Source organism: Amphiprion ocellaris, chromosome 22 (genome assembly GCF_022539595.1).
Source record: "Amphiprion ocellaris isolate individual 3 ecotype Okinawa chromosome 22, ASM2253959v1, whole genome shotgun sequence".
NCBI classification, from domain to species: Eukaryota; Metazoa; Chordata; class Actinopteri; family Pomacentridae; genus Amphiprion; species Amphiprion ocellaris.
Genome location: NC_072787.1, coordinates 27,786,498 through 27,858,586, shown reverse-complemented (window position 1 = coordinate 27,858,586; position 72,089 = coordinate 27,786,498). Strand labels below are relative to the sequence as shown.

The following is a 72,089-nucleotide window of genomic DNA, read 5'->3' as shown; positions in this document are numbered from 1 at the left end:
AACTGGAAATGAACCAACGCAAAAAGACGAGAACGAGGCAGAAAGTCATTAGAAACAGATTAGGATGGATTAAAACAGCCACAGAAATATTTAAACTGTAAAGAGACAAAACTACAGTAAAGAGACACAAAATTAACAACCTGACTGAAAAACAACACATGACCACACAAAAAGACAACAAAGAGGCAAAACTAACAAAGACACAAAACGACGAGAAATAGCTGCAAAACAACCACAAAAAGAGTTAGTCTGCAAAGAGACAAAACTACTGTGAAGCGACACAAAACAACCACGAAGAGACACAAAGCGACCACAAAGCAACCACAAAGAGACACAAAACAGCCACAAAGAGACACTAAACGACCACAAAGAGACACAAAACAACTAAAGAGACACTAAACGACCACTACTCCAGCACAGAGACAGCTCTAGGAGACGTGGATGTCCACTGAGCAGAGACAGGAAGCAGACTTTCTCTCCGGTGGTTTGGTGGAACTGGACACCAGCAGCAGGTTTTCCTCAAACTGTCGGGAGCCAATCAAACGATGAAGGCGCTCCCTCAAGGGACCAATCATCAATCAGCCTGAGGAGCTGACACCTGTCAGAGACGAGGACGAGGAGGAGGAGGAAGAGAAACAAAAAAGACAGAGATGCAAAACACAAAGAGCACCAAAGTAGACAAAGAGATAAAATGACTAAAAAAAAGATGAAAAGTGAGCACAAGAGGACATAAAGTAACTAAAAGTAAAGCAAAGTGAGGTGAAACCAACACAAAGTGATAAAAAGAAAAAAAAACTCATAAAATGGATGCCAAATAACTAAAAATAAATGGAAAATTACCACAAAGAGACTCAACAACACCAAAAATAGACACAAAATGATTAGAAACAGAAGAAAATGGCTAAAGCTAGATGCCAAATGACAACAAAGTGATGTGAAACCAACACAATGAGCAACAAACTGACAACAAAAAGACTAAAAGTAGACACAAAATGAGTAAAACTAGATTTTCTCAGCCACCGAGATGCAGAAAAAGTAAAAACAAATAAAATACACACATAAAAACCCTAGTGGACACTCAGCAAACACACTCTACGGCAGCCTGATTCAGTTAGCGGCCCGCGGGCCACATGCGGCCCGAAAGCAACCCTCGAGTGGCCCTAAAGCAACTGCCGAGTGATTGGGACTTGGGTCCGAGAAAAACAGAAAAACATCTTTCAGTAACACTGACAAGTTCTTACAAAAATTCCAACATTATTGCAAACATTGAATGCAACACTTACCGTAACCTAGCAACTAACCCACAATGCATTGTGTTGAGGAGACGCGTTTGAAAAGTTAACATTAGCAGTTCTATACAGGTGAAAATAGCAGCGTGTCTTTTTCTATCCTGAAACGACAAATCGACGAGGAAAACCGTCGGTTTAATCCTGCGTGGACTGACAAGTATTTATTTATTTACCACCAAGTCCGTTTACTCTGCAACGAGTGCTTTGCAGCGCTGAAAGATTATCATGTCCGAAGACGCCACGTTGGAAAAACATGCCGCGTTTCGGACAAACTTTCCCGAGGGATGTCATGAGAGAGCGGCTATAATTCAAAGTTTGACTGCATCTTACAACCGGAGCTGTACTACAATGAAGCGGACCTGCACAGCTCAGGAAAGGGCCACGAAAAAGAGGCTGTTCACAGACTCAGAAACTGTGAAGGACTGCATGTTGGCTGTCGTGGATGAAGTTTTAACGGACGATCAAGTTAAGACGAGTGTGACATCTGCTATCAAACAGGTCTGACACGTCAACACATTCTCGCCACAGATGTCTTCGAGACATGGTAAGTGCAACAAAGCAGCGTGCTGTAGCAGACACTAAAGGTAGTTTTATGTATTTATGTGACTATTTTATGTTCACTTATTAGAAGTTTAATATTTAAGAAAGACACTTTGTTTTGACAGTTATTTCACTTAGTTGCACTTTATTATGCACTTTGATGTCAGCTTTATTTCGTTTCAAAGGGATAGTAACTATCACTGTGCCTACTGTTTATTTTTTTTTGATTATATGCACTGAACATGCGACTGTCTCAGATGAGACAGAATATGGACAGGGACAAACTCTGTTTTTTGTTATTTCAAAAGAAGAAAAATGTCTCAAGTTCTGAAAAGTTACTGTTAAGCAAGTTACTTTTTAATGCACTTTGAGATGTGACCAAAACAAAAGATGGTGTTTCTAATCGGCACTTAGTTTTTATGTTCACCTTAACCTGTGCTTATATTTACCTATCAAATTGTGTTGAAGTTGTGTGTTTGAAATGTAAAATTTAAAGAAGCAGCACAGGTTTAGTTTAAGTACTGCTCTTCTATTGTGTTTATGTCCTTTTGGATGTGGCAATACGTTAATAAACATCCAGTGTGTTTGTTATCTTATCTGTTTGTGTTTATTTTAAGTGGTTAACTTTGCTCACTGTCTGCTAAAAATGTCCGGCCCAGCTCATGTTCTTAGTCTGAAAATCCAGCCCGAGTCCATTTTTAATTGAATAGCCCTGCTCTACGGTATTACCATAGGAGGCTCCTCCTGGTGGAACAATCAGGAACTACAGCAGGAGTGATTATCGTGTTATTATCATGCTATTAGGGTGTTGTTATCGTGTTATTAGCGTGTTGTTGGCATGTTGTTATCATGTCGTTATCGTGTTGATGGCATGTTGGCGTGTTATTAGCATGTTGTTTGCGTGTTGTTAGAGTGTTGATGGCATGTCGTTCCATCAGAGAGCAGCGGGAGCAGCAGCAGGTATTATTAACATGTTGTTGGCGTGTTGTTGGCGTGTTGTTCCATCAGAGAGCAGCAGCAGGGTTCAGGAGGAGTTCAGGGCTCTATGTAGGGCTCTATGTAGGGCAGCTTACAGGGGAGGAGATGTTCCTCTAGAATGCTGGAGAGCCTCAGGGTGAGCCGGTTCAAAGCTCCGATGGTGCTGCGTTCACCTCCGCTGGGAACATCCGCCGCAGCAGTGCCGGCTCCGTTTGAACTCGTTTGAAGCGTCAGACCGGAGGTTTCCCTTCATGTCGAGTTCCTCTCAGCGAGCTGGAGGATCTGAGCTCACATTCATCTCCAGCTTCAGTCAGCGTGGAGCTTTAGAGTCGCTAAAAATGCTGGAAACCTGAAAACACAAATTTCAGTTTCCGAACCAGACGTCAAGCATGAAACACTAAACACGATTCTGTTGTTTGATCGGTGAAGATTCGATTAAAGACAGTAAAATGCGTGACCTAAAGTTAGCCTCAATCATCAGCTGAAGGTACTGTGATTGGCTAAGCTAAGCTAGGCTAGGCCAAGCTAATATGTTTTATTGTTTTGTTTCTCTTTGTGGTTATTTTGTGTCTGTGGTCGTTTTGTGTCTCTTTGTGGTTGTTTTGTGTCTCTTTGTCGTTGTTTTTTGTGTCTTTGTGGTTGTTTTGTGTCTCTGTGGTTGTTTTGTGTCTCTGTGGTTGTTTTGTGTCTCTTTGTGGTTGTTTTGTGTCTCGTTGTGGTTGTTTTGTGTCTCTTTGAGGTTGTTTTGTGTCTCTTTGAGGTTGTTTTGTGTCTCCTTGTGGTTGTTTTGTGTCTCTTTGTAGTTGTTTTGTGTCTCTTTGTTATTGTTTTGTGCCTCTTTATACTTGTTTTGTGTCTCTTTGAAGTTGTTTTGTGTGTTTTTGTGGTTGTTTTATGCCTCTTAGTGGTGGTTTTTGTGTCTCTGCATCTTTTCTTTGATGTTGGCTTGATTTTAGTCATTTTGTGTCTCTTTGTGGTGGTTTTGTGTCTCTTTTGGTCATTTTGGGTCTGTTTGTGGTGGTTTTGTTTCTATTTTTGGCCTCTTCTTTGATATTTTGGGTCATTTTGGGTCTGTAGATGAGGCCGGTCCTGGTTTGTGTTGGTGTGATTTAAACCTAATAATCATTTGTTTGTATTCTTTGTCATGTTCTCCTGTGTGTTGGCTGGACATGGAAACATCTCGTCAGTCTGCTGGAGAACACCAACTAACGTCCACCTGGACTGACTCAGAGGAAACTTGTGTGAGTTTTGTGTTGGAGTTTGTTTTGATGTCTGTCCTGATGTGACTCCGTCCAGGAAGACCGACGTAATCCAGGGGGAGGCTTGGAGACGAGTTCCGGGTCGCTGAACCACATCGATCGATGCTTTTCTGGGTTGAGTTCCTCCAGAGTGTAATGAGGCCAGAAGATGAAACTTCACAGCAGGAGGAGAAAGAAGAGAGAGATTCACCTGATGTGGCCTCGGAACAACAAACAGGAGAAAAAAGATCAAAGACAACATGAATCACACAAAGAAATGGTTCTAAAGGACGGAAAACACAAATCTCCCAAACAGAAAACTCTGTTAGATACACTAATAACTGTAGATACACAACTATAACTGGAAATACACAGAAATTCCCACAAAGAGACACAAAACAACCAAAAATAGACACAAAATGATTAAAAACAGAAGAATAATGGCAACAAAGAGACACAAAACAGCTAAAACTAGATGTAAAATGACAAAAAGTGATGCGAAACCAACACAAAGCAACAAAATGACAACAAAGAAAGACTAAAACGTAAATTTAACAGAAAAAACACGTGAAATTTGTTGCTTTTTGGTCAATTTTTGCATCTTTTAGTGACATTTTTGCTTCTTTTTTATAGCATTTTTGCACATTTTGGGGTAATTTTTGCATCTTTTTGTGACATTTTTGCTTCTTTTTGTGTCCATGTTTTCAAGCTCACCATCTTGTTCTTTGTTCCTGAGGTGGTTCTACAGAGCTTGAACTGATGTTTTCGGTCTTTATCTGCTGTAGGATGAACCCCTGACCAACTAGAACATACCAGAGGGTTCTGAATGGAGCTGCAGAATGCTGTGGTAGCTGTTTAGGTTCAGGGTTCCTCTCACTCTGTACAAGAACCGACCCTGAATCCAGCAGAACAGCCCCAGACCATCATACTACCTCCTCCATGTTTGACAGTTGATGTTCCACACTGAGGAACCATCCTTTCTCCTACTGGATGGCTACAAACATCCTGCTGATGAACCAAACATTTCAAATGTTGATCCATCAGTCCATAATACCTTGTTCCAGTCTTCAGTAGTCCATTGACGATGTTTCATGGTCCAGGAAGCCTCTTTTTCTGATTCTGACGTCTCATCAATGGCTTTCTGCTGCAAGTCCACCTGTCAAACCTGCAGCTCCAAGTCTTCTCTCCACAGTTAAACTGAGACTTCTTCCTATGACCTCTATGAAGCTGATTGAAGCTGTTGTCCTGTGAGCTCCTATCACCAAGATGGTGACTCACAAACTGGTCTTCTTTGGGTCTTCCAGACCTCTTCCTGTCAGAGTTTCCTCCAGTTTCTGAGCCTTTTGATGGAGAAGAAAACTGGACTCACTGACACTTGAACTTTCTTCCTCTCTGTATAAAGACCTCCATGTTTTAGTGTTCTGGTGGTCTGTCTCTATTCTACTGTTAACTGCCTTCATTTACCCCAAAGAATATAATTTTAGCCTGAAGATGCTGGTGCTATCTTAGACAAGAGCTAACTTAGCTGCTACTTTTGTCTAATAATCAGCTACCAGTTGCCTAAACAAGACAACATTAGTATAAATAAAATAGCATAAGCTGCCATGTTAGCTTCAAGAGAAATTTGGCACTGCTACCCTAAATTCAATAATGCTATCAGGACATTAGCCTGAGTAAGCTAATAGTACCCGGAACAAGGTAACGTTAGCCTCAATATATTGGTCCTATGTTAGATTAGAGCTAACTTAGCTGCTGCTTTACCCTAAATAATTAGCTACTGTTAGCTGTAACAAGACATTAGTGTAAATAAAATAGCATAAGCTGCCATGTTAGCTTAAAGGTACTTTAGTGCTACTACCCTAAATTCAATAATGCTACCAGGAGATTAGCCTAAGCAAGCTAATGGTATCCCAATCAAGATAGTGTTAGCCTCAAGATAGTGTTATTCATTACTTTAGCTTAAACAAAAAAGATAGCAACACCTACTACATTTGCCTAAAAAGAGCTAACATTAACCTGATAGCTTTAACTGACAATACAACCTGCTGTGGTAAACTAGAGTTAACTTAGCTGCTACTTTACCCTAAATATTTAAAAACTGTTAGCCGTAACATAAATAAAATTTGCATAAATAAAATAGCATAAGCTGCCATGTTAGCTTAAAGATGAGTTTAGCATTGCTACCCTAAGTTCAATAATGCTACCAGGACATGAGCATGAGCAAGCTAATAGTACCCCAAACAAGACAACGTTAGCCTGGAGATGCTATGCTCAACTAGAGCTAACTTAGCCGCTACTTTATTCTAAATAATCAGCTACTGTTAGCCATAGCAACACAACATTAGTGTAAATATAATAGCATAAGCTGCCATGTTAGCATAAAGATGAGTTTAGTGCTACTACCCTAAGTTCAATAATGCTACCAGGATATTAGCATGAGCAAGCTGATAGTACCCCAAACAAGACAGCTTTAGCCTGGAGATGCTATGTTTGACTAGAGCTAACTTAGCTGCTACTTTAGCCTAAATAATCAGCTACTGTTAGCCTAAACAAGACAACACAAATGTAAAAATCCTTCAATAAACATTAAAAATCTGGAAGTTTAAGGCTGGAAGCAGTTTTGTAGGCATTGAAAATAATTATTTTATATAATGAGTTATTGATTTTTAATTAATTTTTTTAACAGTCGATTTTGTTGCTCCAATATTGCAGTTTTTAAGCATTTTTTCCTGTTTGATTGGTTTAGTCTGTGAAGGAATTTGTTGAAGAGTTTCCTGTTTAGACTAAAGGACGAATCGGTGGTGAGGTTTCTGGTCACCTGACGGCGGTGGGTTTTCGGTGACCTCTCTGAGGACACGGCGGTGCTCAGATCCTCCTCCCGCTCTGCTATCAGCTCGGCATTTACATTCAGACGGCTGCTTGGAATGCAAATGTCCCGGGAGACGAGCCAGAGACGGGAGCAGATTGAAGATTCTCACCTGTCCTCATATGACACTAGCAGGATTTAATCACAGTTCACTTTTACATCGGCTCTCGGAGGACCCATCAAATATTCATGAAGGCTGCTCTCATGGAAACACACAAAATGAGATTCTCCGACCTCCTGACCTCTGTTCTGCGGCGCTGAAGCCTGAACCTTCGCAGAGCCGCTGATGATCTGATGCCGGGATGCTTTCTGACCAGAGGTTCTGAGCAAACAACCACAAATCATCAGCGTGTTTACAGATTGTTCCAACTATCGACCACAATTTATCAGCCAGAAACTGTAAAAACTGAAAGATTCATTACGTTTTCTGCTTTTTGATGGTCCTTGAACTAATCATGGTGTCATTCCATCTAAAATCTGAGTGAACCGTGTCTCCAGATGATCCTGGTTTCTTCTTCCATCAGCTAGAATAGTTCTGACCAACCACTTACCAACATGCTGATGTGAGCTTTAAAGTTTACCCAGAATGCATGTCTGAGTCACACTGAACATTTTCTAGATATTTTAGATCAGTTTTGAGTCGTGTTATTCATCATTTTAAGTCAGTTTTTTGTTTAGTTTGGGCAATTTTTGGTACATTTAGACAATTTAGGGCCAGATTTTGGACAAATTTTAAATCATTTTGGACAATTTATGAGTTAGAGTTTGGATGTTGGACATCTGCTGGACTGATTAAGTTCTAAAAAAGTCCATTAAAAAGTGATAAACCTGGACCACCTCTATGAACTTCAAGGACCTGGAATGTTCTAAGTGAGACTAAACTTAAAGACTGGAAGCAGGAAAGGAGAACGTCCCCTGTAGAAAGTTCTAGAGTAGACCTACTACTCCTACTAGGTCTACTCTAGAACTTTCTCCAGGGGACATTCTCCTCTATGGACTTCAAGGAACTCTGGAAATATTCACAATCTGAAGGTAGAACTCTGATCATTAATAAAGTTACTGGAGATGAAGAACCAGATGTTCTGAGAAGGTCAACAGCAAATCAAAAATAAATGCAGCATGGCTCAGAAACAGAGAACAGAGGAGCAGGTTGTTGGAGATCCATCCAGCATGGTGGAACATCTTTCTACAGATGATGAGCGGAGTAGAGAGGAAAATTCTGGAAACACAGAGATAGGAAAACATCTCCACGTTGAGGAGACAACATTAGCTCCAATATATTTTAGAAATAAGTTTTTTGATTTTGTTTTATTTGTTTCTGTCCCATTTTCTTCACTGCCGTTCATTTTTAAAATCCTGCAGCTCTGTGGAACCAGAGTGAAGAAGGAGAGAACTCAAAGATGACTTCTGTCAGTAGAATGATGGAAACCAGAGGAAAGAAAGACACTTAAAAAAGTTTTATTTTACAAAAATATCCTGGAAACATGTTTCCTCAGATGGTAACTCTGAACTAATGTTGTCTCCTCATCCTGTAGATGTTCTTCTACCGCCATGTCTCTTCTCTACTCTGCTCATCATCAGTAGAAGATGTTCCACCGTGCTGTATGGATCTCCAATTACTAAAAGATGTTCCACCATGCTGGATGGATCTCCAACTACTAGAAGATGTTCCACCATGCTGGATGGATCTCCAACTACTAAAAGATGTTCCACCATGCTGGATGGATCTCCAACTACTAGAAGATGTTCCACCATGCTGGATGGATCTCCAACTACTAGAAGATGTTCCACCATGCTGGATGGATCTCCAACTACTAGAAGATGTTCCACCATGCTGGATGGATCTCCAACTACTAGAAGATGTTCCACCATGCTGGATGGATCTCCAACTACTAGAAGATGTTCCACCATGCTGGATGGATCTCCAACTACTAGAAGATGTTCCACCATGCTGGATGGATCTCACCGGGCTGCACAGTGGTGTAGTGGTTAGCACTTTCACCTTGCAGCTAGAAGATCCCTGGTTCGCGTCCCGGCTTTCCCGGGATCTTTCTGCATGGAGTTTGCATGTTCTCCCTGTGCATGCGTGGGTTTTCTCCGGGTACTCCGGCTTCCTCCCACAGTCCAAAAATATGCTGAGGTTAATTGATCATTCTAAATTGCCCGTAGGTGTGAATGTGAGAGTGATTGTTTGTCTCTGTATGTAGCCCTGTGACAGACTGGTGACCTGTCTAGGGTGTCCCCTGCCTTCACCTGAGTCAGCTGGGATAGACTCCACCCCCCCATGACCCTAGTGAGGATTAAGCGGTGTATAGATAATGGATGGATGGATCTCCAACACTCTTTTCACTGTTTCTGAGCCATGCTGTGTTTATTTATTCATCCAGTAGGTTGTCAGAGTTGCACAAAAAGTGCAGAAGTTTTAATTCTTAAAAGAAACATGTAGAATATGTAGATTTTGATGAAATATCGCAATTTTAAACTTTGATAGATCATTTTTCTGATGGAAACACTCGTCGTGATAGTTTCAAGGATCGATGTGAAGCTAAAAATCCAACAATTCTTTCTGTTTTTACAGTTGATAAATGATGGAATTTGGGAGACTTATTTTAGAAAAATAACATCGATTTTGAATCTGCCAGCAGCAATAAGTTGGACTTTCTTCTTCAGATCATGGATTATTAGCTCTAATCATCTTTAAATCAGCAGTTGTGTTTATTTTTCTGTCAGGTGAAGACATCCCAGCGACAGACTGAACATCATAAGGCTCCCAGAAGCAGCTCAGGAACAACAGAACTCGCTGAGAAGCTGCTGGAAAATGAAAGCTGGCAGCCAAGCAGAAGAATCAGAGAAACGCTCATTGAGATTCATCGGACGGAAGCTCGACTCTCAGAACCGGCGATCCGCTGCAGAGCAGGACCGGGTTCAGACAGAAGATCCTGCTGGAGTCGTGACTCGTTTTCCCTCAGAAGTGCTTCAGTTGAGCTTCTGCTTCACTGGTTTCACTGCAGCGTGCTTCGGTTCTGATTTGTTCCCCAGAAACTGCAGGAGTTTAACGGCTTCTTCATCTCGCGCTTCAAACTGGGCACTCACCAGTTCACTGCAAACCACAACACACCGTTTATCCTCTGAACGCTAATAATTTATCCACTGAGTCTCCAGCTGTTCCTCATCTGGAGCCACTTTAGCAGCATGTGAGGTTCTCCTGGTTCACATAAAGATTCCTCCTGCTTCCACTGACAGGCGGAACGTTGCATGCTAACGTGAACAGCAGCTCACTTTAGCTGAATTAGCATAAACAAGCTAATACTAGCCAAGACAGCATAAGCACCATTGTTAGCCTGGGGTAACAATAACTGGCACATTAGCCTTAACAAGCTAAGTCTAGCCTAAACAAGCTAAATTGAAATAAAAATATAACGCTATTTAAATGAGATAATGTTAGTCTAAAAATGACAAGATCAGCCTAATTCAAATAGCTGCCAAGTTATCTTAAATATACCTGTAGCACTACTACCCTAAAGTCAATAATGCTACCATATACATTAACCTAAGCAAGCTAGTAATACAATAAACAGGCTAATACTAGCCAACATATAATAAGCACCACTGTTAGCCTGGAGATAACAATAACTGGCACATTAGCCTTAGCAAGCTAAGTATAGCCTAAACAAGCTAAATCAAACCACTATTTTGGCTTAGAAAATATAATGCCATCTGCCATATGAGACTAAATGAACTATGTTGGCCTAAAAAAGACAACATTTGCCTAATTCAAATGGCATAAGCTGACATCTTAGCTTAAGGACATCTATAGTGCTAAAGTTGATAATGCTACCAAGTACATTAACCTAAGCAAGCTAGTTAGCCTCAAGATAATGTTATCCATTACATCACTTGCTACATTAGTCCAACAAGAGCTGACATTAGCCTATTATCCTGAACAAGACATTACAAGCTGCTCTGCTAGACCAGAGCTAACCTAACTGCTACTTTAGCCTAAATAATTAGCTGCTATTAGCTATAACAAGCCAGCATTGGACTAAAGAAGATAACTTAAGTTGCTGTATTAGAACAGCAATAACGTTAGCCTCTACTTTAACCTAAATAAAATGTGTTAGCCTTAGCAAGCCAATGTTAGCTTAAGCAAGGTTAGCCAAAACAAAGTAACAAAAGCTGCTACTTTAGCATAAAAAATAAACTCACTAACTGCATTTGTCAAAAGAAGCCCATATTAGCCTAAATAAGTTAATGTTACCCTAAAGATATTATTAGCTGCTACTTTAGCCTACATTAAGATAACATTCCCTGCTACAGTAGCCTTAACAAGCTAAATTTGTCTAAACAAGAAAACATAGGCTGGTATGTTAGCTTAAACAAGATGGCATAAGCTGCCATGTTTGCCTAAAGTTAACATTAGACACTACTTTAGCCTAAGTAAGATAATATTACCTGCCATTACTCAAAATAAGCTAATGCTAGACTGATCAAGATAACACTGGGTTAAACAAAATAACCTAAGTTGCTCGTGTAGTTAGCCTACAGATTATGTTTAATGCTACTTTAACCTAATAAGAGAAGTTAGCCACTACATTAGCCTAAATAATCAAATGTTGACTCTTACAAGGTAACATTAGCATAAACAAGGTAACAGACATTGCTATGTAAGCCTAAATAACCTAATGTCTACCATTACATTAGCCTAAACAAGATAACACAAATTGCTATATTACCGTAGTGCTAACATTAGCTGCTACTTTAGCCTAAAAAAATGTATGTTAGGTTAAAGAAGATATAATTATTTGTTTCTTGATTTCATTTTATTTTTAGCACTTGGTAAAAACCTGGATTTGTTTCTAGCTTGGTTTATTACCCCAGCTCAGTGTTTTAAGAGTGTTTTTTTACTTTCTGATTTGTTATTTTGATGAAGCTTAAGTGTTCGATTCCTGGAATTTCCTGAACTCTGAACCTGGTGATGAGGACGAAGAGTGAAGCTGGAGTTGAGGCCGCCTATTCCTCTTTAAAAATACCATATGTTCATAAACCAGGGGTTAGCATGAGGTTTTTATGTAAGTCACTAATGTGCTGATTCATGTAGAAGTACTTAAATGAATAATTTGATACGTTTTTTACAGTTTCACAAGGTTTGTAATGAGTTATTAATGTGAATTGCATTTATGCAGGATCCACAGATCAGACTCGGCTTCTAAAAGCAGAAACGCTCTGCGTCAGATTTCCATTGACGTGTATCAAACTGCACTCGAGCTGCTGGTTAACAAACTTTTTGGCCTTTTAGGATTTTAAGTTTGAGCAGCTTCTCTGTAAAACAAACAGCAAACAGACTGTTTTCAACCAAAATTGTGGATCAGTGTCCAACGTTTCCAAGGAGGGAAATAAATGAGGTAATTTACACTTCCTAAAAGTGTGCTCTTCAGTGAAAATTATTAATGGAGGCTCTGTGATGCTTCCATCAAACTTTATTCAGCATTAAATAGAGGAATGTAAAAACAGGTAGAAACTAGGCATCGACTGATTATCAATTAACATTATACTTGCAGTAAATAATGAACCCACAGTGAAGAATAATGAGACAGGAGTAAACATAGAGCTTTTTGACTTTCAGACACTATGTCTGTTGGACATGAAACACTGAACATCATCACAAACACATCATTACCGCTGTGAAGCATGGTGGTGGCAGCATCACGATGTTGGGATAAAATGGTAAAATGAATGAATAAAGATAAAGTATTGGTCCAGCAGTCAAAGGTTGGTAGAATATTCCTGCAGACCCTAAAAATAACACTATAAACCTGTAAATGAGCAGAATATTGACTCTTCAACTGGAGAAAGCAGCAGTCAGTGCCTGGTGAAAATCTGCTAATGTTACTTGTTTGTTCTGTACCATAAGAAAACATAAAAATAACCACGAGACACGAACGGATGACTCTGGATTCACTCACAGTGAGTAGAAATGAAAGAGGTGCATAAAAACACCACAGACTGCTTGGTGGGTTCTGAGGATTAATGAACCAGGTGTGAAAACAGACTGAGATATTTGAACAGAGATTTGTGTTGGAATGATTCTAAATTTTGACACCAAAATTAAAAATGTTACTGCAGAAGTATATAATGTCCAGCTATCAGTTATTGGTGTCAGTGATCACCAATAATAATCAATAGTCTCTGATTATAAACATCAGGTGACCCTGCAGACCGATGCTGAGCTGCTGTGAGCTGAAGGTGAAGGTCTGCTGTGGTGACGGGTTTCTTCCCTCCAGTCCCATATGTTTGGATTGTTTGCTGATGTTGTCATCACCTGCCAGCCAATCGTTTCTCATTTCCTCTGCAGCTCAGTGACTCTCTGCTTGCACCTGTGCCGAGGCGTACCTGAGCAGATGTGACCCCGCCTGCCCATCTGTCCATCCGTCCATCCGTCCGGCCGCCCCCTCAATCCTTCATTAAAGCCGCTGAAGTGCCTCGCCGGCTTCACGTGGACTCTGCAGGCGGCTGCAGCCTTCGCGGGGTCACGCCAGGACACCAGCGTTTGAAGTGGCTGGAGGTGTTTCGTTTCATTTCTCATTCAGTCCCAGTATTACCAGGGGAGGCCTGCTCTGCTATGCATGAGGGACATTTACATTTAACACAGCTATTCGACCTACATACAAAGTGGCTGTAGAGAGGAGGAAGGAGGGAGTGGAGGGATGTGAAAAGCAGGAGGTGTTGAAAGGAGATCAGAAAACAAAGAGAGGAGCAGAGAGATGGAGGCTACAGGCTGAATATGAAAGCAGTAATATTTCCTATGAAGCAGAGCGAAGGTGCAAAGACACAGAGGATCACAGCATGAACTGAAATGAACTGTAGTCCAGAAGAAACAGTCCAGCTGACCCCCCCCTTGCCCTCACTCTCGTTTGACGTGCGATACCCAGCATAAATATTTCCTCAGATTTTCTCGGCTTTTAGTTTTTAATTTTGCAAAGACACCATGACCTGGTTTTTCCGGAAAAAGGGCCAACACTGCCAACCACCATGCAGAGAGAAAGACCAACAGGTGGTTTATTCAGCCGACCCACATCCACTGTTGTCTCTAGATGAGACACCTGGAACTGTGATAACGATTTCATGGCTACCTGTGGAACACCTGAGAGTCTAGATGGACACTTACAAGTCTTCATCGTCTCTACAAGGACACCTGGGAGTCTTTATCATCAAAATTTAGACACCTGGGAGTCTTTATCATTTGTTGGAAAGCAGAGAAGAAGAAACTCTACATCAGTCTCTCTCAGCCAGACTTCAGCCTTCCATCCAGAAGAGGAGAACATGCAAATTCATCTGCTTCTATTCCCAGCAGCTCTGGAGGATGGAGCTAAAAGCACATAAAAGTCAAACATGCAGAAACAGTCCCTTCATACAGGAGGCAGCATGTTTAAATTAAGGGTCAGAAAGGCCTTCGGAGCTGCTTCGTTTACATTATGCATCAGAGTAAAAGCTGCTGGAGTTTGGTGAGGATGAGGGGAAGGATGAAGTGAGGACACACGTGTTCTCTTATGTCATCTGAGAACACGCTAACATCCCGTTACACAACGGCATCCTTCTGAGGTCGATGCAGGTGAACCAAGAGACTGACACAGGTGGAGAACATTCCTGTTCCATAAACGTTCTACAAAGTTCTACTAATGTTTTCACCTTCAAGGTTTCTTTTGGTTCCCAGAATGTTCTTCTCAAAGGCAGGATGACTAAAGACGTTCTAAAGCTACCTGTTTTTCAAGACAAATACGGAACAAGAAAAATGAATACGACAAGAGGAAACTGACAAAACGTTTTGGTCTGAGGTTGACCTGTTAGTCAAGAAGCTCCTGATATTAAACCTAACTTGAACATGTGAACAGAAAGAACACGGAACCAAACTTATCTCCAAATGACAAGAACAGTTAGTTCCTTTCTGTGACTCTCACAGTTTATTTGTCCAAAACGGCCCTCTAAACGACCACTAGAACCACTAAACAGACCAACAGGAGCCATATAAAGTCCTTCTAGAACCTCTGTCATAAACACTTAAAGACCCTTAGAACCTCCTTAACAACAACTACAATCAGGTAAAAGACCACTAGAACCTTATCACTAGAACATCCTTTATGATCCACTGGAACCACGTTAACTAGTTGTAGAAATCATTGGAACCATCTAGAACTTCCAACTATAAAACTATATAAAGAGTTCAACCTCTAAATGGCCACAAGAACCACTAACAGACCAACAGGAGCCATGTGAAGACCTTCTAGAACCTCTGACATGAACAACAGAATTTCAAACTAGAATAGCTGGACAGCAGCTGTTGCATCACATGGGAATTGAAGCAGCTGATTGAACATCTGGCCTGCAGGTGTTCCATCATGAAGCAGGTGAATGTAGACAGAGAACCATGAGAGAAGGAACTTTTTAGTTTCATCAGAGTTCCTTATTTTACTCAGACTTTTCCCACAACCTGCTGCAGAAACCTGTTTCTTTTTGTCAGACCGAAGTCAAGTCTTCATGTCATCCTGGCCACATTGGTGTCACATTGGACAAATAATGAGTCAATTCGGACAAATCCTCTGTAATTTAGGTAGTTTGAGGTCATTTTGGATATATTTTAAATCTTATATTATAAATCCTGGTCAGATTTTTGTCACATTAGACAAATATTGAGTAATTTATGACAGATTTGTGTCATTTTGGAAAAGGCAAACAATGATTCAATTTGGACAAATTTTGCATAATCTAGGACAGGTTTTAAATAGTTTTGGACAGATTTTTGTCACATTAGACAATTTCTGAGTCATTATAGACAAATATTGAGTCATTTGGAAATGTGGAAATGTTTTTGTCATATTGGACATAAAATGAGTCAATCTGGACAAGTCTTGTGTAATTTAGGACCAGTTTTAAGTCATTTTGGACATATTTTAAGAGGTCTTGGTCAAATTTTAACTGTTAACGTTATTTATATAGCAATACCCAAAGCTTTACATTATATATCACCTTCACCCATTCACACACCATGCAAGGCGCCAACCAGGACCCATCAGGAGCAGTTAGGGGTTCGGTGTCTTGCTCAGGGACACCTGGACATGAGCTCTCCGAGGCCAGGATCGAACCGGCGACCCTCAGGTTACAAGACGGCCACTCTACCCACTGAGCCAAGCCGCCCCAATTTTAGGTTGTTTTAGAAATATTTTAAGTAATCGTAGTCAGATTTTTGTCACATTAGGCAAACTTTGAGTCGTTTAGAACGAGTTTTAACTAATTTTGCACGCATTTTAAATAATTTTGCTCAAATTTTTTGTCACATTGGCAAATATTGAGTCCTTTAGGACAGGTTTTAGGTAATTTTGGACACATTTTAAGTCATCTTGGTCAGATTTTTGTGATACTGGATAAATTTTAGATCATTTTAGCAGTGGTGGCCTTCTCGACTGGCCTACACTCCATCAGAATCACTGATTAACTTTTTAAGATTTTCCCATTAATCTTTTTCCATTATTCCCAATAGTCTGTTCTCTTCATTTCATAGAGTCTCTGGACTGTGGCGTTTATAGTAGAGCTTTTATCCAATCATATTGCAGCCATAATGTGTTGCCAGGGGCAAAGAAATCTGTCCTGAGGCTTTCACAATCACCTGTAGCTTAAAATACTTCACAATGAAACTGTTGAATAACCAATCAGATTTCGAGTTGGTGCCCTCGGGGCCATCTAGTAGGCGTACGCTGACGTCAGCATTTTTACGTGCTCTGATTGGATGGTCAGAGAGCTTAGCCAAAGCTAGCGATTCCTATCTGTAGTGACCTATACCAGTGGTTCCCAACCTGGGGTCCGCGCCCCCCCAGGGGGCTGCCAGAGATCTGGGGAAGCACAAAGCTCTGTCTGCTCTGAGGCTGTGATGTAATAAAAAACAAATTTTTACATTCTGGATAAAATCAGAGTAACAGACTCACTGTGTCATCACAAGTCTACCTATAAAACATTTTAAAACACATTTATTTGGTCTTTCTTAAGGTTGGCTCCTAGTTCATCCAGATTCATTAGTTTGTGTTACAGTTAGAAAATTAGTGACGGAAACGGTGTCTGAAAAACGCAGAACAGGTGAAGATTCATCAGTCCCTAAAAACTCTGGCTATACCTCCAGAGTTACCTTAAATTTGGTTTTATTAAAGAACAAGACAGAATTATGTTATTTGTCGTGAAATGCTCGTAAATGACAGCATGAAACCAGCGAATTACGGCGATGTCAGGAAATAAAACACAGTTCGGTAAAGTCGGAAAGATATTCACAAATTCGGACTTCCGGCATCAATAACTCATTAAATATACGTTGTCTAAACATAAACGATGCCTGTTTTCCATCGTTGTAAGGTAGACAATGTGCTACAAGCCCAGTTTAATCAAAAGTAGCTGCAGAAATAACATTGGTGTCTATGAGCAGCCGGCTGTGAGACGAGTGAACAGGGACCATCTGCAAAATGCAAAACCGCTGCAAACAGCGAAGAAACACAAATATTCAGCACATTTACTGCAGCCAGCAACTGACTCCTGCTGATCATACTACAACTCTTGGTTTGATATTAAATATTTTTTCTCATAATATTAAGGATTTTTTTAGTTTAAAAAAAAATAAAAAAAATCAGTAACTTAACTCATGCATTGTAGTGTCACCAAATTTACTGCAGCCATAAACTCTCTCCTCCTCGTCATAGTACAACTCTTGGTTTGATATAAAATATATTTTTTATAATTTTAGGGAATTTTCTATTAGTAATACAATTCAATAACTTCCCTCTTATGTTTTGTAGTGTACTTATGGGGTGTTTTTTTTGGGGGGGGGCTCCAAGCCAAACAGGTTGGGAACCACTGACCTATACAAGCTAAAACTTTATTATTAATATTATTTTTTAACACAGAATGGCTGATGGAGGAGAAGATATAGATTTGGTCGCAGATCTACTTAGAAAGACATTTTCAAGGAGGACTTTCCGAGAAAAGCTGTGAGGAAAGGACCGGCCAGCCGCGAAGCTAGTAATCCCGATGCTAGTAACCCCGGAGCTAACAGCCCCCGACGCTAGCAACCCCGGAGCTAACAACCCCGACGCAAGCAACCCCGGGGCTAGCAACCCCGGAGCTAACAGCCCCCGACGCTAGCAACCCCGGGGCTAGCAACCCCGGAGCTAGCAACCCCGACGCTAGCAACCCCGGGGCTAGCAACCCCGGAGCTAACAACCCCGACGCAAGCAACCCCGGGGCTAGCAACCCCGGAGCTAACAGCCCCCGACGCTAGCAACCCCGGGGCTAGCAACCCCGGAGCTAAAAACCCCGACGCTAGCAACCCCGGGGCTAGCAACCCCGGAGCTAACAGCCCCCGACGCTAGCAACCCCGGGGCTAGCAACCCCGGAGCTAACAACCCCGACGCTAGCAACCCCGGAGCTAACAACCCCGGAGCTAGCAACCCCGGAGCTAACAGCCCCCGACGCTAGCAACCCCGGAGCAAGCAACCCCGACGCTAGCAACCCCGGAGCTAGCATCCCCGGAGCTAACTAGCCACCAGCCGGTAAAAGGGTTTGTCCGCCACTTTCAGCTCAGTAGCTGCGAGCGGTGCCTTTTCCTCTGTTTATTCCAGAAATACGACTGGACTGGACTTGGTGAGTAAAATTTATTAAATTCACATGTATATGTATGTATTTGTTTATTGGGTTAATATTGATGCTAGATAGGATGTATTTAATGAAAGGAAGACTTGAATAGTTTTAATAGTTTTAATTAATTGTAAGCGATGCACCGTCCTGTTATTCTGCCTTTCTGTATAATATTGATGGTTTCCGTGGCATCATAATGATGGTTTAAGAGGTGGTTTGATTCAGGTACTGGAGGTCCAGGTTCAAATGCACAGCCTCCACTGAATTTTATTAATTTTGGACATAATTTAGTAATCCTTGTCAGATTTTTGTCACATTGGACAAACCTTTAGTCATTTAGGACGAGTTTTATGTCAATTTACACACATTTTATGCAATCTCAGACAAATTTTTGTCATAGTACACAAATGTTGAATCATTTAGGACAGATTTTGAGTCATTTTGGAAAAGTTGTTGTCATATTAGGGAAATAATGATTGAATTTTGACAAATCTTGTGTAATCTAGGACAGATTTTAGATCATTTTGGTCAGATATTTGTCCCATTAGACAAACTCTGGGTGATTTTGGACAATCTTTGAGTCATTTAGGAGGCATTTTAAGTCATTTTGCACACATTTTAAGTTGTCTTGCTCAAATTTTTGACACATTGGACAAATATTAAGTCATTTAGGACAGATTTTCAGTCATTTTGGAAAAGTTTGTGTCATATTATGCAAGTAATTATTCAATTTGGATAAAATCTGAGTAAATTAAGGACCAGTTTTAAGTCATTTTGGTCAGATATTTGTGATGTTGGACAAATTTTAGATAATTTTGGACATATTTTAAGTAGTCCTGATCAAATTTTTGTCACATTAGACACATTTTGAGTCAATTTGGACAATCTTTGAGACTTTTAGGATGAGTTTTAAGTCATTTTACACACATTTTAAGTTGTCTTGCTGAATTTTTTGCCTCATTGGATGAATACTGAGTCATTTTGGAAATGTTTTTGTCATTTTGGACTAATCTAAAGGCCCACCTGGCTTTATTTTAACGACAGGACACTTCTGGGTTCCTTCCATTGGAGAACCTGCCGCTTTAACCTTCAGCAGGGTGGTTTTATTAGACTGCATATATCGACATGGAAACATTTAATTCAGACGTGAATCTGAAAAGCAGAGCCTGGTTCCAGTTAAAGCAGCCAGCTGTGCTTCCTGTGCTGATGAGTCGGTGGCTTTTCTAGAACCCGTCACGTCACCGGGACAGAAACTTTGAGCTCCTCCGCTGAGCGTGAAATGGAGACCAACTTTGTGGACTCATAAAATGTTTGAGGTCTTAAATCCAATTCGCCTGTTTCCGCCGCAGCAGCACTCGCAGTTATGAAGCAGAAAATTTGCTCACATCCCTGGAAGTTCCCGCTGTGCCGCAAGTCCTCGGAGCCTCTTCGGCCATCATTAGTCCACCGGCCCGCACACGGCAGCACATCCACCAACACAACCGCTCAGTGGCTTTTCAGACTGAAATAACAAATGTTTTCAGGCAGAATGTGGCCGACACATCTGCTCCCTCTGCCAATCAAACGTATGGAAACACTGTGAGGCTGTTCTCCACTCAGAAATCTCCAGGTCCTGGTGCTCTGGAAAAACAAAACCGGGAACAGGGAGGGTCTATAACGCTCCAAAACTGCGAAAATAACCACAAATATCTGTAATATCAGATGTTTAACTTATTTAAATTCAGTGAAATAGTGTTCTGGTCCAATGTTGTACAAGTAGAAATGAGTATTTGTAAAAATGGAGGTTTTTGGTGCTTCATTATTTACAGTTTGGACCTGTTTGTTTACAGTCAACATATAATGAGTACTTTCTATTTGACTGGGTATATTTTCTGTAATTTAACTTAATTTTTCAATTTTAATTCACATATTTTTTCTTTCAAAAGCATCAAATATCTATGAAATACAAATTTCTGCTGATTTAAACACAGTAGGAACAGTATGATTTTATAAAATAAACAAGTTATTAATAAAAATACAGATTTTTTTCATGTGGACACGATTTACAGTTCTGGTCTTTAGTTTTTATGGTTAACATTTAAATGAACTCTTCTTATCTGTAATTCAACAAAAAAAGTAAGTCACAGATAAACGCTGTTTAAAAGCATGAATTTTTTCCAGCCTGTCATCACTGAGGCCAGAATCAGATTCTTAAATCAAATCTGCCTGCAAATGATCATTATAGACACTCCAGATCAAAATCTTAAGACCAGCTGAAAAACTGCACTGTTGGATCTTAAGAAGGTTCTAAGTAGAGCTTCGAAATGCAAACAAAGAAATGGGAGCGAGAGAATAAAAAAGGAGAAGGTATTTTATTGAAAACTGTGTTTAAACTCAAACATGCTTAAGACCACCGCCTTAAAAAGCCATAATCTGCACAAAAACTTGGATTCCATGTCACTTCCTGTCAGAGATCCTGAGGGTTATGGAACAAAAAAGTTAAGAGGTACACCCAAAAATATTTCACCGTTAAGACATGAGAAGATCCCCGACCCAGATGAAGACCTTTACTGGTTCTGACTGCAGGCCAATACAGGAAGTCCTCGACTTACATCAGGGTTCAGTTCCTATGGATCGACGTAAGTTGATTTTCGCCGCATGTCAGAACTCCAGCGAAAATGTACACAAAGCCATTTCATGCATCACAATATCGATCAGTTCTTCATAAAAGTCATGAATACCAACGACTTTCATGCATGTATGAATCATTTTACAAGAAGAAAAGAGAATATCTTAACCGGTTTTTACAACTTGACCTAATAATGCCAATGTTTGTCAGCGTTTTATTCTATCTAATTTCACTTAAATGGAGACGGCTTTCCTTTTCTTCCAAGCATCAGAAGAGTCTGACTTACGCTGGGATTCATAATGAAGGACAAAAAGTTAGTGAATGTAGCACAATCCAAGGTGGCGTCCAACCGGAGAATGGAAACAAAGCCGTCTGATAGCGCCGCAAGACGACGTATTCATCCGCTCCACTCGTCATCTAGTTCCACCTAACCAGTTTTGCCATAAAGATGAAACGCTGTAGGTCAAGGACGTCGTAAACTGAGGACCTCCTGTAACGATCTGACGGCATCTGCGAGGGAAGAGCTTGAAAAACAAAAAATTGTCTTCAACATCCAGATCTCCTTCAGTGCCACAAACCTGCCTGTTTGGACTTTCCAAGGAGTGCCAAACATGGGACACTGAAAGGTGGAAGAAAAAAATGTAACCTTGACGGTCATGATAGCTTCCAACGTTACTGGATGACAAGGAGATCCACTGGAGATGTTCTCTAGGAGGCTCCATCATGATCTGGGAGCTTTTTCCTTCAGTAGAACAATGGAGTTTCAGATTGTGGAGGGCGTCAAATGGTGGCTGGAGATGTGGAGATGTTGCTGTTTCTGTTTGGAGGGTTTTCAGGTTTTATGGTCTTAAACTTTTGATCAGGCTATTTCACTTTTATTGTTGTTTTCAATAAATTGCTCCCTCAGTTTTTTTTTCTTTCGCTCCCATTTCTTCTTTTTGCATTTTGAAGCTCTACTTAGAACCTTCTTAAGATCTAGCAGTGCAGAATGCAGTTTCTTGCAATTTTTCAACTGGTCTTAAGATGTTGATTGGGACTGTCTATGATGCTGAGGAGTTTTTGAAGACCTGACGGAGGTTAAATGGAAGAACATTGACAGAGGGACAGTTCAGGGTTCTCAAAGGTAGTAAGGGTTCTTTAAATGTTCTATTCTTTTGGCAGCACACTCCTGAATAGTGAAGCAGAGTCATTTAGGAAACATTTTCCTAAATGTCAGAATTTGCAGCATCATTGGGTTCCTTCTGTCAGAGAACATGTCTAATATGTTGTGTTCTGTTCCGGACTGCAGTGGTTTACATGTTGTCTCTGGAAATAAGAACAGAGAGAAAGGCAGCCAAAACTGTATCTCGCGTGACTGTTTTACTGTGTTTACATCAGATAAAATCTCGTTCTTCCAGAGACGTTTGATGCTCCTTTTACTGTTTCTACCCTTCTGGAACGTGACCGTATTTCACCGTTTCTTGCTGCCAGATTTTCCATTTCTTTACAGAATAAAGACTTTTTATCCCAATGAAACGTCTGGAACATGAATGGTGGTGTGTTGTGAGATGCTGTGGTGCACTGTGGGAGAAAAAGGCAGATCCTGGTGAGCTGCTGAATGCAGGTTTGTGTTACCTGCAGCCAGTGAGCTCCCAGTTAAACTGTCCCTGATGTTCCTCAGCCGGTCCATGTGGTTTCATGTTCTGATTATGTGGGTTCTGGTTTGGGTCCGCTGATTAGCCTCGTTAGTTTCCTGCTCACGCTCTCCATCTCTGTGTTGTGGTTTTGGTCTGGCGGCGTCCAGACTCCACAAGAGCCTGTGGAACCGTCAGTTCCAGAAACACTCGCCGGGTCCAAAATATGAAGTTTGACGGGTCCAGACATTGTTTCTGTTTTAGTCACGTTTCTGTTTGTTCATGTGCAGAAAACACTGTTGGTGTGGAACATTTCAAACCCAGACAACCCCAGAACGGATTCAGGTGGTTCTAGTGGCTGTTTGGATGTATAACTCTTTCTAAATTAATTTGGTAGAAGTTCTTCTGGTGGCTCTAGTTGTCTTTACGGTGATTTTAATAGATACTAAGATGTTTATAGTTTTCTTGAAATAAGTTCTAGATGATTCTAACGGTTATTCAGGAGATTCTAAGGGTCTTTTGCTTTGGTAGAAGTTTCACTCTTTGGTTGATTTGGTCATGAAGAGGTTCTTCTGGTGGCTCTAGTTGTCTTTAGGGTGGTTTTAATAGATACTGGGACATTTATAGTTGTCATGAAGAAAGTTCTAGATGGTTCTAACGGTCATTCAAGAGATTCCACTTGTATTTAAATGGTTCTAATGACCATGAAGGAAGTTGTAGAAGTTGTAGAGGTCTTTTACCTGATTGGAGTTGTTGTTTAGGAGGTTCTAAGGGTCTTTTAAGTGGTTATGTCAGATGTTCTAGAAGCACTTTACATGGATTCTGTTGGTCTGTTTGGTGATCTTAGTGGTCATTAAGAGGTTGAACTTTAACTTTAGGTGGTTGATTTGGTCATGAAGAGATTCTTGTGGTGGTTCTAGTGGTCTTTTGGGTGATCATAGTCGCAATTAAGCATGTTCTAGGTGATTCTAATGGTCATTCAGGGGATTCCATTTGTTCTAAGTGTTTGTATTGATCATTGAGCTTCTACTAGTAGTTAATGTGGTCCTTTGTGTGATTTCAGTTGTTACTAAGATGTTTATAGTTATCAGGAAGGAAGTTCTGGATGGTTCTAATGGTCATTAAATTTCTACAAGTAGCTAACGTGGTTCCAGTGGATCATAAAGGAGGTTGTAGTGACAAAGTTCTTGTGTCTCTTTGCGGTGTTTTTTGTGTGTCTTTTTTTGTGTCAAAGAGTTTTGAGGTTCCTTTACGTGGATCATGTTGTCAAAAGGCTGAGGTAGTGGTTATAAGGAGGTTTCAGAAGGTTCACCGTGGTCCTAAAAGAGGTTCTTGAAAAGTTTTCTGGTCCCTGAGGATGATTCAGGCATCCTGCAACTGGTCCTGTTGGTCACTGAGGTGTATTTAGAGGTTCCTCAGGTGGATTTAGGGGTTTCTGAGGAGAATTTGGGGGTCTGGCGTGTACTGTAGTGTTACTAATGGTCACTTGGAGCAGTCATTGAGGAGGTGTTTCAGGAGTCTACAGAGGACATTGTGGTGGTTTCCTCTGTTCCTCAGAGGTTCTGGAGGTCTTTCAGGAGGTTCTTTCCTTCCATCGTCTCACTCGCTGCTTCATCCTCTGATGACCCGCTGCCAGCTGTGCGTGTTCAGCAGCCAGATGTGTGTTTAAAGACGCCTCATAAAGCCTCGTCAGGTGTGTGTGTGTGTGTGTGTGTGTGTGTGTGTGTGTGTGTGTGTGTGTGGTGTTTATTTGCCTGCATCAGTAATGAGTGTGTGTTGTGGTGAAGCAGCCCACCTCAAACAGGAGTATCTGCTGAATCATCTCCTGTAGGACACACACACACACACACACACACACACACACACACACACACACACACACACACACACACACACACACACACACACACACACACACACACACACCCTGTAGTTGTGTGTTTGTGAGGACCCTCTTTGATAGTGCGTTACCTAAACCTGATCCTAACATCACCCCACCTCTCCTTAAAGTAACACAAAACAATGCAAAGTCACCAAAAAGAGACACAAAACCACAAAAACATGAAAAATAATCACAAAAATATGTGAAATCACAACAAAAAGATGCAAAACCACCTCAAAAAATCACGCAAAATGACCACAAAAACACGCAAAGTCACCAGAACAAGATACAAAATAACCACAATAAACAATCACAACAGAAACACAGAAAAGAATATTTTTCTACATCCTTGGCTTAATTTTGTCACTTTGTGGTCGTTTTGTGTCTCGTTTTGGTCATTTTGTGTCTCGTTTTTGTCGCTTTGTGTCTCCTTTTAGTGGTTTTGTGTCTCATTTTAGACGTTTTGTGTCTCCTTTTAGTGGTTTTGTGTCTCATTTTAGACGTTTTGTGTCTCCTTTTAGTGGTTTTGTGTCTCATTTTAGACGTTTTGTGTCTCCTTTTAGTGGTTTGTGTCCCATTTTTGGGACAGTCTGGTCTTGTCTGTGTAGATTAAAGTGATGATGATTTCCTGATGGAACCACATAATGCGTTCAGACCATGGGATAGTTTAACATGCGTGACTTTATCCAGAGATAGAACGTCTTTAGAACCTTCAGGCAGGTTCCAGGTTCCATCTGTGAAGTTCTAGTTTCATTTCAGGATGTTTTCTTTTGATTAATCAGAGCTGAGGAGGTTTTTGTTTCATTCAGAGTGAAACTGAAGAAATCATCCAGAGGTTCACTTCCTGTGTGTGTGTGTGTGTGTGTGTGTGTGTTTTAACGTGTGTGTGTGTGTGTGTGTGTGTGTGTGTGTGTGTGTGTGTGTGTGTGTGGAGTCATCAAAGCCTGTCAGATGTGTGTGTTTGATCTTTGCTGAGTCATTACAGAAAGTGACTGCAGCCGACACCTTGTTGTAGTCGCACACTGATGTCAGTCCAGGTGTGTGTGTGACCTCATGACCTGGTGTGTGTTCTCCACATGTGTGTTAAAGCGCTGAATGTGTTTTCATGCATATTTTCAACTTCTGCAAAAGTCTCATAGTGTTTTTTGTGTCTATTTGTGGTGTTTTTTGTGTCTCTTTGTGGTGTTTTTTTGTGTCTTTGTGGTGTTTTTTGTGTCTTTGTGGTGTTTTTTGTGTCTGTCTGTGGTGTCTTTTGTGTCTTTGTGGTGCTTTTTTGTGTCTGTCTGTGGTGTCTTGTGTGTCTTTGTTGTGTTTTTTTGTGTTTTGAGTCTGTTTCTCAGTAGAACGTTTTCCAGGATTCTTCATGTGTTGTTGCTGTACGGAGGAACAGGTGAGGACAAACATCTGGTTCTCTCTCTGTGTGTGTGTGTGTGTGTGTGTGTGTGTGTGTGTGTGTGTGTGTGTGTGTGTGTGTGTGTGTGTGTGTGTGTGCGTCAGCTGACCACAACAAGGTCGAGGCTTTAATCCACGTCTTTGATGACGATGTTCGGATCAAACAGTCATACTGAGGAGCAGAGTTGTAAAAAAAGCTGACATCAAAGACACGACAAAAAACACCACAAAGAGACACAACAATACCACAAGGAGACGCAAATCGACCACAGAGACAAAAACACCACAAAAAATACCTCAAAGGTGCAAAAAACGACCACAAAGACACAAAAAACACCACAAAAATACCACAAAGACCACCATAAAAAATACCACAAATAGATAAAAAACACCACAAAAAACACCACAAAGAGACACGAAAACGCACCACAAAGAGACACAAAAACGTTTTGTGTTTTTTAATCTGTTACTGGTCACTTTGTGTTACTTTTTTGTAATTTCCTTTTAACTTTGCTTCCTCTTTAACTTGTTTTGTGTCTCTTTGTGGTGGTATTTGTGTCTTTGTTGTGTGTTTTTTGTGTCTTTGTGGTTGTTTTTTGTATCTTTGTGATGTTTTCTGTGTCTCTTTATTGTGTTTTTTGTGTCTTTGTGGTGGTTTTTTTTGTCTCTGTGGTCTTTTTTGTATCCATGTTGAAATTTTTTGTCTTTGTGGTGTTTTTTGTGTCGTTGTGGTGTTTTTTGTGTGTGTTTGTGATGTTTTCTGTCTGCTTGTGGTTGACTCGTTTGTCATTTTAGTTTTCTGTCATTTTCTAGAAGTTTTTATCTGAAAAACGTCTTCCTTTGTGACTTTCAGAGATCTGCAGGACTTTAGACTGAAGGAAAGAAAATCTTCCTGTCTGTCAGAGGTTACCAACAGGTCGATTCTCGGCTTCTGAAGCAGAAATGCTCTTTCTTCTTTACGTCTTTGTTTGACTCTGGAAGCTGCCGTGTCTCCTGCGTCTCTTTATTTTCCTGTTTGATTCCAGTAAATGATCTGATAAACAGAAGGATGGAAAGTCTCTCACGGTTCCATAAAGACGTCGCAGCAGATGAAGCTGTTAAATCAGCTCATCAAAAATACATCGTCTTACGTAAACACTCTTCAATTACATCCCATCGTCAATTATTCAGCCCGCGGCTCGCAGGTCGGGCCGTTCTGAAACGTGTGCGCCGTCTATTTCCTCCGCTGGACGCGGCGCAGACATGTTTGGAACGTAAATAGAATGATAAATTAAACAGAAAAACCAAAATGTGGAGTTTGAACAAAGAGTGTTTGTGCAGAGCAGCAATTAGAGGCAACGCTGCAGAATCAGGTTCCAAACAAAAACACGTCTTTTATATAAGCTGCCTGTCACACACACACGCACACACACACACACACACACACACACACACACACACAGACACACGCATGCACACACACGCACACACACACGCACACACACACACACACACGCATGCACACACACGCACACACACAGACACGCACGCACACACACGCACAGACACACACAGACACACAACACAGACACACACAGACACACAACACACAGACACACACAAACACACAACACAGACACACAATCACACAACACACAGACACAGAACACACAAAGACACACACACACAGACACAGAGCACACACACACAGACACACACACACACACACACACACACAGACACACAACACACAGACACACAACACACACAGACACACAACACACAGACACACAACACACACACAAGACACACACACAGACACACAACACACAGACACACAACACACACACACAACACACACAGACACACACCCACACACACCAACAGACACACAACACACACACAGACACACACAGACACACAACACACAGACACACACAGACACACAACACAGACACACACAGACACACACAAACACACAACACACAGACACACACAAACACACAACACACAGACACACGCACACAACACAGAGACACACACAACACACACAACTAAAATGAGACACAAATCGACCAAAACAAGCCACTAAATGATCAAAATGAGACACAAAATGACAAGAATGAGACAAAACGACGCAACTGTTTTCTTGGGTGCACAAAAAAGTTCTGACACACAAACACACTTTTGTTGTGTTTCTCTGAAGCTCTGTGTCCACTAGATGTCACATCTGAAAATCACACGCATGGTGGGCGGTCACCAGCGTCGGTCCAACATGGCGGCTTGGACGCAAACTTTCTCTTTTATTACGAAAACAGTTCAGTGAAAAGTATTTCTGAAAGCATTTGAGGCGAGAAATAATCTGCTGAATCAGTCCTGGTTTTAGTTCACCGATGCCTAGTTTAGACGTTTGAGGACAGTTTTGCGATGCGTTGGATCTCCACATGCCGCATCAAATTAGCATAAAGTAGAAATTCAGCCTACTTTATGCAAATGAGCTGCGGCCGCTCCAGGTAAACACACTGGATCACAGCTGGAAACACCGCAATGAAACCAGAATGCTGCATGCGGTGTGTTTCCAGCTGTGATCCAGTGCACAGATTATTTCCCGCCTCAGATGCTTTCAGAAATACTTTTCTCTGAACTGTTTTCAAAATTAAAGAGAGAGTTTGCGGGCCGAGCTGCCATGTTGGTCCGACACAATTACTGGACTGTCAAACTGAAAGTGCTGTCATGTGACCTCTAGTGACCGCCCACCATGCAATTTTCAGATGCGGTGCATTTCCATGCAGGAAAAATGTATCTACTGGACATGGAGCTTTAAATCTTTGTTAATGATGTGTGTGTCTGTGGTCGTTTTGTGTCTCTTTGTGGTTGTTTTGTGTCTTTTTGTAGTTGTTTTGTGTCTCTTTGTGTTTGTTTTGTGTCTTTGTGCATCTTTCTGTCTCTTCCTGCTTGTTTTGTGTGTCTCATTCAGATTCTTTGAATATTTTTTAACGGATGACGAACGCCTCGACCGTCGGTGGAAACTTCCTCTCCTCCTATGGCTTCAAAGCGTCGACGGGAGCAGGGATGGTTGTGTGTCTGTGTGTGTGCGGTGCTGTCGCTGTTACATAAAGCACTCAGACTCTTCAGAGGGAAGTCAAACTCTCGCTCATATTAACACTCGGCGTCTCCGGGGAGGACAGAGCTTCAAACGGAGAACTGAGCCAACGGAACCGAACCGGGAGATCAAACGGCAGGTGGAGCGTACCTGCAGTGAGTCAGCGCTAACGCAACGGAGGAGGAAACCTGTTGTGCGTCACCGCCTCACATCCCCCGACTCTACAGCGATGAACAAAACAAACTGAAGGAAAAACACAAAACTGAAAAATGATTCACAGTTAAAAACACCAAACTGACCTTCGTCCTTCCTGCGTCTTTGTTTTGTGTCTGTGTTGTAGTTTTGCATGTCTTTTATGATGTTTTATGTCTCTTTGTGGTTGTTTTGTGTCTCTTTGTCGTTATGTGTCTGTTTGTGTTATTTTATGTGTTTCTGTCATCATTTTGTGTCTCTTTGTGGTTGTTTTGTGTCTCTTTGGTTGTTTTGTGTCTCTTTGTGGTTGTTTTGTGTCTCTTTTTGGTTGTTTTGTGTCTCTGTGATTGGTTTTTTTGGGAGTTTTTTGTCTATTTTTTCATCGTTTTGTGTCTTTCTGGTTCTTCTGTGTCTTTGGATGTTTTGTGTCTCTGTGGTTGACTATTTTCTTGTTGTTTTTCATGGATGCCTTGTGTGTTTTTGTTGTTTTTCTCCGTTCCATAGTTCCCTTCGAGTATGTTGAAAAACTTTAACTTTTGTGGTGGATCACGAAGCGGTGAACTCTAGAGTGAGAAGTTGGATGAATTAGCTAGCAGGGTAACAGGCTGCTGACCTGTTTTATGTTGTTGTAGACTGTCACATAGTGTAACTGTGTCATTACAAAATAAACTAGTTTAGCACATGTTAGCAGTGTAACACACACACACACACACACACACACACTGGTTAGCCTTTGTTTTCCTTCTGTTTAGCCTCTGATTAGCGTCAGATTAGACTCTCAGCAGTGAAGTGTTCATCTGTCTGTAATGAGATGTACTTCCTCACGTTAAACACCAGGGGGCACTGTGTGTACATGATACGGCTTTATGGACATGAAGAAAAAATACGTGGAAACAAGACGTAAGTGTCTTTTCTTGATTATTTTCTCCTTGTGGTCGTATGTTTCTGATATGTTGGTGGATTGCTGCTGGTATATTAGTGGGCTGTTCCTGCTGTGTTTGTGGTATGTTCCTGCTGTGTTTGTGGTATGTTCCTGCTGTGTTTGTGGTATGTTCCTGCTGTGTTTTTGGAATGTACCTGCTGTGTTTGTGGAATGTTCCTGCTGTGTTTCCTGAATGTTCCTGCTGTGTTTTTGGTATGTTCCTGTTATGTTTCTGGTGTGCTTCCTTTATGTTCCCATCATGTTCCTGGTGTGTTGTTGAAGTGTTTCTGGTATGTTCCTGGTATGTTGTTGAAGTGTTTCTGGTATGTTCCTGGCATGTTCCTGGTATGTTGTTGAAGTGTTTCTGACACGTTCCTGGTATGTTCCTGGAATGTTCCTGTTCCTGTTATGTTCCAGGCATGTTCCTGGTATGCTGTTGAAGTGTTTCTGTTATGTTCCCTTCATGTTCCTGGTATCTTCCTGGAATGTTCCTGTTATGCTCCTGGTATGTTCCTGGTATGTCCCTAGTATGTTCCTGGTATGTTGTTGAAGTGTTTCTGGTATGTTCCTGGCATGTTCCTGGTATGCTGTTGAAGTGTTTCTGTTATGTTCCCGTCATGTTCCTGATATGTTTCTGGTATGTTCCTGGTATGTTCCTGGCATGTTGTTGGAGTGTTTCTGTTGTGTTCCCATCATGTTTGTGGTATGTTGTTGAAGCGTTCCTGGTATGTTCCTGGTATGTTGTTGAAGTGTTTCTGGTACGTTCCTGTTATGTTCCCACCATGTTTCTGGTATGTTCCTGTTATGTTCCCACCATGTTTCTGGTATGTTCCTGTTATGTTCCCATCATGTTCCTGGTATGTTGTTGGAGTGACTGGACACTGGACAGAACAAACCTGTGACCTTTTCCTTGGAGAGCTTGGGAGCAACTTCGGTGTTTGTGAGTGTCCAGCTGTGAAACCACATCGTTCTTCTCATGGTTTCCTGACTGCAGTTTGTCTTTCCCTTCCCCACCCTCGCTGCTCCTCACATCATTCCCCCCGTTCCCTGTCATGTTTGGACTGATCGCATACGGCGGTTTGGCCTAAATTGGTGCTGCGGTCGGCTGCTTTCTCAACCTTGGCTGTTTCTGAGAAGTGTTGCAGCGCTGAGAGGATGAAGGCACTGATGATGACGATGATGATGGTGATGATGATGGTGATTACTGTGATGATGTACACAGCGTCCTGCAGAGTCACAGCGGGTGTGGAGCTCCGACGGTCCGGTGGGTTGGAGCTGATGGATCTTTGACACCGAGTCAAGTCAGTCGGAGGTGTCTGGAGCTGAAGGACGGTTTCTACAAAGCTTCAGGGTACGAAACTTCACACTGCTGCCACTGGACACATAAAAATCATGACTTTAGCTGGAATTATTCCACCTCTACTGAGTTGAAATCACTGAAAAATCACACAGAAAATATTAGTTTAGGGGGAAGAAAGCAGCAGAAAACCTTAGATAATGTAAACAACCAGAATTTTTACAAATAGTATTCAACCATAAAATTATATTTATACTCGCTGTAAATAAAACAGTTCATTATTATTTTACTGGTTTTTACTGTTATTTTACGCTGTAAATAAAGAATGTCCTCTCACTGTTTTCAACTACTGTTTTTAAAAAAAAAATTTGTTCTTTTTGTTTACAGATGAAGCGAGATAACTGGTAAAAATCACAGGACAACAATGTCAATTTTTATTTTGACTTAAAAAAACAAAGCAACAAATAAGGAAAGTAAATAAAGTAAAGTAAATAATGTCCACGTAAAAAATCTGAAATTTTACAAACAACAAATTGTTCTTTTACAAAGTACAACCATAAAATCATGTTATGTTTATACTCACTGTATCTAAATCAGCTGAAAATATCAATATTTTATGATATTACTGAGTCGTTAATTTACACTATACAATCTGGACGTTTTATAACTGTTGGTAGTGGTCATTTTTAAACTATTTACTTTTATTTTACAGATTAAGATATTTAACTGGCGAAAATCACAGTAAAATGTATAAATTTACATGTAGACTGTGAAAAAAACAAAGAAAAACGGCAAAACGACAAAGAATGTTCACATCAAAAACCTGTTATAATCTGATTTCAGCTCGTCAGAGATTATCTGACTTTACTAGTCAGAGATTATCTGACTTTAACTAGTCAGAGATTATCGGACCTTAACTAGTCAGAGATTATCTGACTTTAACTAGTCAGGGATTATCTGACTCTAACTAGTCAGAGATTATCCAACTCTAACTAGTCACAGATTATCGGACCTTAACTAGTCAGAGACTATCTGACTTTAATTAGTCAGAGATTATCTGACTCTAACTAGTCAGAGATTATCGGACCTTAACTAGTCAGAGATTATCCAACTCTAAATAGTCAGAGATTATCTGACTCTAACTAGTCAGAGATTATCTGATTTATTTCCGTGACCTTTTGTGAAGCTAACCTCCAGAATCGTCAGCAGCATTCGGAGATGATGAGGACGGTGTCGTCGGCGAAGAAGTTGATCCGGGCCGACGTGTGTTTTGGTTGTTTGTTTTGTTTGGACTCGCTGACTCCGACTTTAACCCGTCGCTTGGTGTCATGTCAGCACAGACATGAGTGGCTTCTTAATGTGCTGTTCTCACTGTCAACATACACAAGCAGGTTTTTAGTTTGATTTATTCATGCTGGCTCCGTGCTCTCATCTATATTTCAGCGTGTTGTTTATGCAGCTCTTTCCCAGCTGAGAGTTGATATTAAATCAGCTGCAACACATAAAACTGATTCCTCAGAAGGTGTTTGCTCTAATGCAATGTTGGATTTTCCCGCTATTTTACACTCACTGTTGACATTCACTTAGTCAGACGCTTCCCCTATGACTCTGCAAATCTAACCGAGAAGTCAATAAGATAAACAGTGATAGCGAAAAAGAAATTCTTTGCAGTTTTGCGTCTTCCATGCCCTTAAAAAGGCACAAAGTGCAGCTGAGACATCGTCGGACTCCCGGATGGATCTGTGTGTGTGAAAGCAGCTCTTGAATCAGCAGTGTTTCTGTGCTGAAGCAGATTATTCAAACCCGGCGACGTTCTACCTGGATTTGTGCAGAACGTCCTGGAGGTCCTGAGGGTCGACGTCCAGATGGGGTCCATAATCCCTGCAGTGTGTTCTGGTTCTGCCCTCCGTCCAGCTGGATCAGGTAAATATAGAAACAAATCCCCACAGAAACCACATGTGCACGAAGACGAGCCTCCTCTGGGTGAAAACCTAAAAATAGACGGCAGGAAGACAGAATAAAAGGGGCTCGGGGAAGAAAACTATTCATAACAAATCAACAAGTAATCTTCTGCCCTCTGAATCTGAGTTAAATAGTTTGACAGATCGTCTTTCCAACAACAAACCGCACGTCGGAGAAATACCTTCAACAAAATCAGGAAGTTTAACAGAAAAATTCAAAGTAGGCTCCATTTTCCAGATGTGAAAATTGTCCCCAAATGTTACAGCAATTTAGAAAATTTTCAAATATGGTGAAAATTTTTTTTTCGAAGATGAAGTAAAATGACTCCAAATTTGTCCAGACTCAGCATCTTAACTCATCTTATCTTCGTCATATTTCGTCTTGTCATTTAATCTTATCTCACCTTATTTTATATTATCTCAACTTATCTCAGCTTCTCTCATCTTATTTCATCTTATGTCATTTAATCTTATCTCACCCTATCTTATCTCAGCTTCTCCTATCTCATTTAATCTTATTTCATCTTATCAAAATTTGTTTAAATATGTGTAAGATGATCAAAAAATGTGCAAAAAAAACAAAAAGGTGTTTAAATGTACTTTTAAAAATTCCAAAATGACTGATAATCTATTGAAGATGGCAAAACAGTTCTGAACTTGTTTGTACATTTCAAAAGTGACTCAAAAATTGTTCAAAAATGGCTTGAAGATGCAATAAGATGACTCTAAATTTGTCAACATAGACTCATCTTCCTCTTATTTCATCTTATGTCATGTAACCTTATCTCACTTTATTTAATCTCATCTTACTTCATCTCATCTTATCTGACCTTGTCTTATTGTATCTCACCTTATCTCATCCTATCTTATTTCATCTTATCTCATCTTATCTCATCTTCATATTTTTTCATCTTGTCTCATCGTATTTCATCATATCTTATCTCATCTCATCTCTCCTTATCTTAGTTATCTCATCTTATTTTGTCTCATCTCAGGTTTTTGTATCTATATTCATGTACTTTAGTGGTGAGGATTGATTCTGTGCACAAACTGCTGGATGATTGTGAAAATGGGCTGCAGATACAGAAAAACCACCAAATACGAGCGCTTCGACGCCCACCAGCACTCTGAGAGTCTGACATGGCGACAGCGCCAAGAACTGCCGGGGAATTCAGGCCGAGAGGTTTGCTGAGTCAGACAGTGAGAGTGTCGGGGTCCTGATTCACAACTTATCCCACTTACAGTCATGTTTCTTTAAGGTTTCGTACGTAGAAGCTGCTCTGAATCACCTCAGACCCTTTGAGGTGTCACAGGTCTGAGTCTGGAAAATGTCCAGAAACTCTAAAACGCCCACGACGCCTTAAAGACGAGGATGTTTAAAACAAACAGGTAGAGTTTAAAATCCACCCAAACTGATCGACAAACCGCTGATCAGGTGGAAATTCAAAAATCAATCGAGTATCCAAACGTTCAACAAACACAACATTAAAAAAAGACGTATGTTTTTGTGTCAATGTGAGTCTGGGGATGTGATTGTAGTTTTATGGTAAAACTTAACCAAACAGTAAAAGCAAAAGCAGAGTGCAGCTGAAAACAAAAACAGCTACTGAAAATGAACGGAAACAGTGACTGAAAATGAAAGGAAACAGTGACTGAAAACGCTTCACACCGCTGGTTCTGCGTCTGTGCTTCCTTATGAGGACTTTGTTGCTGGTTTTAGGTGTAAACTTGAAGAACCCTGCGAGTCACGTGACCTGGACGTGAGCCAATAGGAAACAACCAGCTCGTTTTACAGCCTTCATGGGGACAAAAACTCGTTTTATTTTTAAAAACGCTTTTTTCCGAGACGACGAGGTGGAAAAACACGGTTCCTTCTGCTGTCACCACTTTTACCGCTCCGTGACCTGTGTGACATCATCGCCCTCCTCCCGTCTGATTGGTGGGTCGGTGCCGCTGAACGACCACATCAGTGGAAATCCTGCTGCGGTGTTTCTACACAACGCCTACGCAAACACACACACAGCAGACACACCCCAACATGTGCATGCCACACACACACGCTCATACCCGTGTGTGTGTGTGTGTGTGTGTGTGTGTGTGTGTGTGTGAGAACTGGTATGCAGCCTGTAAATAAACTGAGAGCCACACAGATGTTTTCATATTTCCCTCACATGTTCCACCGCTGAGCTGTTTACTGCTAATCAGCTAAAGTTAGCAACATGCTAAACTAAACCACACTAAACTGAACTGAGCTAAGCTAAGCTAGGCTAAACACGCGTCTCAAGCCTCCAGAACCCCGTAGAGCCTCCTGACCTCCAGGATTAATTTAAACTTGATTAAAAGATGTCGGATCAAACTTGTTTTCTTCTTCCTAGTCCTCCTCCTCTTCTTCCTCCCCTTCTTCGTCCTTCTCTCCGTCTTTGTCCTCATCTTCCTCATCCTCTTCTCGTGTTCCTCCTCTTCCTCTAAACCCTTGTCCTTCTCATCCTTTTTCTCCTCCTCTTTGTCCTTCTCCTCCTTTATGTCCTCTTTCTCCTTCTTCTAGTCCTATTTCTGGTCCTTCTCCACCTCTTTGTCCTCATTGCCTTCCTTCTCCCTGTCCTCCTCATCTTCATCCACCTTATCCTCGTCATCTTCTTCTTTTTCGTCTTCCTCTTTCTCTTCCACCTCCTCGTCCTCATCTCTATCTCGTTCTCCTCATTGCCATTGTCTTCCTGGTCGTCCTCCTCATCTTCTTCCTCCTCCAAGTCCTCCTTCTCACCATCTTTGTCCTCATCTTCCCGTGTTCCTCCTCTTCCTTTAAACCCTCCTCCTCTTCATACTTTTTCTTCTCTTTGTCTTCCTCATCGTCGTCATCATCATCATCATCATCATCCTTCTTTATGTCCTCTTTCTCCTCCTCCTTGTAGTCCTACTTCTGGTTCTTCTCTTCTTTGTCCTCATTGTCTTCCTTCTCCTTGTCCTCCTCATCTTCATCCACCTTATCCTCGTTATCTTCTTTGTCGTCCTCCTGCTCTTCCATCTCCTTGTCATCCTTTTTCTCCTCCTCATCCTCTTCCTCCTCATTATCTTCATCCTCCTTGTCCTCCATCTCGTTCTCCTGAGTGTCGTTGTCTTCCTCGTCCTCCTCATCATCTTCTTCGTCATTCAGTCCTCATTCTCCTTTGTGTCCTCGTTCTCCTCCTCTTTATCGTGATCTTCCTGATCCTCGTCCTCGTCTTCTTCCTTCTTGTCATCGTCGTCCTCCTAGTCCTATTTCTGGTCTTTCTCCTTCTCTTCCTCCTCCTCTTCATCATCTTCCCTGACCTCCTCTTCCTCCTCACTGTCTTCTTTTTCTTCCTCCTTTTTGACCTCCTCCATTTCTTCATCCTCCTCATCCTCGTCGTTGTCTTCTTCCTAGTCCTCCTCCTTTTTGCTCTCCTCCTGATTTTCATCCTCCTCCTTCTCTTTCATCTCTTCGTCATCCTTCTTCCTCTTCCTCGACCTCCTTTCATGGAGGAAGAAGGAGAAGGAGAGGAAGAAAGAGAAGAAGAGAAATAGGAGAGGAAGAAGAAGGAGGTGAAAAGGAAGAAGAAAGAGGTGGAGAAGAAGGAAAAGGTGGAGGAGAAGGAGGAAGATGAAGAAGAAGAAAAGGAGGAATAATAATAAGAAGGAAACATTCACAAAGAAGGAGGAGAAATTAAGGAAGACGGAATAAAGAAGGACTAAGAAGAAGAAAGGAGGAAAACTGTGAGTGAAGAACAGAAGAAGATTGATGAAGACCAAAAGAAGGACAGAGAGAATAAAGGATGTTGGAAGAACAGAGGAATGTGTGAAGAAGGAATGAAGAACCTGAAAGAGCAGAAGAAAAGCAGGAGGAAAGGAGAAGGTGTGAAGGTGGTTTGAGGTCACAGCAGGAGGTTCCGGCCGACGTCCACCAGGTGGAGCAGTTCGGTCTGCACTGAGCGGTCGCTGCTGCTCGAAACAAACGCACCCGTCAGGACAGGTGGTGGACGTTCAACGGGCCGAGGCGCGTTTGGTTTCCTGATGGACGGTTCCATCCAAACCGTCTGGTCTGATCAGCATTAGTCTGGAGGTTCTGTGGATCCGTCCACCTCCAGGGTCTGGTGGGTTCAAAGATCTAAACCTGCCTCCTGCTGCTCAGCTGGTCTGGACTGATTCAAGGTCTTCAGGCCCGAAGGCGACTAAAAAACAGCGACATGAGCCGGCGGTCGGACAGGTTCATGACTCACAGGTGGGGAGTTATTTAAAGAAGCCACCGGTGCAGACACGTTAATGCACACAATACACACACAATACACACACAATACACACACAATACACACACATAATACACACATAACACACACACTGCTCAGTCTTTATAAGGAAACTCAGCGAGTGGTGAGCTCACACAGGCGTGAGTGTTTTTACAAAGAACATGTCGACAACCGACGAGTCACACACACGCTGACACACACACTCACACACACAGACACACACAGACACACACACACACACACACACACACACACACACACACTCTTTCCCCCGCAGTGATGATGTCAGAGCAGCACAGGGAGAATCCCAGACGTCTGATTAAACCAGGAAGCTTCGCTGCGTAACTCCACGTCTTCGCTGCTTCCTCTACAGTCAAACCTGACTCGGTTCTGCGGGTTCTCGACGTGATTGGACCACATGTTGGGGGGAGGAAGGGGGGTTAGTATGATGTCATCAGAGAGAGGATGACTCTCAGGAAACAACAAATACAACACTGATAGAACAGATGAATGTTACGGTGTCAGAATGTCTTTTACAGCCCCAAAATGTTCAGTTTGTTACTCTGCACCTGATGCTGTGTAAAGATCCTCCCTCTAGAACCCCTTGGAACATTTAAAAAGTCTCTAAAAGCTTCTTAGAACCAGTAACATACCCTAACATTGTTAGTAAAACCCACATTTGGTCTCATTTTGAACCCACCAAAACATAAGAAACTCTTAACCGTGTAAGAACCTGTTCAGACACCTTTAAATCCTCCTACTGGTGTGTATAAAGCACATAAACCCCTTTAGAACCCCTCAAAACATTAGAAAGCCTTTTGAACTTGGTTAGAACCTGCTTAGGAATCTTTAAATCCCCCTGAAATTACATATAAAACACATAACCTCCTTTAGAACCCCTCAGAACGTTAGAAAAGTCTCTAGAACCAACCACGTAACCTAACATTCTTTGTGATACCACTTCTGATCCCATTCAAAAGCCCTAGAACCAACCAAAACATTAGAAACCCTTTAGAACCCGAATAGAACCAGCTTAGGAACCTTTAAATGCCCCTGAAATTCCATATAGAACACATAAGCTACATTTAGGACCACCTCAAAACATTAGGAACTCATTAGGACCTTCTAACCAGGTTCTAAATGTTTCTAATGTTTCGAGTGGTTCTAGGGCTATTGAATGGAAACAGATCTGATTCCATTCGAAAGCCCTAGAACCAACCAAAACGTTAGAAACCCATTAGAACCTGCTTGGGAACCTTTAAATCCCCTTGAAATTCTTCTGGGATTCCCTCAAAACATTAGGGACTAATTAGGACCTTCTTAGAACACATTAAATACGATGTGGAACCACTTTTACCCCACTCGAGCACTCTCAGACTATTACGAACCCTTTAGATTCTTGTTAGAACTTTCTGGTTAACCAGTAAATCTCTTTTAAAGTCTTGCTCAGAAATTTGTCCTCTCTATAAAATCCCCCAGAAATGTTTTTAGGACCTTCTAAGAACCAATTAAATACTCCAAAATCAGATGTGGAATCAAATGTGCTCACACTTTAAAGCTACTAGAACCTTCTTATAATCCATTAGAACCCCTTAAAACACTAGCTGGAACCACCATTTCCCCCATTTAACCCCACATTAGCCCTCTGAACACCTTAGGCACCCTTTAGATCCATGGTTTAACTTGTTTGGACACCAGTAAATCCCATCAGTAATCTTGCTTGGAACATACTCCACCTTCAAAGCCTCTTAGGAATCCCTCAAACATTTCAGATCTCTTTGGAACCTTTGTAGAACCCATTAGATTCAGACAAAATCATAATTTAGCTTCCCATTTGAAAGGTCCGTAAACATTAGAAACCCTTTAGATTCTTACTAGAACTTTTTTGGAAACCGGTAAATTTCTTTAAACTCTTTGGTTAGAACTTAGTGCCTTCTTTAAAGCCCCTTAGTACCCATTAGAACCCATTAAATACACTAAAATTCTTTGACAACCCATGTTTTTCCATATTTAAGAGCTTCTACAACACCCCAGAACTTTAGAAGTCCTTTAGATTCTGTTAGAATCCAGTAATAGTCCTGCGTAGAAGTTGCTTGTAGTGACCATTGTTGCCACCTTGTGGTTGTAAGATGGTTGTGCAGTTCGGGTGTGATAGTTGTGTCGTTCTGACGTCCCTAACAGCTCATTGATTCATCACTGTGACATTTGTCATCTTGGACTTTTGACCATTTTTGTAATTTATGGTGTTTTTAGACCAGGGTTAGGGTTAGGGTCTAAACGATTTCTTAAAAGAAAAAGTATAAATTCTGTGATTGCAGCTTTGTAAATGTGAAAAAGATGTGGTGTATTTCTTTCTCTAGGACAGTAAACCAAAGATCTTTCAACATTTTTGGCAAAACAAGACATTTGTCACCTTGACTTTTGCCTATCTTTTACCATTTTTGTCGTTTTATAGACCAAACAGCTCATTGACTGTTGAATATCTTTTTAAAGATACTCTTAATTCTGTGATTGCAGCTCCTTCCATATGAGCATTTTCTGTTTTCTTTCCTCCTCTATGGCAGCAGACTGAACATCTCTGGACAAAACGAGACATTTGTCGTCTTGGGGTTTTTGATTTTTTTCAAGTTTTTGGTGCTTGATGATCCAAACAACTCTTCGATTGCTGGTTTTCATACTTTCATCAAAATGGCCAAAATTCTGTGATTGCAGCTTCATAAATATGAATATTTTCTGGCTTCTTTTCTCTTCTATGCCAGTACACCGAAGATCTTTGGACATTTTTGGCAAAACAAGACATTTGTCATCTTGACTTTTGCCACGTTTCACCATTTTTGGTGTTTCATAGACCAAACAGTCTAAATTCTGTGATTCCAGCTTCGTAAGTGTAAAAATGTTCTGTTTTTTTTCTCCTCTATGACAGGAAACTGAAGATCTTTGGACATTTTTGTCAAAACAAGACATTTGTCATCTCAGACTTTTATCAGTTTTGGCGTGTCACGGTCCAAACAGCTCATCGATTAACCGGGCAAATTTCCAACTGTGGAAACAGTGGTGTGAAGAAGCTTTTATTCCCTCGCAGGTCTGGTTATCTGCAGCAGTAAACCATGAGACGGTACAGTCATGAACCTCGATGCCAACCAGACTAAACACATGGCGAGTGTCAGACGGACAGACTGACTGATGGGCGGCCAGACAGATGGACAGGAGAGTCACCGGCGAGATCCAGTTCATCCAAGAATTTTTCCCCTCAGCACTCATTGAGAGCCGGCCGTGGGAGGAGGGAGGATAAAGGAATCCCAGCTTTGCTCCATTAGCAGCCGAACGGAGGGAGGAGGGAGAAGGTAAAAGTTGCTATGAGTCACGGAGCATGATGGGAGGAGACTGGAGGAGAGAGAGGGATGGAGGAGGAGGGAGGAGAGGTATAATTATGGTGGGAGGCTGCCAGAGTGAGAGAGAGGGAAGAAAGCCGAGGAGAGCGAGTCCAGCCCACTCCGCTGAAACCATTCAACTGGTGCGAGTCCACACAGAAGCAGCAGCAGCAGCAGCGAGGAACTCCCTCCGTCGGAGAACTTCACCCCAGGAACAAGGATCCTCAGCAGCTTCTCCTTCGCTGCTTTCTTTCCCTCCGTCCATTCATCACCTCGCACACTTCTTTCCCTTTTTCTTCTCCTTGTTTTCTTTCTTCTTTCTTTCTTTCTTTCTTTCTTGTGACGCCTCCACATTTTCCAGCCATCTGTCCCTGACAAAAAAGATAAGGATTACTCATTTTCTCTCTCTGCGTTTCTTTTTTTTCCCTTCTTTCTTGTGTCCTCCTCTCTGTCGTTTCTTTGCAGCTTTTTTTCCCTCCGTTTCGCAGGTGGACTGTGAGCTGAGCTGAACTTTGCAGCTTCCAAACTTCTGAGACAAAGACAGTGAGGAGGAGGAAGCTCACTTTGGTCTCCTCCGTCTCCACCCGGGACTCCATTTTTTGCCCACTTTTGTCCAGAAACTCGACTTTGCTTCTCCTTTTTTTTTTCCCGGCTGCGCATCTGCATCCGCCAGCATCACCGACCGCAGCCAATCAGGAGGCGTCATGTCGGCGCTGCCTCTGCTCAGCTGGAGCCTCCTGCTGCTGGTGCAGCTCGGCACCGCCTCCGACCTGCAGCCGCTCAGCCTCCATCCCCACCGCCAGCCCGACGCCGCCACACACTGCCCTTCCTGCGCCCTGGCCAGGATGCGGCGGAACGAAGGGGTCGTGGCGGCGGACGCCCCGGCGGGACCCGAGGAGGAGGAGGAGGAGGCTGCTCAGCAGGACGTGGTGGAGGCGGTGAAGAGGCACATCCTCAACATGCTGCATCTTCAGGCCCGGCCCAACATCACCCGGCCGGTGCCGCGCGCCGCGCTGCTCAACGCCCTGCGGAAGCTGCATGTGGGACGAGTGGCCGAGGACGGCAGCGTCCAGATCGAGGAGGAGGACGCTCGGGGGAGGGGAGGACGGGGAGGAGCGGCCGGACCGGGGGGAGGAGCGGCGGCGACGTCACGGGCCGACGGTGGCGACGCTCAGGAGACCACCGAGATCATCACCTTCGCCGAGGCCGGTCAGTGTGTGTGATTTTTTGTGTGTGTGTGGGCAACAAGACACCAGCACATATTTGCATGTGTTACAGTTTTGTGCGTTTGTGTGTGAATAACAAAAATGTAGCTGCGTTAAAGAGACACGTAGAGAAAACCTGCGAGTACGGAAAAGACAAGACGCGTGTCTGTGTGTGTGTCTGTGTGTGTCTGTGTGTGTGTTTGTGTGTGCCTTTTAAAATGACCCAAACGACAAAAAGTGTGTGTAACCAAGATGACTTATGGTGTTTCAGCACATATTTACCTGTGTGTGTGCATGTCTGTGTGCGTGTGCGTGCGTGTGTGTGTGTGTGTGTGTGTGTGTGTGTGTGTGTGTGTGTGTGTAAGCGCCAAGACACCAGCACATATTTGCATGTGTTACAGTTTTGTGTGTTTGTGTGTGAATGACAGAAATGCAGTTGCGTTGGAGATCAGCTCGTGTGTGTGTCTGTGTATGTGTGTGTCTCCACCTGCTTAATTCCACCTGTGTACTCACTCAGCCAAACACACACACACACACACACACACACACGCCCACTAACCTCTGTAATCGCCTCCTGCTGTTTTCAGAGAATACCTCATTATCTACTTAAAGTCAGAGGAGATTTGTGCGCCGCTGCCTCTGTGTATGTGTGTGTATGTGTGTGTGTGTGTGTGTGTGTGTGTGTGTGTGTGTGTGTGAGTGTGTGTGTCGGTGTCTGTGTGTGTGTGTGTGTTGTTGTGTTTTCCTCAAAGAGTGCTGGAATGTTTTCCTGACAGACGGTAGCAACAAACAGCGAGTCGGCGGTCGGCGAGGGTCAGGCGTTAACAGCCTGCAGACGAACCGCAGGTCCCCTCGCTCCAGCAGCGCCTTTAAACTCGCCGCTGCTGCTGGGTCTCTATCGAGTCTCTACCGGGTCTCTACCGAGTCTCTATAAGGTCTCTTTTGGGTCTCTATCGAGTCTCTATCGGGTCTCTTTTGGGTCTCTATCGAGTCTCTAACGGGTCTCTAATGGGTCTCTATCGGGTCTCTATCGGGTCTGTATGGGTCTCTATCAGGTCTTTGCTGAGTCTCTGTTGGGTCTCTATCGGGATTCTATCGAGTCTCTATCGAGTCTCTTTTGGGTCTCTATCGAGTCTCTAACGGGTCTCTAATGGGTCTCTATCGGGTCTCTATCGGGTCTGTATGGGTCTCTATCAGGTCTTTGCTGAGTCTCTGTTGGGTCTCTATCAGGATTCTATCGAGTCTCTATTGAGTCTCTAACGGGTCTCTAATGGGTCTCTATCGGGTCTCTATAAGGTCTTTGCCAAATCTCCATCAGTTCTCTTAGGTCTCTATTGTGTTTCTATCGAGTTTCTGCGCGCGCGTTGGTCGTGTTTTTGCGGCGGCTGAAAAAGCGTTGGTCGCTGGTCGTGTTTTGCGGCTGAAAAAGCGTCGGTCGCTGGTCGTGTTTTTGCGGCTGAAAAAGCGTCAGTCGCTGGTCGTGTTTTTGCGACTGTAAAAGTGTCGGTCGCTGGTCGTGGTTTTGCGACTGTAAAAGCGTCGGTCGCTGGTCGTGTTTTTGCGGCTGAAAAAGCGTCGGTCGCTGGTTGTGTTTTTGCGGCTGAAAAAGCGTCGGTCGCTGGTCGTGTTTTTGCGACTGTAAAAGTGTCGGTCGCTGGTCGTGTTTTTGTGACTGTAAAAGCGTCGGTCGCTGGTCGTGTTTTTGCGGCTGAAGCGTCGGTCGCTGGTCTAGTTTTGCGACTGAAAAGCGTTGGTCGCTGGTCGTGTTTTTGCGGCTGAAAAAGCGTCGGTCGCTGGTCGTGTTTTTGCAGCTGAAAAAGCGTTGGTCGCTAGTCGTGTTTTTGCGGCTGAAAAAGCGTCGGTCGCTGGTCATGTTTTTGCGGCTGAAAAAGCGTCGGTCGCTGGTCGTGTTTTTGCGGCTGAAGCGTCGGTCGCTGGTCTAGTTTTGCGACTGAAAAGCGTTGGTCGCTGGTCGTGTTTTTGCGGCTGAAAAAGCGTTGGTCGCTGGTCGTGTTTTTGCGGCTGAAAAAGCGTCGGTCGCTGGTCGTGTTTTTGCGGCTGAAAAAGCGTCGGTCGCTGGTCGTGTTTTTGCGGCTGAAAAAGCGTCGGTCGCCGGTCGTGTTTTTGCGGCTGAAAAAGCGTCGGTCGCCGGTCGTGTTTTTGCGGCTGAAAAAGCGTCGGTCGCCGGTCGTGTTTTTGCGGCTGAAAAAGCGTCGGTCGCCGGTCGTGTTTTTGCGGCTGAAAAAGCGTCGGTCGCCGGTCGTGTTTTTGCGGCTGAAAAAGCGTCGGTCGCTGGTCGTGTTTTTGCGGCTGAAAAAGCGTCGGTCGCTGGTCGTGTTTTTGCGGCTGAAGCGTCGGTCGCTGGTCATGTTTTTGCGGCTGAAAAAGCGTTGGTCGCTGGTCGTGTTTTTGCGACTGTAAAAGTGTCGGTCGCTGGTCGTGTTTTTGTGACTGTAAAAGCGTCGGTCGCTGGTCGTGTTTTTGCGGCTGAAGCGTCGGTCGCTGGTCTAGTTTTGCGACTGAAAAGCGTTGGTCGCTGGTCGTGTTTTTGCGGCTGAAAAAGCGTCGGTCGCTGGTCGTGTTTTTGCAGCTGAAAAAGCGTTGGTCGCTAGTTGTGTTTTTGCGGCTGAAAAAGCGTCGGTCGCTGGTCGTGTTTTTGCAGCTGAAAAAGCGTTGGCCGCTGGTCGTGTTTTTGCGGCTGAAGCGTCGGTCGCTGGTCATGTTTTTGCGGCTGAAAAAGCGTCGGTCGCTGGTCGCGTTTTTGCGGCTGACAAAGCGTCGGTCGCTGGTCGTGTTTTTGCGGCTGAAAAAGCGTTGGTCGCTGGTCGTGTTTTTGCGGCTGAAAAAGCGTCGGTCGCTGGTCGTGTTTTTGCGGCTGAAAAAGCGTCGGTCGCTGGTCGTGTTTTTGCGGCTGAAAAAGCGTCGGTCGCTGGTCGTGTTTTTGCGGCTGAAAAAGCGTCGGTCGCTGGTCGTGTTTTTGCGGCTGAAAAAGCGTCGGTCGCTGGTCGTGTTTTTGCGGCTGAAAAAGCGTCGGTCGCTGGTCGTGTTTTTGCGGCTGAAAAAGCGTCGGTCGCTGGTCGTGTTTTTGCGGCTGAAAAAGCGTCGGTCGCTGGTCGTGTTTTTGCGGCTGAAAAAGCGTCGGTCGCTGGTCGTGTCTCCTGCCATTGCTGGCTGCGAATTTCACTGATCTGAGACCAGAACCTTCAGGATGGAGGTTCTATTGGGTTGACAGGTTCTATGTGGAACCCCTCAGCATCCTCTGAGGAAGACGTTTCCGTCCTGAACTCCACCAGGAGCGTGTCCAAACCCAGACTTCGGAGCAGCACATGTCAGTCAGCAGACTGGGCGGGACTTCCTGCTCCTGTGGATTTTCTGTTGGAGTTTCTGTAGGCGAGAGTCTGGAACAGCAGATGGAAAAGATTTTTATGAACTGGATCTGTGCAAACAGGCCGAGAGGAGCAGCTTCACTGAAAGGAAAACACAGAGTTTAATGAGGAGCTGCTTGTCGTCCGTAAATCAGAACCAGCCCGTCGAACCTGTCGGACCGGCCTCGGCTGGAATCACAACAAAAACATCATGGCTGAGGAAAAAACAGTTTACCTCAATCTCAAAACTCTTTAAAAATCTGATTATTTTTCATTTTCACAGCAGATTCCGCCTCCAGGGGGCGTAAACGCTCCAGTCTGTGGTCTGTTTTTGCCTGTTTTTGGTCTCCTCCACCTCCTCTCCTTAGAAGTAATAGTAGACCTGATGAAATGAGCTGTAGTTCCTGGTTGTTCCACCAGGGGGAGCCTCTTAGTGTTTAATAAGGTGGAGTTACAGGTGTGTTTGCTGACCATCCAGAAAGGTCCTTTTGTGTGTTTTTGTGGTCATTTTGCATCTATTTTTACTTGTTTTGCATCTATTTTTAGTCATTTTGTTTCTGCTCAGTCGTTTCGCTTCTGTTTTTAGTCATTTTGCATCTATTTTTAGTCATTTTGCATCTATTTTTAGTCATTTTGCATCTGTTTTTAGTCATTTTGCGTCTATTTTTAGTCGTTCTGCGTCTATTCTTACTCGTTTTGCGTCTATTTTTGCTTCTTTTGAGTCTGTTTTTAGTCGTTTTGTGTCTATTTGTAGTCATTCTGCGTGTGTCTTTACTTGTTTTTGCATCTCTTTTTAGTAGTTTTGGTCTATTTTTAGTCGTTTATCATCTATTTTTAGTTGTTTTGCGTCTACTTTTAGTTGTTTTACACCTGTTTTTAGTAGTTTTGCGTCTATTTTTAGTCGTTTTGCTTCTACTTTTACTTGTTTTGCGTCTATTTTTAGTAATTTTGCGTCGACTTTTAGTACTTTTCCATTTGTCTATAGTTGGTTTTGTCCTTTTGTGGTTGTTTTGAGCCATTTTTTTTCATATATTCCATCTCTTTTTGTTGATTTTGAGTCTTCCTGTGGCTGTTTTTCAATAATTTTGCATCTGTGATCATTTTGTTAACTCGGGTCGACATTTTTAACGTCAAACACGACTTTGCTGATAGGTTATTTGGTTTTCTGTCGACCAAAATGATCGAAAGTCATACAATTAAAACTACAGATGCCAAGAATTAGGTGTTGATCCGATTATTTCTGTTAATGCTTTTTAAAAATGTTTTAAAAACGAGGCAGAATATGAGGAACGGGTGTCATAGATGAGCTGTATTTCCTGGTTGTTCCACCAGGGGGAGCCTCTTAGTGTTTAATGAGGTGGAGTTACAAGTGTGTTTTCTGACCATCCAGAAGAGTCCTTTTGTGTGTTTTTGTGGTCATTTTGTGTCTATTTTAAGTCTACTTTTAATCATATTGCATCTATGTTTAGCAATTTTCCATCTATTTATAGTTTTTGTCCTTCTGTGGTTGTTTTTAGCTTATTTTTTCGTATTTTTCATCTCTTTGTGTCTCCGTGGTCATTTCTTGTCTATTTTTATCCTTTTAGCGTCAGTTTGTTGCTCCTTGTGTCGGTTTCTCGTCTCGTTTTTGTCCATTTGCGTTTAGTTTTAACTGTTTCTCATCGTTTAGCCTCTCTGTGGCCATTCTGAATCAGATTTCATTTAGTGTCTGTTCTATAAAACAATCAGAGAAATGAAATAACACAGAAAACGTGTCTGAGTTTAATTTAAATGGATATGAACCGACAGGAGGAAGAATTTTCCAGATTTTTTTTTTGTGTCATTGCTGTATGTTTTTGTGTCTTTTTGCATAATTTCTGCATCTTTTAGCATATTTTTTATGTGTTTCTGTGTCTTTTAGTGTAATTTCTGCATCCTTTAGTGTCATCTTTACATATTTTGTGTCAATTTTATGTTTCTCTATCTTTTTTGTGTCATTTAGGCATCTTTTGTGTCATTTTTGTGCCTTTTTGAGACATTTCTGCTTCTTTTAGTGTCATTTCTATGTGTCATTTTTTCATATTTTTGTGACTTTATACGTAATTTATGGAGCTCTTAGTGTCATTTCTGTCTTTTTGCATCATTTCTGCAACTATTTATTTCCTCTCTGCATCTTTGTGTCGTTTTTGCGTATTTTTGTGTCTTTTTATGTCATTTAGGCATCTTTTGTGTCATTTTTGTCTTTTGAGTCATTTCTGCAGCTTTTTGTGTCATCTTTACATATTTTGTGTCTTTTCGTGTCAATTATAAATGTTTGTTTTGTGTCATTTCTGTTTCATTTCTGCATCTTTTAGTGTTATTTTTACATATTTTTGTGTATTTCTGTGTCGTTTTTGTCTCTTTTTGTGTCATTTCTGCAGCTTTATGTGTCATCTTTACTTGTTTTTGTGTCTTTTAGTGTAGTTTATGCAGCTTTTTGTGTCATCTTTTCATATTTTGTGTCTTTTTGTGTCATTTCTGCAGCTTTTTATTTCATTTCTGAAGCTTTTAGTGTCATCTTTACTTGTTTTTGTGTCTTTTGGTGTAGTTTCTGCAGCTTTTTGTGTCATCTTTACTTGTTTTTGTGTCTTTTGGTGTAGTTTCTGCAGCTTTTTGTGTCATCTTTACTTGTTTTTGTCTTTTAGTGTAGTTTCTGCAGCTTTTTCTGTCATCTTTTCATATCGTGTCTTTTTGTGTCATTTCTGCAGCTTTTTATTTCATTTCTGCATCTTTCAGTGTCATTTTTACATATTTTTGTGTCTTTATATACAATTTATGGAACATTTTGTGTAATTTCTGCTTCCTTTAGTGTCATTTCTATCGGCCTGTGTCATTTTTACATATTTTTGTGTCTTTATATGTAATTTATGGAATTCTTAGTGTCATTTCTGTGTCTTTCTAAGTAATTTCTGTGTTTTTTAGTGTCATTTTTACATATTTTTGTGTTTTCATGTCATTTGTGCAGCTTTTTGTGTCATCTTTTCATTTTTTTGTGTCAATTTTACGTGTCTGCATTTTTTATGTCATTTTTGGTATTTGTGTCATTTCTGCAACTTATTATTTCCTCTTTGCGTCATTTAATGTCATTTTTGCATATGTTTGTGTCTTTTTGAGTCATTTTTGTGTCATTTCTGCGTCTTTGTGTACTTTTTTTGTGTCATACTGACATTTCCCAGTTCTCTCTCCTTCATTCAGTTTCCTTAGCGCTGCAGGACTTTATGTCGGGGTGAAAAATGAGAAGAAATGAGACAGGAGCAATGAAAATGCTCAGAAACCGATTGATGCCGTCCCTGCGATGTTGTCTGTCGTTCCTGCATTTGTGTTGAGTTCGAGGCGGTCTGGAATCCGTGACGCTTCGAAGAAGAAGAAGCAGTGAGTGGCACGGGGAACATTGTGTAACCGGAGAGCTAAAAACGACCTCGCCACGTTTCACATGAGCCCGGAGAGTTGTTTTTCTAAGATGTACGCAGAGCTGCCGTGAGAATACTTTTCACCCAGCCGGTCCTGGGCTTTGTTGGGAAGAAGCGATGCGTTCAGGGACCTCGATAATTATTTTGGGCGACAGGGATGGCGAGTGGAGGAACGGAGGGACGACGAGATTCTTGGCGGAGGCAAAGTGTCAACCTCCATTTAGCGGCTCCGACACAGTATCTATCTGTTTTCTTTCTGTTTAAATTCCTCCCGTCCGTCCCTGTTTATCTTCCCCCTCCTCCCCCGCCTCCACACAGAGGACAATTAGGCTAATTGAACTTAATTGAACACATCATTAGCGACATTCCAAAAGCCGCATTCATGCGCCTCGCTGTAACCTCAGCCTACCCTGGCAGACGGAATAAACCGGTCATTGTTGCTGCTATTCTGGTGGTCGGTCCGTCTGCGGATTCGAACCGGCAACCCGGCGACGGGCTCATGTTCACTGACCCCCGAAAGAATGAAAGAGGCTGAAAATAAATCACAATTAGCATGTTTGCTTCCTCCGTTTGATCTCCTCCGTCCTCTTTGTTTCCGTCTTTTCCCGTCCCGCCTCCCTCCCCTCGTAGAACTCGCCGTGTTCCAGACACGTTCTGAGGAGGTTCTGGTTTCCTTTCGGTTCCCAGAGTGTTCCTCCTGAAGGCGATCTAAAAACATTACACTACTACGTTCTTTAAACTGACGACGTTCTACCTTTGTCATCGTCTAACGCTGTGGAACGCTGTGAGAACGTTGTATAGATTCTGTAACGTGTTCTCTTGACAACATCCTTAGAACATTGCGGCAACTATGTTCCACTTTTGTTTGTGTATCGCAGCACAAGAACATCTTAGAAAGAAATGTAAGTTTGAGAACATTCCTTTTTCGGTATCATGTGAAATCATCTGTAGAAGAACATTCTACAATGTGTTCCTTCAAAATATGGATAAAAGGTTCCACCTTTAATACATCACATGACAGAAACGTCCTAAAATATTCTGTCTTAAAATGACATTCTGTCATCTGAGGCCCCGATAACATCTGGAGGACATTTTGAAATGTTAGTCTGAGAACGTTCCTCCTTTGGTATCATGTAAAAACGTCTTGTAATAGAACGTTCTATAATGTGTTCTCTCGACAACGTCCTTAGAACATTGCGGCAATGATGTTCCACTTTTGCTTGCACAAGAATGTGTTAGAAAGAAATGTTGGTTCGAGAACGTTCCTTCTTTGGTATCGTGTGAAAATGTTTTATAGAAGAACATTCTATAATGTGTTCCCTCAAAAAATAGGCAAAATGTTCCACCTTTAATGCATCACATGACAGGAACATTCTAAAATGTTCCATATAGTAATCTGAGGCCTCGATAACATCTGGAGAACATTTTTTGAATGCTGATTTGAGAATGTTCCTCATTCCTCAGCATCCCCAGAACATCCTCAGACCATTGCAGCAGAATGTTCCACCTTTGTTCATATATTGCAGTATGAGAACGTTCCACAAAAATCATCTGAGGCCTCGATAACATCTGGAGAACAGTTTTTCAACGTTGGTTTGAGAACCTTTGTTATCACAGAACATGTTTTTATAGATGAACATTCTATGAATTTACTCCCTCATCAATTTGCAAAAACATCCTCAGAACATTCTAGGCAGAACGTTCCACCTTTGTTCCTATATCACAGTACAAGAATGTCTTCAAAAAAACGTTCTGTTATTTGAAGTCTCATAACTTCTTGTAAACATTTTCTCACTGTTAGTTTGAGAACGTTACTCCTTTGTTATCACGGAACATGTTTTATAGACAAATGTTCTGTCACGTGTTCCCTCAACAAAAAGGCAAAATGTTCAAATGTTCTACCTTCAATATGTCACATTACAGGAACGTTAGAAAACGTTTTGATATTTGGGGCCTCAACAACACCTAGAAAGTGTGAGAACGTTCCTTTGTTCATATATCGCAGTATGAAAACATCTTAGAAAGAACGTTGTCTTATCTGAGGTCTCATAACTTCTTGAAAATGTTTTTTAAATGTAGTTTGAGAACGTTCCTCCTTTGTTATCATGGAACATGTTCTATAATTTACTCCCTCATCAGTTTGCGTAAACATCCTCAGAACATTCCAGGCAGAACGTTCCACCTTTGTTAATATATCACATTACAAGAACATTCTACAAAAATCATCCGAGGCCTCGATAACATCTGGAGAACAGTTTTTCAACGTTGGTTTGAGAACCTTTGTTATCACAGAACATGTTTTTATAGATGAACATTCTATGAATTTACTCCCTCATCAATTTGCAAAAACATCCTCAGAACATTCTAGGCAGAACGTTCCACCTTTGTTTCTATATCACAGTACAAGAATGTCTTCAAAAAAACGTTCTGTTATTTGAAGTCTCATAACTTCTTGTAAACATTTTCTCACTGTTAGTTTGAGAACGTTACTCCTTTGTTATCACGGAACATGTTTTATAGACAAATGTTCTGTCACGTGTTCCCTCAACAAAAAGGCAAAATGTTCAAATGTTCTACCTTCAATATGTCACATTACAGGAACGTTAGAAAACGTTTTGATATTTGGGGCCTCAACAACACCTAGAAAGTGTGAGAACGTTCCTTTGTTCATATATCGCAGTATGAAAACATCTTAGAAAGAACGTTGTCTTATCTGAGGTCTCATAACTTCTTGAAAATGTTTTTTAAATGTAGTTTGAGAACGTTCCTCCTTTGTTATCATGGAACATGTTCTATAATTTACTCCCTCATCAGTTTGCGTAAACATCCTCAGAACATTCCAGGCAGAACGTTCCACCTTTGTTAATATATCACATTACAAGAACATTCTACAAAAATCATCCGAGGCCTCGATAACATCTGGAGAACAGTTTTTCAACGTTGGATTGAGAACCTTTGTTATCACAGAACATGTTTTTATAGATGAACATTCTATGAATTTACTCCCTCATCAATTTGCAAAAACATCCTCAGAACATTCTAGGCAGAACGTTCCACCTTTGTTCCTATATCACAGTACAAGAATGTCTTCAAAAAAACGTTCTGTTATTTGAAGTCTCATAACTTCTTGTAAACATTTTCTCACTGTTAGTTTGAGAACGTTACTCCTTTGTTATCACGGAACATGTTTTATAGACAAATGTTCTGTCACGTGTTCCCTCAACAAAAAGGCAAAATGTTCAAATGTTCTACCTTCAATATGTCACATTACAGGAACGTTAGAAAACGTTTTGATATTTGGGGCCTCAACAACACCTAGAAAGTGTGAGAACGTTCCTTTGTTCATATATCGCAGTATGAAAACATCTTAGAAAGAACGTTGTCTTATCTGAGGTCTCATAACTTCTTGAAAATGTTTTTTAAATGTAGTTTGAGAACGTTCCTCCTTTGTTATCATGGAACATGTTCTATAATTTACTCCCTCATCAGTTTGCGTAAACATCCTCAGAACATTCCAGGCAGAACGTTCCACCTTTGTTAATATATCACATTACAAGAACATTCTACAAAAATCATCCGAGGCCTCGATAACATCTGGAGAATGTTTTTTTTAAACACAGGTTTGAGAATGTTCCTCCTCTGTTATCATGGAACATCATCTGTGTTCCTCTGACATGTAAGCGTCGTACTAACTTCACGGGAACATTTGCTTAAGATGTTCCGTTTAGAGAACGATTAGAAGCGGTGGAACGTTGTGGGAACCTTCCTTTTTTCTTCTGTCGTCTGTTTCTTGGCAGTGGCTCTTCCTCTGTGTTTATCCTCCCTCTGCTGTCTTTGTTCCACGGGTTCCGCCGCTCGCTGTTCTCCGTTGCGTGTTAATGGTGTTTACAGTGTCGGGGCAGTTTGCCGGTTTGAATCCTCGGTTCTCTCCTCCTCGTTCCGCGTCCCGGCGGGGCTTTGAAGATGTTCCACGTCTGCAGAGATGAATCACTCGGTAGTAAACAGCCACAGATTGAGTCCAGACCTGCTGCTCACAAACAGCCGGGTTCCTCCGCCTCAGAAAGTAGTCCCTCCGGTTCCTCGTCTGGGGAAAGAAAAGAAATGGATTCATGAGGGGGAATCAGGGAGACAAATAGAACGTTCAGTTTTAAAATGGAAAATAATCTGTCTCAGAATAGAACTCAGATCTACTGCCGAAGAACTAGAATCAGACGAACCAAACTGACAAGATTTTCCTCACTTTAGGCTCATTTCTCCTCATTTTAGGATAATTTTTCCTCATTTTAGGCTCATTTTTCTCACTTTAGGCTCATTTCTCCTCACTTTAGGATAATTTTTCCTCATTTTAGGCTAATTTTTCCTCACTTTAGGCTCGTTTTTCCTCACTTTAGGCTCATTTTTCCTCACTTTAGGCTCATTTCTCCTCATTTTAGGCTAATTTTTCCTCATTTTAGGATAATTTCTCCTCATTTTAGGATAATTTTTCCTCACTTTGAGCTCATTTTTCCTCACTTTAGGCTCATTTCTCCTCATTTTAGGCTCATTTTTCCTCACTTCAGGCTCATTTTTCCTCATTTTAGGCTAATTTTTCCTCATTTTAGGCTCATTTTTCCTCACTTTAGGCTCGTTTTTCCTCACTTTAGGCTCATTTTTCCTCACTTTAGGCTCATTTCTCCTCATTTTAGGCTAATTTTTCCTCATTTTAGGATAATTTCTCCTCATTTTAGGATAATTTTTCCTCACTTTGAGCTCATTTTTCCTCACTTTAGGCTCATTTCTCCTCATTTTAGGCTCATTTTTCCTCACTTCAGGCTCATTTTTCCTCATTTTAGGCTCATTTTTTCTTACTTTAGGATCATTTTTCCTCACTTTAGGCTCATTTTTCCTCATTTTAGGCTCATTTTTCCTCATTTTAGGCTCAATTTTCCTCATTTTGGGCTCATTTTTCCTCATTTTAGGCTCATTTTTCCTCACTTTAGGCTCATTTTCCTCACTTTAGGATAATTTTTCCTCACTTTAGGCTCATTTCTCCTCACTTTAGGACAATTTTTCCTCATTTTAGGCTAATTTTTTCTCACTTTAGGCTAATTTTTCCTCACTTTGAGCTCATTTTTCCTCACTTTAGGCTCATTTCTCCTCATTCTAGTCTTATTATTCCTCACTTTGAGCTCATTTTTCCTCACTTTAGGCTCATTTTCCTCACTTTAGGATAATTTTTCCTCACTTTAGGCTCGTTTTTCCTCACTTTAGGCTCATTTCTCCTCACTTTAGGCTCATTTTTCCTCATTTTATGCTCATTTTCCTCATTTTAGGCTCATTTTTCCTCATTTTAGGCTCATTTTTTCTCACTTTAGGCTAAGTTTTCCTCACTTCAGGCTCATTTTTCCTCATTTTAGGCAAATTTTTTCTCACTTTATAACTTTTCCTCACTTGAGGCTCATTTTTCCTAATTTTAGTCTCATTTTTCCTCACTTCAGGCTTATTTTCCTGAATTTTAGGCTCATTTTTTTCTCACTTTAGGCTAATTTTTCCTCATTTTAGGCTCATTTCTCCTCACTTCGAGCTCATTTTTCCTCACTTTGAGCTAATTTTTCCTCATTTTAGGCTCATTTTTCCTAATTTTAGGCTCATTTTTCCTAATTTTAGGCTCATTTTTCCTGACTGTGCAGTTTTACCTCTTTGTGTCTCACTTTTGTTATTTTTGTTTTTTTTTGTTTCATCTGTGTGGTTTTTGCGTCTCTTTTAGAGACTTTTGTAATGAGACAAGTATTTTGATGATTTTTACTAATGTGGAACATTGGAAGTCTAATCACTTTTTGTGTTTTTAGTGTTTTTGTGTCGTTTGTATAAAAAGAGAATTTTCTTGTCGAAGCTGCTGCTGAGTTTTTGGTCTTCGGAGGTTTGAATCAGACCGATTTCTTCCTGAAGCTGCTGCTGGGTTGTAGTTTGTGAACTCTGGATTCGTCTCGTCTTGATTGGTCAGACAGACAGACGTTTTAATTTTTTTTGTCACCAGAGAGTCTGATTTATAGACGAAGCCTGAAAATGAAAAACAGAATCACAGCTGAAGTCTGACGTCTGCTTTGGTTTTCAGTTTGAGCAGCTTCTCACCGCTGGGCTCGTTTCGAGAACTTTAATTTGGTTCTAACTGGAACCCTCCGTCACCACTTTCACTCCGTTCACTTCTCCTGACTGTCAGCAGGAACAACACGAATATAGACAACATAAACAACACAAACAACAAACAACACAAACGACATAAACAACAGATACATGGACAACACACACAATACAAACAACATAAACACAAACATAAACAACACAAGCATAAACAACGCAAACAACAGAAACACAAACAACACAAAGACAAATGACACAAACATAAACAACACAAATATAAACAACACAAACGACAAACACGTTCTCTGGATCGACTGTTAAAACTGAACTCAGTGACACTTTAGTGCGTTCAGATCCAGGTTTTTTACACTTTTGTGCCTTTATTTTCATGCTTTTGTAGGTTAATATCTAATTTTTTTTAAGTTTTGTGCGGTAAAATCCAAGTTTTTGACACTTTGGTATGTTAATGTCCAGGCTTTTTACATTTTTGTGTGTTTATTTTTTAGGTTTTTGACACTTCAGTGCGTTTATTTTCAGGTTTTTGACCCTTTTGTGTGTTTATGTTTGAGGGTTTGATACTTTTGTGCATTAATTTTTTGGGTTTTTGACACTTTTCTGTGATTATTTTTGGGTTTTTGACACTTTTATGTGATTATTTTCAGGTTTTTGACACTTTTCTGTGATTATTTTCAGGTTTTTGACACTTTTCTGTGATTATTTTTAGGTTTTTGACACTTTCATGCATTCTAATCTGGGGTTTTTACAGTGTTGTGTGCTGATTTTGAGGCTCTCTGGTCTTGACGTTCTCCAGATTGTACTATTATGTGCAGAACGGTGCCAGTGGTCTTCATTTTTTATTTGGAAAAAGCAGTGAGTGCAGCAGAAGCATCATTTTTAAGAGACACAGCAGCGTTTCAGCAGGCAACCGCAGTAAAACGAAGAAATAAACGTAAACACCAGCTTTAAAACCACAGCACAGTCCGCAGGGCGCTGATCTGAGCTGTGATTGGTCGCTGCATTGATCTGAGCTGTGATTGGTCGCTGCATTGATCTGAGCTCTGATTGGTCGCTGCACCTGCCAGGTGTCCTCAGCTCTTTGTAGCCTCCATGGATTAAAAAAGGAATAAAAACAGACCAGTTGTCCCTGAAGCCAACATTAACCAGTCCAGAACCCACACATGTTTGGTTTGTGACACTTATGTACGTCAATATCCAGAGTTTTGCCTATTTAGTGCCGAAATATCTAAGTTTTTGACTACTTTCTGCGTTTTTGACACTTTGGTGTTTTTAAAAACTTTTTTTGGTTAATATTTAGGTTTTTGGTTATTGACACATTTTGTGGGCTTTTACCCATTCATATGTATATTTTTAGCATTTTTGTACATTAATAGCCAGGTTTTTGATGATATGGTGCATTGATAACCGAGTTTTTGCCGCTTTTGCACGTTAATATCCCAATTTTTCACTATACTATGCCTTAATATCCAGGTTTTTTCCTATTTTCTATGTTATTATTAGGCTTTTGACTATTTTTTGAGTTAATATTTAGATTTTTGACACTTGTGCATTAATGTTTAGGTTTTTAACTATGTGGTGCATTAATATCCAGGTTTTTGACCCTTTTGTGCATTAATATTTTAGTTTTTGACTGTTTTCTCCGTTAATACCCAGGCTTTTTACTATATTGTGCATCAATAACCAGGTTTTTGACACTGTTGTTGGTTAATATCTGAGTTGGTGACTATTTTCTGCATTAACAGACAGATTTTTGACCATTTTGTACATTAATATTTAGGTTTTTGACTATTTTGTGCATTAACATTCATGTTTTTGGCAATTTTCTGCATTAATATCCAGGTTTTTGACAATTTTCTGCATTGATATCCAGGTTTTTGACTATTTTCTGCATTAATATTTATTTTTTTGACTATTTTTTGAATTAATATTCAGGTTTTTGTCCAGTTTTCTGCATGAATATCCAGGTTTTTGACTATGTTATGTATTAACATTCAGGTTTTTGACAATTTTCTGCATGAATATCCAAGTTTTTGACTATTTTCTGTTTTAATATTCAGGTTTTTGACTATTTTCTGCATTGATATCCAGGTTTTTCACTATTTTCTGCATTAATATTTATTTTTTTGACTATTTTTTTGAATTAATATTCAGGTTTTTGTCCAGTTTTCTGCATGAATATCCAGGTTTTTGACTATTTTGTGCATTAACATTCAGGTTTTTGGCAATTTTCTGCATTAATATCCAGGTTTTTGACAATTTTCTGCATTGATATCCAGGTTTTTGACAATTTTCTGCATTGATATTCAGGTTTTTGACAATTTTCTGCATTGATATCCAGGTTTTTGACTATTTTCTGCATTAATATTTATTTTTTGACTATTTTTTTAATTAATATTCAGGTTTTTGACCACTTTTCTGCATGAATATCCAAGTTTTTGACTATTTTCTGCATTAATATTCAGGTTTTTGACTATTTTCTGCATTAATATTCAGGTTTTTGACCACTTTTCTGCATGAATATCCAAGTTTTTGACTATTTTCTGCATTAATATTCAGGTTTTTGACTATTTTCTGCATTAATATTCAGGTTTTTGACTATTTTCTGCATTAATATCCAGGCTTTTGACTATTTTCTGCATTAATATTGTGGTTTTTGACTATTGTCTGCATCAATATCCAGGTTTTGGACACTTTTGTGCTTTAATACCTGAGTTTTTTTCATTTTTCTGCAGATTTTTGCCCCTTTTGTTTATGAATCTTCGTGTTTTTGACCATAGGGTGCTGCTCTGCTCTGTCACAGCGTTGCGTCCTGAACTCTGGTGTTTCCGTCTGCAGTGAGGAGCCGTCAGCGGCAAGTTTCTGCATTAATATTCAGGTTTTTCCGGCAGCTCGTTTCTGCCTTCAGACTGATGTGTCTCGTGCAGGAAAAGCTGCAGAATGAGACCAGATGTAGGCCGGACGGAGGACGTCCTGGTATTTCTGGCATTCAGGACGTTCTGAATGTTTTTGTGGAGAACTTTACAGCGCGGGGTTAAAACTGAATCCTTTAATGTGAAGCGATGGCGCTTTAGATGAAGCAGCAGGAAGCACAACGTCTCCTGATCCTCCACATCTGTCACATCTGTCTCACCTCCAGCCTCCTCCTCGGCTCGTCCTCCTGACAGGAGCTGCAGCAGGTTGTAGGAGAGAAAAACACACTCAGAGCCGCTGTAAACAAACACGCACATTTACATAAACAGCACAGTCGTGTCCAGACTGAATATCTGGTTTATAGACACTTGAACGTCACTAAAGATCCACGTTATTCACACTTTTCTGTCTTAGTATCCTGTTTATGATACTTCATGCATTAATATCCAGATTTTGAGCATTTTTGTGTGTTAACGTCCAGATTATTGACTTTTTTCTTTGTTAATATTTTGCTTTTTGACACTTTTTTACATTTATATCCAGATTATTGATACTTGTACATTAATATTTAGGTTTTTAACTTTGCTGAGTTAATATCCAGGTTTTTTACACCATTGAGTGTTAATATTCACACTATTAACACTTTTATGCATTATTATCCAGATTAATGACTTTTTTTATTGTTGATGTTTTGCATTTTGACACTTTTTTACCTTAATATTAAGATTATAGACACTTTTGTACGTTAATATTTAGGTTTTTGACACTTTTATGTGTTAATACCCCGAATGTTGAATTTTTTCTTTGCAATATTTAGCATTTTGACCCTTTTTTAAACGTTAATATCCAGATTATTGACATTTTTGTGTGTCAATATTTATGTTTTTTACACTTTCATACGTTGATATCCAGATTTTCAGCATTTTTGTGCATTAAAATGCAGATTATTGACTTTTTTCTTTGTTAATATTTAGTGTTTTGACACTTTTTTACATTTATATCCAGATTATTGACACTTTCATTCATAGTTATCCAATTTTTGGGCATTTTTGTGTGTTGTTTTTCAGGTCATTGAAGTTTTTGTGTGTTAATATGAATATTTTTGACCCTTTGTACATTAATATCCAGGTTTTTGACTACTTTCTGCATCAATATCCAGGTTTTTTAAAACTTTTGTTGGTAAATATCCAAGTTTTGGCCTATATTCTGTGTTAATATCCAGGTTTTTAAAACTTGTGTTGGTTAATATTGAGGTTTTTGAGACTTTTGGTCGTTAATATCCAGGTTTTTATAACTTTAGTTGGTTAGTATTCAGGTTTTTGAGACTTAGTGGGGTAATTGTGGGACTTTGAGGTCTGTGGACACTGGACGAGGTGCAGATTCCACAACAGACTAACTGGAAGCGAGTTGTGTGTTTTACAGCTGCTTCATTTTCACCTCATCAGCAACTCATAAATCTAGACCTGGTCGGAACTCTGCTAAGGTTTCTGCTGTTCTGTTTTCCTCAACAGCCTGAGCTGAAGATCCTCAGTAGCTTCATGAGCTTTCATGGCTGTGGAGTCCAAAACAAACCTTAAAATGTCTACATCTTTCTGGCATTCCCTGGCTTTGGTTTCAACTCTGTGGATCTAATTCTTTGTGATATTCGTCTAATTGTAATTTGCTGAGGCTGGTTTGAGGTGGAGCTTCATAAACATCAGCTGTGATAAGTCTTATTTATGCATTAATTATGATTTATCCCGTCATACGATGCAACAGAAAGCCAATATGAAATCAGAGGAGCATTTCTTTTCTGGTAAAACTGTCAAGAACAAGAGAAATAACCTTAAAATGCAAATAAGACTGAATTCAAACCACAGAAGAAGTAGAATAACCAGTAAAAGTCCAATGAAAACATGTGAAGGAGTGTTTTAAACATCCTCTTAAAAGCTTCTTTTATTGGCTGTTTTTATTTGTGTGAAGTTCTGAGAAAATAACCGTAACAGAGAAACACATGGCTGGTTGGTGGAGGTCCATGATGATATGTGATGGTTTAAACTGGGTTTCTGATGGTCTGGCTCACTTTTTGTTGTATAAATTGAATGTATAGTCATATTTAATGGTCTAAACTGGTGGATGAGAGGTGAAACGTTTTCGACTCACACGAGGTTAGTCCAGTTGCCATAACTTATGCTTGCTTGAGGTCTAAACTGGGTTTTCATGGTTTAAACTGGATTCTTGGTAGTCTAACTCCTTTTTGATGGTCTACACTTAGGTTTGGTTGCTGGATGTTTACTGGTATATACTGGTCTAAACTGGGTATTTATTGATTCAACCTGGATATTTATTGGAGTAAGCTGGATATTTATGAGTCTAAACTGGGTGTTTACTGGTCTAAACTGGATATTTGATGACTTTTACTGGGTATTTGATGATCTAAACTGGGTGTTTATTCATCTAAACTGTATATTTATTGGTCTAAACTGGGTATTTATTGATCTAAACTGGGTATTTATTGGTCTAAACTGAATATTTATTGGTCTAAACTGGGTATTTATTGGTCTAAACTGGGTAATTATTGGTCTAAACTGGATATTTATTGGTCTAAACTGGATATTTATTGGTCTAAACTGGGTATTTATTGGTCTAAACTGGGTGTTTATTGGTCTAAACTGGGTATTTATTGGTCTACACTGGGTATTTATTGGTCTAAACTGGGTATTTATTGGTCTAAACTGGGTATTTATTGGTCTACACTGGGTATTTATTGGTCTATACTGGGTAATTATTAGTCTAAACTTGGTAATTATTGGTCTAAACTGGATATTTATTGGTCTAAACTGGATATTTATTGGTCTAAACTGGATATTTATTGGTCTAAACTGGATATTTATTGGTCTAAACTGGGTATTTATTGGTCTAAACTGGGTGTTTATTGGTCTAAACTGGGTATTTATTGGTCTACACTGGGTATTTATTGGTCTACACTGGGTATTTATTGGTCTATACTGGGTAATTATTAGTCTATACTGGGTATGTATTGGTCTATACTGGGTATTTATTGGTCTAAACTGGGTGTTTATTGGTCTAAACTGGGTATTTAATGGCTTAAACTGAGTATTTGATGGTTTTAACTGGGTTCTCAGCGGTCTGACTCCTTTGTGGGTCTAAACGTGGGTTTGGTGGCTGAAACTTGATGTTTGTTGATATTTGATGGTCTAAACTGGGTTTCTTAGAAAACATGTTTGCCCCACCTTGGGGCTTTTGGGGCCCTGGGGCAGTTGGTAACTCATCTTTGAAGCAACCTTGTTAAAATTCCAGATTGCTTTGATGTGAGAAAAGAAGAAATGTCCTGATGAAGCGGTTCTGGTTGGGTTCTGGTTGGGTTTTAGTTGGGTTCTGATTGGGTTCTGGTTGTGTTCTGGTTGGGTTCTGATTGGGTTCTGGTTGGGTTCTGGTTGTGTTCCGGTTGGGTTCTGGTTGTGTCCCAGTTGTGTTCTGGTTGGGTTCCGATTGGGTTCTGGTTGTGTTCCAGTTGTGTTCTGGTTGGGTTCCGATTGGGTTCTGGTTGTGTTCCAGTTGTGTTCTGGTTGGGCTCCGATTGGGTTCTGGTTGTGTTCCGGTTGTGTTCTGGTTGTGTTCTAATTGGGTTCTGATTGGGTTCTGGTTGGGTTCTGATTGTGTTCTGTTTGGGTTCCAGGTGTGTTCCGGTTGGGTTCTGGTTGGGTTCTGGTTGTGTTCCGGTTGGGTTCTGGTTGTGTCCCGGTTGGGTTCTGGTTGTGTTCCGGTTGTGTTCTGGTTGTGTTCTGATTGGGTTCTGGTTGTGTTCTGGTTGTGTTCTGGTTGTGTTCTGATTGTGTTCTGATTGGGTTCTGGTTGTGTTCTGGTTGTGTTCTGATTGTGTTCTGCTTGGGTTCCAGGTGTGTTCCGGTTGTCTTCCGGTTGGGTTCTGATTGGGTTCTGGTCCTCTGTATTCTGTGGATTCAGTCTGAACTTTGAGGTGTCTGATAACACGACTTAATCTCTTGAAGCTCTGCTCAGTAGATGTGTTTCTCCGCTGTGTGTGTGTTTAAGGGGGATTACGGAGGATTTAATAAGATTTATCATCAACCAGCCGTCCTTTCAACAACATACCACTCTGTGTTTGTGTCGCACGCTGGCAGGATCTGTTGTTTAGCTCTGCTGGCCGCTACGTCTGATAAATCAAATCAAAGTCATAATACGTCCCCGGGGCCGGTGGGGGAGTTGGGGAATGTCTGGAGGCTGCTGCCAATGACGATGTTCGACTCAAATGTCAGTTTATCGTTTCCCATTTCTGCGTCAGAGAGTCAAACTGAAGTGTCAGACGTGAACGGCTGATGAAAGATTTTTGATTCTGTGAAAGATTCCAACAGTTCTAGTGTAGCCCACCGGACATGTTTTCTTCTAAAACTGGCTGTTTGTTGGTCTGAACTGGATTTCTGACAGTCAAACTTCTTTTCTGATGATCTAAATGTAATATTTTGTGCCTGAAACTGAATGTATCCTGGGATTTAATAGTCTAATCAGAGCATTTGATGGTCTAAACTGGGATTTAGGTGGTCTAATGCTGTAGTTGATGGTCTAAATTAGGTATCAGACCTCCCACACTGGTCGTAGGATGGTTGAAACTGGACCTTTGTTGGTATTTAATGGTCTGAAGTGGGTATTTGATAGTTTAAACTCTGTTCTTATGATCTATGCTGAGTATTAGATGGGGTAGACTGGTTGTATGATGGTGTCTGACAATCTAAACTAGATGTTTGGTGCCTTAAAAGGTCTTTTAATAGTCGAACTGTATTTCTGATGGTCTAAATTGAATATACGATGGGTTTTGATGGCCTACAGGTGGTTCTGAGGGTCTAAACCGGGTTTTTATTAGTGTAGGTCTGTTTCTAATGGTCTAAACTTAACATTTGATGGTTGAAATGTTATGTTCTTTCATATTTGATGGTATAAACTAGGTTTTTGTCGGTCTAGGCTGGATAAAAGATGGATTTTAGTGGTGTAAAGTTAATGGCTGACAGTCTAAGATCGGCATTTGATGGTCTTTACTCACAGTCACAGCTTCATGTTAAATGGTTGAAACTGGATGCATATTGATATTTAATAGTGTAAACGGAACATTTGATGGTGTGAACTGAGTATTTGCTGGTTGGCACTGGTTCTTGTAGTGGTATTTGATCGTTTATTAACTTGGTATTGGATGCTCTGGACTGGCTGAATAAAGGTTGTTGATGGTCTAAATGAACATTTTTAGGTCCTTGAATGCTGTTTCTGGTGGTTTAAACCAGACTTAATGCGGGTTTTGATGGAATAAAATGAAAATTTCATGGTGTAAAGCTTTGGTTGAACTTTAAGTGTTCCAGTTGAGCTTTTTTTTAAGGTTTAAAGATGGGCCTCATGTAACAGTTTGGTGGGAAAACGTGAGCCTGAGAAGCACCTTAAGGCTGCAGCTCCCTGATTCCCTCGGTGAAGAGGAGGGATGTAACTCTAGAGGACATGTGCTCTCCTCCCTCACCGCCCGCTGGCCCAGAAATCAGCTTTTATGAGTTGTCGAGACGAGAGTTTGTAAGGATCAGTCTTGTGTAAATGGAGGGGGATTACAGGGAGGTGATGAGCTGTGAGCTGAAGACTTGCAGAGGTCGGACAGACTCCAGGAAACACACTTGTTGTCTCTGAGTGTAAATGAGCTGCTGGAACTTGTTGTTTCTCACCTGCTCTGTTGCTCCACTGGACAGGACTCAACCAAACTTCTGATCCACTTCATGTCCTGTTTTGGCCTCTTGTGCACTCGATCCCCTGGAGGAGAATCTCAGCAGACGCTCGTATTTCTTCTTTTTTTTTTGGGGGGGGGGGGGGGGGTGTCTTTTCCTGTTTTCCGCTCATGACGGTGAACATTGCTGGAATTCTTCTGGTTTAATAAGCAACAGTGTTTAAGATGAGCATCTGGATTCCTCCGTGATGCATTCAAGGCCTTCCAGTCAGAGCTCACGGTCAAATACCAGAAACACCCAAAGACTCGGCGTATCTCCACCTGAAAGTTTAGTGAATCTGTCGGGGAATTTCTGCTTTTTCCTGCAAAAAATACAGATTCAGATTGAGCTGTGAAGTCTTTCTTTGAAGGTCTAAACTGAGCATTTGGTGGTCTACAATGGTTTTTGATTGTCTAAAATTGGTATTTGCTGCTTGAAACTGAATGTTTGATGGTATTTAATAGTCTAAGCTGAGCATTTAATCATCTAAACTGGGTATTTTGTGAGTTCTAAATTGTTGTTTTTTGTAGTCCAAATCCAATTGTTGACAGCGTAAACTGAGTATTTGACAGTTGAATTTGGTTGAAACTGGATATATAATCACATTTAATCATCTAAACTGGCCTTTTTTTGTGTTAAATCCATTATTGATAGTGTAAACAGGGTATTTGATGGTTGAAATGGGATGTGTAGTTGAATTTGATGGCCTTAACATGTTTATTGGTATAAGCTGGATGTTTAATGGTAGTTAATGGTCACCATTGCTGTTTGATCGTCTAACTCTGTTTTTGACAGCCTAAACTGAGTATTTGATGATTGAAATTGGATGTATAGTTACATTTAATGGTCTAAACAAAATATTTAAATGTATGAACTGGGCATTGGCTAGTTGTTGGTGGTCTAAATAATTTTTTTGATAGTCTAAACTTAATGTTTAATGGTTGAAACTGGATATGTAATGGTATTTGGTGGCCTGAACTGAGTATATGACGTCTGAAATTAGCTGTAAAGTGGAATTGAATGGTCTAAAGTTATTTGACATTGTAAACTGGATGTATAATGGTACTTAATGGTCTAAACTGAGTATTTGGTGGTGTAGCTTGTGTTTTAGGTGGCCTATATTTATGTTTGATGGGCTAAACTGTGTATTTGATGGTTACAACTGGATCTATAGTGACATTTAATGGTCTGAACAAAAATATTTAAAGGTATAAACTTCATTTATCATGATTTTTAATGGTAGAAACTCAATATATAATGGTATATGACAACATTAAACAGCCTAAACTGGGTTTTTGGCAGTCCAACTTAGTTTTTTACAGTCTGAAATTAGTATCTGATGGTTAAAACTGGATATGTAATCATAATTAATGGTCTAAACTAAATGTTTGATGAGTGAAAGTAGATATATATAGAGGTACTGGACTAGGTGTTTGTTGGTTTAAATCCATTTTTGACGACATAAACTGTGTGTTTGATGGTTAAAACTGGATATATAGTGACATTTAATGGTCTGAACAAAATATTTGTATATAAGTATACACAAGCAAGTATACACTTGATTTATCATGGTTTCTAATGGTGTAGACTCGATATATAATGGTATATACAACATTAAACAGCCTAAACTGGGTCTTTGGCAGTCTAAAGTTTTAGTGTTTGATGGTTAAAACTGGATATGTAATTGTAATTAGTGGTCTGAGCTAAATATTTGATGAGTGAAAGTAGATACATAGTGGTATTGAGTGGCTTCAACTCGGTATTTGTTGGTCTAACTCTGTTTTTAATGGCCTAAACTGAGTATTTGCTGATTGAAACTGGATGTATAGTTAGATTTAATACTCTAAACAAAACATTTAATGGTATAAACTGGGCATTGGATTATTGTTGGTTTTCTAAATCAATTATTTGATTACCTAAACTTAATAATTTAGGGTTTCAACTTGGTGTTTGTTGGTCTAACTCTGTTTTTAATGACCTAAACTGAGTATCTGATGATTGAATTTGGAGATATAGTAACATTTAATGATCTGAACAAAATATCTGATGGTATAGACTGGGCATTGCATGGTTGTTGGTTGTCTAAATCAATTGTTTGATGATCTAAACTTAATATTTAATGGTTTCGACTGGGTATTTGTTGATTTAAATCCATTTCTGGGGGCCTAAACTGAGTATTTGGAGATTGAAACTGGATTTTTACTGATATTTAACAATAATCTGGATTTTGGACCAACTTGTTGTTTAATTTTGGCGTTTCCACGTACAGGTAACGTGATGTTTGCAGCCCTGGTTGAACACAGAATGCAGTGGCAGATAATTACTCGTTTGGTTTTGAAAGTTAACATGATTCAGCAGAAGAGCAGCAGCGTCAGAATTAATTTACGGTGAGGCTGGAAATCACGTCTGTTGTTCTAATAAGCAGCTGGACCTGATCCTCTGCACTGTCGGAAATCTGCCTTTTTTAAACATTTTAACTCCAATTTCTCCAACATTCTGTTGTTATTTTGCACAGTTTCACAGCATTTGTTATATTACAGATAATGAATAGTAAAATCACAGGCAAAAATGTTTTCATTTATGGGTTAACTGTAAAAAAAATCTGCAAATTAACGTCTCAAAAACAGTTTTAAAAAACTGACAGATTTTCTCAGATTGTATCGACCTAAATCACAAAAAAGTCTGAGAATTTAGCAGTAAAAACTTGTAAATGCCATCATGAATGCGTATTTTGTTCTTTTCCAACATTTAGTGTTCAAATATCTGTGAAAACAAACTGTGAAACAGCAGAGAGCTGTTAAAGGTCTTTTATTTCCGTCCTTTAGAGGCGTCACTGAGAAACCATGAATGAACAGAGCTTCTAGTTTTTATCCTCGCCTCCACACACCATTCACCAACAATCGCCCACCAGCGACAGACCCACATTTATGGAACCCGCCGAGGACCCGGACCTTCTAGGAAACTGGTCTGGTTCTGGGTCTGGTTCTGGGTCTGGTTCTGGTGCTGGGTCAAAAACCTTTTGTGGTTCGACTGGTTTCATCTTCTTCAGACGGAACTTTTTCTGGTTTCTTTCCTCCTAAAGACATGAAACTGAACTTATCTGGACAAACAGGACTTTGGAGGAAACTCTGGTCCACAGTTTGTTCTGGTTCTGACACTCCGACTGATCCACAGAAGAATCTGATGTTCTGCTGATGTTCTGATGTTCTGTTGTTCTGATGCTTTGATGTTCTGTTGTTCTGGTGTGGTTCTAACCTGGTGTCTGTGTCTCCTCAGGTGAGGTTCCAGGTGTGGTGAACTTCGTCTTGTCTAAAGATGGTGGTGATCTTTCTCTGGTGGAGCAGGCCAACGTCTGGCTCTTCCTCCGTCTGTCCAAGTCCAACCGGAGCCGAGCCAAAGTCACCATCCGTCTGTTCCACCAGCACCGTCCGACCGCTGGCCGGCCGCCGCAGGACGAGGCCCCGCTGGCGGAGAAGACGGTGGACACCCGGCGCAGCGGCTGGCATTCCTTCCCGGTGTCGGCGTCAGTCCAGACGCTGCTGGAGGCCGGCGGCTCCACGCTGGGCCTCAGGGTGACCTGCGACCTCTGCGCCGACACCGGCGCCACGCTGGTCCTGGTGTCGGAGGCGTCGCAGCGCGGCGGCCAGCGGGAGCAGTCCCACCGGCCCTTCCTCATGGCCGTGGTGCGGCAGGGCGACGGAGACTCGCGGCGGCGCCAGAAGCGAGGCCTGGAGTGCGACGGGAAGGTCCGGGTCTGCTGCAAGCGGCAGTTCTACGTCAACTTCAAGGACATCGGCTGGAACGACTGGATCATCGCGCCGCCCGGTTACCACGCCAACTACTGCGAGGGTGAGTGCCCCTCCCACGTGGCGAGCATCACCGGCTCCACGCTGTCCTTCCACTCCACCGTCATCAGCCACTACCGCATGAGGGGCTACAGCCCCTTCCAGAACCTGCGGTCCTGCTGCGTTCCCACCCGGCTACGGGCCATGTCCATGCTGTACTACAACGAGGAGCAGAAGATCATCAAGAAGGACATCCAGAACATGATCGTGGAGGAGTGCGGCTGCTCGTAAAGCGGCCCGGGACTCGGCGGCCGAGGGGAACCGGAGTTGGTCCAACTGTCCGCCAAGCCTCCGGTCCGAGTCGCTGTCTGGGACTAAAAGTCGACTCCGGCGGAACTCAGTCTCCACTGCGATAAGAAAAAAGAGAGAAAAAAAGAATATCTAATATATTTTTGTTACAAACGGAGGGAGCGAGTCATATTTATGAGGCTGAGACGTTCATGCACCGCCGAGCATCAACGAGGTGCCTGAAAAAAACTAAAAAAAACTACGAACACGAAACTCTAAAACTATGCAACTTGTTTCACATATTACAACCTTTACCCACTTTACTCTGTTCGTTCCAACTGTTTACTTTAAAATGTCCGACGAAGAAAGACTGTGTGTGTGTGTGTGTGTGTGTGTGTGTGTGTGTGTGTTATAGAGAGAGAGTGTGTGTGTGTGTGTGTGTGTGTGTGTGTGTGTGTGTGTGTGTGTGTGTGTGTGTGTGTGTGTGTGTGTGTGTGTGTGTGTGTGTGTGTGTGGAGAGATACTTGAAAGAAACAAGTTGGCGGCTGCTGGAACCAAACACTTCTTTTCGTTGCCATGGTTACCATGTTGATGTTCTAATTATTATTGTCAGTATATTAATATTATTGTTGTTTTTTTAACGTTACAAATGTTGTTTTGCACTAATAGTGAGAAAACACCTGGATGAGCTCACGCCCACTAAAACACCTTCTGATTGGCCGAGCCGGCTGTCCGTCAGGCAGCAGGTTCTACAGAGACTGAAGAGAAGAAAAACAAGATTCAAGCGTAAAAAAAACCCCACATTTTTCTGTGTTGGTTTCAAGAAATCCAACAGATAAAGTGTGTCTCAAACTGAGGCCTAGAAAAACACAAATATAACTGAAAACCTGCGCTAAGAGTCAAACATCAGGATTCTGTCCACATCTGTAGGGACGCTAACAGTTAGCTCGGATACAAACGGCACGTTGTTCTAAAGCTGCATCTGAACAAAAAGCACTTAGAGGAAGGACAAGGTCCTCGTTAATCAGCCTAAATAATGAAATCTGAGCCGCCTCACTTTAATTCTTCAATAAATCGAGATTAAAAGTATTTTAGGTGACGTTTCTCGCTTAAAAATGTAATTAAAATACCCTTAAACTAACTTTACGTTGACATTAAAACGACCTTTAACTAAATCAGCGGGTTTAAAAAACATCATCAGCCACAAATCTGAACTTCAAATGATCTCGTTTGAATGTTTTCTAAAAATAAGCATTTAGCTGGAATCGGAACCAAAAAAATGTTTTTCACAAAATTTTTTGTTTTCCAGAGTCTGGTTCGAGCAAACAGTTTATATTTTTTTTTTTTTTTTTTTTATTTTAATTTTGCTGAATTTTTGTTTTTACATAGAATCTATTTTCAGCAGATGGTTTATTTTTGGTGAATTTTAAGATGTAGATTTTTGTTTTGCAAGAAATCTGAAAATCTTTAGCAAAAGGTTCATTTTTGGTTAATTTTTTTCAATTTTTCAATTTTTATATTTTTTTTTACAGAATCTGATTCTAGCAAACGATTTATTTCTAGTTAATTTTGAAATTTTCGCTTTTTTTCTTCACAGAAGCTGATTTTAGCAAAAGGTTTATTTCTGGTTATTTTATAAAGATTTCACAATTTTTTTGTTTTTCCTCAATCTGATTCTAGCAAAAGGTTTATTCTTGGTTAATTGTTTAAAATTTTGCAGAATTTTTGGTTTTTTTGCAGAATCAGATTCCAGCAGATGGTTTATTTTTGGTGATTTTTTTTAAGATTTAGTAGATTTTTTTTAGTTTTGCAAAAAGTCTGATTCTAGCAAAAGGTTTATTTTTGGTTAATTTATAAAGATTTTGCAATTTTTTTGTTTTTCGCAGAATGTGGTTCCAGGAAAACGTTTATTTTTGGTGAATTTTAAAATATTTCGGATGAAGAGACGAGATGAGCAGCAGGAAAGCCACCAATTCTTTGTGTTTCTGGCTGATTAACGAGTTGCTTGGAGATTTTTCTAAAAGATAAAGTGACTTTTAAACCTGCCGGCTGGTTTCTGGATGGTTTTTCCGTCCATTTGAGGCCGTTTTTGACTCTTTCTGAAACTTGTTTTAAAATGTCGACGTCGCTGCAGTAAATTCTCTCGGTCTTTTGGTAAAACGGAAACAAACCTTTAGTTCGCTTTAGGACTAAGAGTCGACCGGATTCGCTTCCTCCAGCCTGATTGGTGTAAAAACTGCAGCAGATTCAGAACAAAGTCTGTAAAATGTGGACGTTTCACTTCGTAGCTTTGTTTAGTTTCTCCTTCACTTGTGGTGTTTTTTTCTCTCATCCATGACTCCATTTCCCACAATGCTTTACTGCTCAGCGCCGTGTTTCTGGGAGGAAACGGACGTTGGGTTCTGCTTGTTTTCCGTCGGTTTTTTCGCCCAAAGTCTGGACGGTCGGCCGCCGCCACATGGTTCATTTGTGCTTTTCTTTCTTTGGGTCGTCGGGGTTCTTCTGGACCGTGTACAAACAAAACGTCAGTGCAGAAAAAAAAGCCTAAAAAAAATGACTAAAAGAAGTGGTTGTGTTTGTTCCGATTCTGTTCTTTTTGTCAAGACGAAAAAAAAACGAGACTGAACGAAGTGGACAAAGAATAAAAAGTCTATTTTTTATTCTGTATATATGGAACCAAGACTCCAGTCTGTTGCATTGCTTTGTTGTACAAATCCAATGTGCTTGTGGCATTTTTCTAATCTAATTTATTTTACTGTATTTTTTGTTTTCTGCTTCACCATTAAAGTTTAAAGGATGTACACAAAGAAACGCGCCTCATTGGTCCTTTTCCTGCTCACTTTATTCCATTTAAATCAGAAAAAGCACGGAACGATTAGACCAGGAGCATTAAACTCATCTTAGTTCCACATTCAGCCCAGTTTGATCTCCATGGAAACCAGTAAAACCACAGCATCACGTTTATAGAACATACTATAACATTTATAGAACATAATCTAACATTTATAGAGTATATTATAACATTTTTATAACATACTATAACATTTATAGAACACACTAACGTTTATAGACAATACTATAATGTTTATAGAACATATAGCATTTATAGAACATACTATAACATTTATAGAAAATATTACATTTATAGAACATTACATTTATAGAACATACTATAACGTTTATATAACATGCTATGACATTTATAGAACATGCTGTAACATTTTTATAACATACCGTAATGTTTATAGAACATACTATAATGTTTATAGAACATACTACGACATTACTATTACTATTATTATTACATAACATACTAAGGCAGATTTCATAACATATTCTACTAGGACATTTTTAGTTGTTTTTTTTCTGTTTTAAAACATTTCCTACTGTTATATTAGACAATGAAATGTTCCACAATGTATTTAGTGAACAGATCAGTTCGTCTCCACATTAAAACACTAAAACACTGAAAGCCTTTCACTGTTTTCAGCTGCTTCCAGTCCACGAGGACTTCAGGACTTACCCTGTCTGGTTAATTTCAGCTCCTGTCGGTGGTTCCTCAGGGTTCCTCAGGGTTCCTCAGGGTTCCTCAGGGTTTTTCTGCTCAGCGTGACGTGATGAAGCCTACAGAGCGTCGACCGCTGGCAGGAAACTCCCCGCTGTGGTCGCTCTGCTGTTCGTCTGCAGCTTTAATCTTCCTCAAAGCCAGATGTGGAGTCATGGTTCTGCCGTTCTGATGCTTCGCATGTTGCTTCGCTGTCCTCCTGTCATTAGGAGCTCCATCTATTTATACTGCGGACGCTGACCTGACAGGAAGTCCTGACAGGAAGTCCTGACAGGAAGTCCTGACAGGAAGTCCTGACGTCCAGTCGCTCAGGAGAAGCTTCACATCATTTACTACACTGGGATCTCTGAGGGTTTGACTGTAATAGGACATTTTTAATAACAGACTAAACTGTGGTGTTCGGTAATTAAGAAACAAATCTGAGTCAGTTAAATTGGTAGTATAATGATACCGCCACCTCCATGCTTGACAGTAGGTTTAGATCCAGAGGATTGG

The 72,089-nt window shown here is 40.9% G+C and overlaps 1 protein-coding gene across 1 annotated transcript; it reads left to right on the top strand.

Moving 5' to 3' along the window:
* Positions 1 to 40,731: 40,731 nt before the first annotated feature.
* On the top strand, positions 40,732 to 70,840 carry inhbaa (inhibin subunit beta Aa). Its single transcript, XM_023289603.3, has 2 exons — positions 40,732 to 42,366; positions 67,233 to 70,840. The coding sequence occupies exons 1-2, from the start codon at positions 41,862 to 41,864 to the stop codon at positions 68,030 to 68,032; spliced, it is 1,305 nt and encodes a 434-aa protein (XP_023145371.2). The 5' UTR covers positions 40,732 to 41,861; the 3' UTR covers positions 68,033 to 70,840.
* The last annotated feature ends 1,249 nt before the right edge of the window (positions 70,841 to 72,089 follow it).

Coding starts and splice junctions, on each gene's coding strand:
- inhbaa (XM_023289603.3), top strand. CDS start 41,862: ATGTCGGCGCTGCCTCTGCTCAGCTGGAGCCTCCTGCTGCTGGTGCAG. Junction 42,367..67,232: donor CATCACCTTCGCCGAGGCCG/GTCAGTGTGTGT, acceptor GTGTCTCCTCAG/GTGAGGTTCCAGGTGTGGTG.